The 72,089-nt window shown below is 38.7% G+C and overlaps 2 protein-coding genes and 1 long non-coding RNA gene across 6 annotated transcripts; 2 read left to right on the forward strand and 1 right to left on the reverse strand.

Annotated features, from left to right (window-relative positions):
- Positions 1–4,379: 4,379 nt before the first annotated feature.
- Positions 4,380–12,809, reverse strand: LOC134472790 (uncharacterized). The gene is made up of 2 exons (XR_010042780.1): positions 12,680–12,809; positions 4,380–9,246 (listed from the first exon to the last, which is right to left on the reverse strand). It is a non-coding gene; the product is annotated as an uncharacterized LOC134472790 (long non-coding RNA).
- Positions 12,651–32,438, forward strand: LOC101787534 (probable E3 ubiquitin-protein ligase HERC1). 4 transcript variants are annotated; one of them, XM_063235106.1, is made up of 7 exons: positions 12,651–12,806; positions 14,281–15,233; positions 20,100–20,258; positions 21,821–21,916; positions 27,530–27,724; positions 28,908–29,222; positions 30,632–32,438. In XM_063235106.1, the coding sequence occupies exons 2-6, from the start codon at positions 14,835–14,837 to the stop codon at positions 29,028–29,030; spliced, it is 972 nt and encodes a 323-aa protein (XP_063091176.1). In that variant the 5' UTR covers positions 12,651–12,806; positions 14,281–14,834; the 3' UTR covers positions 29,031–29,222; positions 30,632–32,438. The 4 variants fall into 4 exon arrangements, 2 of the variants coding, with proteins under 2 accessions (XP_063091176.1, XP_063091175.1); XM_063235105.1 differs by having other exon boundaries at positions 30,660–32,438; XR_010042778.1 differs by lacking the exon at positions 20,100–20,258 and having other exon boundaries at positions 30,660–32,438.
- A 16,535-nt stretch (positions 32,439–48,973) lies between these two features.
- On the forward strand, positions 48,974–61,539 carry LOC134472791 (probable E3 ubiquitin-protein ligase HERC1). Its single transcript, XM_063235107.1, has 7 exons — positions 48,974–49,091; positions 50,170–50,391; positions 53,994–54,146; positions 54,270–54,402; positions 56,805–56,996; positions 58,955–59,180; positions 61,150–61,539. Exons 1-6 carry the CDS (start codon positions 48,999–49,001, stop codon positions 59,149–59,151), a joined length of 990 nt encoding a protein of 329 aa, XP_063091177.1. The 5' UTR covers positions 48,974–48,998; the 3' UTR covers positions 59,152–59,180; positions 61,150–61,539.
- Positions 61,540–72,089: the final 10,550 nt, after the last annotated feature.

Here is a 72,089-nt window from a genome sequence, read left to right on the forward strand (position 1 = left end):
TGGCTGTTGCCGATGTGCACCGGCGGCCTGCTGCCTATCATTGGTGCGTGGCGGCACCCGGCCGCCTGTCAACTGCGTGCACCAGCGGCCAGCAGCCTGTTGGCACTGCACACCAGTGACTTGCCCCCTATCGCTGGTGCATGCTGGTGGCCTACCGCGTGTCGTGGGCACATGCTGTCAGCCTGCTGCAACTCACCAGCATGGGCTGATGGCATGTGGTCTGCTGCCAGCCTACCACCTATTGCCAGCGTGTGCCGGTGGCCTGCCCCCTTTTGCAAGCAAGGGCTGGAGGCCTGCCACGACTCACTGAAATGGGCCAGCATCCTGCGGTCTGTTGGGGGCATGCACCAGCATCCTGCTCCCTGTCACTGGCACATGCTGGCAGCCTGCCACCTGTTGCTGGCATGCACTGGCAACCAGCCACCTGGTGCTGGCATACCCCAGGGCCTGCCGCCTGTCACCAGTGCTTGCTGGCAGCCAGCCGCCTGTCGCTGGCACACGCTGGGGCATGCTGCCTGTCACTTGCACAGGCTGCTGGCCTGCCACAACTCACCAGTGCAGGCCCGCAGCCTGTCATCTGTCATTGGCATGTTTCAGTGGGCTTCCGTCTATCGCCGGGGTGCGCTGTCAGTCTGCCACCTGTCCCTGGCATGTGCTGGCAGCCTGTTGCAACTTGCTAGCGCAGGCCGGCAGTCAGCGGCCTGCCGTCTATTGCAGGTGCACGCCGTCAGCCTGCTGTAAGTCACTGGCGCACATTGGCGGCCAGCCGTCTGTCGCCAGCGTGTGCTGGCAGCCTGCCGCCTGTTGACAGAGCATGTCGGTGGCCACCCGCCTGTCATCAGTGGACAACGGCAACCTGAAGTCTGTCGCCGGCATGTGCCGGCACACTGCTGTGTGTCACTGGCGCATGCCAGGGACCTTTGACCTTAATTCAAGCACTTCAGAGGCTAAGGCAAGAGGATCACAAGTCTGAGGCCAGCCTGGGCTATGTAGTGATCTCAAGGCCAGTTTGCATCACATAGTGAGACTCTGCCTCAAAAAACAAAAACAAACAAAAGACCAAAACAAAGAGAGTGCCAGTCCTTTTCCCAGGATGGAAGTGATAAGATGTAGTTTCCAAAGCTGCAGTTCACTGCCCCAATCTTTTCTGGTTGTTTAGCCTTTTTTGGATTTCTTGAGTGAAATTTTCCCTTTCACTTTTATCTAACCACGTTCAGATTGAGTTTCTATCCTTTACAACCAGGAGCTTCAGATAACATGAGCCCCACAAAGCCACAACTAAACCAGAATACCTGCTAACCCTGACATACTTTCATGCTGTTTGGTCTGCCTAGATTGTTCTCAGTTCCCATATATCCACCATCAACTACTCAGTCTTCAAGGTCCCACTTATTAACTATCACTGATCTAGCTATTCTTCTGGAATTTCTTTAAAAGGAAGAAAAGGAAAAACTTTTGTTATTTATCTTCTTAGCACTATCACAGTGCCTGGCCTGGATAGCACTTTATAAATGTTCCCTTTTTCTTTGGCTATTCCCAGTTTCTTTTTTTTTCCTTTTTCCCTTCCTCAGCATCAGCATCCTATTTGCTGCTGCTGAATGAGAAAATGTTCATGTGTGTCTACTCCATAGTGGTGTGATGCAACAAATTGCTGTAAAAATAATATATTTAAAAATGGTTATTTGGGGGCCAGGAATTGAGTGCAACAGTGCCTGCCTGGCAAGCATGTGGTCGTGAGCTTGATCCTCAGTACCAAAAAAAAAAGGTTATTTGGATTTTAGTGTGCAATATATGTACCATTGTAGCCTTCTGATTGACATGTTTTGAAATTTTGTTGTAGTTTTTTTCTTGTTATCCTTTCTTTTCTTTCTTTTTACCTTTGAATTAAAATGAATTTGGAAAAAAGAAAAAAAGAGAAACATTCCAGCTTTCACACACACAAAAAAATGGTTATTGCATTGTAGGCTTAAGGAACAGCTACGAAAGGAAGTTTTTAATTGTTTAGATGGTAATTTGTCTTGATATATGTGCTATTTCACTTAGGATATAGATTCTAAATAGGAATACTTATAAGGTTTGCATTTAGCTAGTGGGAACTCTAATTTCCAAAAGAACTACACTCAGTCTTGGGGCTCTGTTTTGAGTATCACTTTTTCCCTTCAAATCTCTTTGGGAGATCAATTGTCTGTTAGCCAGAAAGGAGGTAATGAATGTGTTCTTTTATATTAGATCCATTTAACAAAAATTTTAGGCAACAGGCAGGTGTTTTCAGAGCATGTAACTTTGTATATTTAGCTGTAAATTCCCAGCTCTAATTCTGCCACCTGGATGAGGTTCTTTGCTGCAATCTCTTTTCTAAATTCTGAGAATATTTTTTTTTTTGTACACCTTCTTTGAGTCCATATTACGTTGTTTTGCACTGATGGTTATTCGTGTGCAAATCTATCTTCTAAATTTTAATTGGGCATGGGTTTGGCCAATTTCAAAGTTTACTGTATATAGAGAAAACTGAAATGATTGCACGCTCTTTAAAAGATGATAGGTTCAAGAGAACCTATGAAATTGCCTATCACAAATCTATAAATGTGAAGTCATAGAGAACGTCTTGCCCTTTTTGATAGTCTGCTTTTCTGGAGGAGCTGTAACAGAAACAAGTTTCAGAAGTGGGGCACCTAACCTTACAGTTTTGCTTATGTAGTCAATAACAAATATAGGGGGACAGAATCTACAATTACTGATTATTTAGCTCTCTTTTTATGGATATTTATCTACAGCTTTAAAGACACGCTCTACCCCATGGGCTGGACATACTTTGTACAAGCTGTACAGAGTATGTATATATTATACATAGTAGTCATTCAGCGAATGTGAGGAAACAACCAACACACTTTCTTGGAGTTTCTTTGTAAGGAACATGATGATAAATGAGTGATAATAGCTATCTTGGGCTGGGGACCTGATCCTGATAGAGTGTGTGCCTTGTATGTGTGATCCCTACCATAGGGAGGAGGTAAGGAGTCTTTTTATTTTTTTTAAAGTCAGTCAAATTTAGCAGTGGGGGGGTGGTATACCAACTTTAGTGACACTAATGTTAATAAGTTCTGATAACCCACAGCCATCGGACCAGCCTATTAGTCTTTTTCATAAATAAACAGAATTTAAATAAACCGTTAGTTTTAAGAAAAGGTATTATTGTCGTGTTTTGGAAATGTTTCTTGGGCTCTCATCTGCAGTATTATCTGGACCAGAAAGACTGGCTAAATGGAACTATTAGGGACTAATCATGTGAGGTGGAATTCATACTACTCTTCTGGTGTTTAAACACAAGCTGTAAGAACAAAATGTTTCCTATTAAGATACCACTGATTTTTCCCTCCATTAATCTCATCTTTAATGGGTGTATATAATGATTCCATATCAATGGTGCTTTTCTCGTGTTTTAGATGTGAGTTTTATTAGAACAAAGCAGAGTTCACAGCCCACAGCAGAGCAATTTTTGGGGGTTACTTTGGAGTTGATTTAGGAATCACTGTTCATGAGATTGCTGGATCCTCCTTTATAAGTATTATTTTCCCAAACCTCCTTCAAAAAGCCTTTTGGTTCTCTTTGCCCTCCCTCTCGCTTGCTCCCTGGCCCACACCCTTAATATTTGTACTCTGTTGATATAATCTTATAATTATGTTTTCCTATTTCCTTCAGCTGGATCCTAAATACCTTGAGGGTTATTTTGTGTTTTACACAGCACCTGGCTGATGATGGGCATTCAACAAAGATCTGCCAACGGAATGAATAATCATGCCTCGCATTTATATAAGTGCTTTATGCTTATAAAATACTGTACTTTATTCTTGGACTATCTTCATACTTTTTGGGCAAGCAGAAATTCCTTGTGTCACTCCCATTCGGAGGTGTGAGACCAGGCTAAGAAATGCTGTGGAACTTGAGGACCCACAGGGTGCAATTTCAGGAGACACCAGGACCCTTATTTGTGAATTCCTTCTCCGCAGCTCTTTTTGGTTTTCAGAGCTATTTGTCTCCTGAGTCAAGTGACAAGGACAAAATGAACAGTCCTGAGTCCTTTTGAATGCTTCAGGCTGGGCCTCCGGACTTCCCTGTTGCATTCTTTCACTTCCAACATAGTAATAATTTTTACTTAGGAGCTACCCATTTCCCATTTGTCGGTGAAGGATTAAAAAACAGTCTTCTTTAGAATCTCTAGTTCTTCTGCCTGGATGTGGGACTACAAAATATGGCATTAAGGTAGGTAGAAGAAATAAAGGTAGGTAGAAAGGAGACAAACAAGGAAATTGTAATTTTGCAATTGTATTTTTAGGAAACTGCAGTTTTAAGATACAATAGTTACCAAGATTACAATACTATTTTTTTTCTTTTTTTTAAATTTTATTTAAAAGGAAAAAGAGAAAAACACAAAACAAAACAAAGCGGTGTAAGGGTATACGTAATACAGAACTACAAACAAACAACAACAACAACAACAAAAAAACAGTAAGAAATCACCTGTTAATAGATTACATATTATCATCTTAGAAATAGTTGCTCAAATCACAGTATCAAAGAATACAAAGTGGACATTCAAACAGAGAGACTGCAAACAGCTGTGTTCAATGATCCAAAAACATTAATATAGTCAGCTATTTAACACCCCTAAACACACTTGCTGTTATATCCATTAGAGCTCATTTTTTCCCCCTCTCTTTTTTACAACAAAATTTACACATTTTGGATTTTATTACTCCTTAGTTCTTATTACTTTTTTGGGGGGGAGAGAATAAAGTCAAATATGGTAAAACAAAGCTGTCAGTCAAAACCAAGGATAGACATAGCACATGATGTAAAACAGTACAAGGTTATCAACAATGGTTATCAACGATGTGTCTTGTTTCCTTAAAAAGAATTGTCTATCTCATTAGATATTATAAAGTTGAACAAAACAGTAGAGAACAAGACCAATAAAACTTAGGCATTGTAAACATTACAGGACTTCCAAAGGAGACAATAGTCAAACCAGAACGGGCTTCTTAGTGAATCTTATTGCCTTCGAAGTAGTTGCTTATACCCTCAAACTTGATACTATCATACAGAATGGAACAGAGTCTAATCAGTCAAAACAAGATCATGGGAGTATTACAAGACTTCAAAACAAGTTAATAGGAAATCAAAAAGAGTTACTATTATATATCCTGCTAGTTTTTAAAAATTTTCCCCTTAATTAAAACAAACATAAGAAATAACTAAATAATTTTTTTAAAGAATAAGAGAGAGATTGAGATAAAACAGGACATAACAAAATAACAATACAGGTCAAAGCATGACTGTTTCAGCAACCTCGTGCTTCACCACCAAATAACCCGACTTAATAGTAGTTACCATAGTGTCTGTCTTTTACAGGGAGGGGAGATGCTGGCTTGGCTTCCAGGAGTCCTAAGCTCCAGCATGGCGTGGATCTCAGGAGACACTGCTAGTTCTCCCCCTTGAAGGGCTGCAGTGGGCTAAACTACCGCCGCTTACCAGGAAGGGGAGATGCTGGCTTGGCTTCGCAGAGTCCTAAGTTCCAGCATGGCGTGGATCTCAGGAGACACTGCTAGTTCTCCCCCTGGAAGGGCTGCAGGCTGCCACCCTGCCTCCGCTTACAGGGAGGGGAGATGCTAACTTGGCTTCCCAGAGTCCTAAGCTCCAACATGGCATGGATCTCAGGAGACACTGCTAGTTCTCCCCCTGGAAGGGGTGCAGTGGGCTAAACTACCGCCACTTACCAGGGAGGGGAGGTGCTGGCTTGCCTTCCCAGAGTCCTAAGCTCCAACATGGCGTGGATCTCAGGAGACACTGCTAGTTCTCCCCCTGGAAGGGCTGCAGTGGGCTACACCACCACCACTTACCAGGGAGGGAGGTGCTGGCTTGGATTCCCAGAGTCCTAAGCTCCAACATGGCGTGGATCTCAGGAGACACTGCTAGTTCTCCCCCTGGAAAGGCTGCAGTGGGCTAAACTACCGCCACTTACCAGGGAGGGGAGATGCTGGCTTGGCTTCGCAGAGTCCTAAGTTCCAGCATGGCGTGGATCTCAGGAGACACTGCTAGTTCTCCCCCTGGAAAGGCTGCAGGCTGCCACCCTGCCTCCGCTTACAGGGAGGGGAGATGCTGGCTTGGCTTCCCGAGTCCTAAGCTCCAGCATGGCGTGGATCTCAGTAGACACTGCTAGTTCTCCCCCTGGAAGGGCTGCAGTGGGCTAAATTACCGCCATTTACCAGGGAGGGGAAGTGCTGGCTTGGCTTCGTAGAGTCCTAAGTTCCAGCATGGCGTGGATCTCAGGAGACACTGCTAGTTCTCCCCCTGGAAGGGCTGCAGGCTGCCACCCTGCCTCCACTTACAGGGAGGGGAGATGCTGGCTTGGCTTCCAGGAGTCCTAAGCTCCAGCATGGCGTGGATTTCAGGAGACACTGCTAGTTCTCCCCCTGGAAGGGCTGCAGGCTGCCACCCTGCCTCCGCTTACAGGGAGGGGAGATGCTGGCTTGGCTTCCAGGAGTCCTAAGCTCCAACATGGCGTGGATCTCAGGAGACACTGCTAGTTCTCCCCCTGGAAGGGCTGCAGTGGGCTAAACTACTGCCGCTTACCAGGGAGGGGAGGTGCTGGCTTGGCTTTGCAGAGCCCTAAGTTCCAGCATGGCGTGGATCTCAGGAGACACTGCTAGTTCTCCCCCTGGAAGGGCTGCAGGCTGCCACCCTGCCTCCGCTTACAGGGAGGGGAGATGCTGGCTTGGCTTCCAGGAGTCCTAAGCTCCAGCATGGCGTGGATCTCAGGAGACACTGCTAGTTCTCCCCCTGGAAGGGCTGCAGTGGGCTAAACTACTGCCACTTACCAGGGAGGGGAGATGCTGGCTTGGCTTCCCAGAGTCCTAAGCTCCAACATGGCGTGGATCTCCTACAATACTATTTTCAGTCGTAGACCTGTTTTTTCCTTTCTAAGTCTCTTGCTCCTCATTCCTAAGATTCTTTAAAATTGTGTATATTAGGCCTGTGCTTTTTTTTCCACAGTAGAAATTCACAAATCCCACAGATTTCTACCCTCAATGAAACAGCACTACTAACTTAAGTACCATATCCAAACTTTAAATACATGTAAATGGGTTGCATTTTAACCCAGGCCAGGAAAGCATGACCTGATACCAGATATACACACCCTGGATCATAGGTCTAGAGGATACTCCCCAGACCATAAAAGTATCTCCAACTCCAGACCATACCAGTGTGCCTTACCCTTGAGTGCCCGCACTCGTGTGTACTTCTTTGATTCTGTTTATGCTGAAAGGCATAATTGTTGGGGTTCTGCAAGCAAAGGGAAAATAAAGGGTCTCACACACACACAGCAAAATGGCTGCCACCAGGCCAGCCTAAGCAAGTAACTTTTATTGATAAAGAACAAAGAAACTCAAATCGCACATGCTTAGATTATATAACTTGTTTGCTTCTTGACCTTACAAGACCTCATGTTTTTACCTTGGGGTGGGAGCCATGTTTCAAGGCTACATTTTTCCCTATAATGTTATCAGCTGGATGTGTCTGGGACAAAATGGAGTCAGAGTGGCCTCTCTATATCTCCCCTTTCTTTTTTTTAGTTTAGGCTTTCTTACCATGTTAGAAGCTGGCATTTAGGTATGAACATTTTGTATAGGGATAGGTATGAACATTTTGTATAGGGATAGGTATGAACATTTTGTCTAGGGATAGGTATGAACATTTTGTATAGGGATGGGATGCCAGCAGATAAGGACAATAGCACCATAAAGAAACATTTTTTTTAGCCAATTGATGTCTGGAAACCATCCTGTAAGGAAATTCCATAATCCAGTATTGATCCCTTGGGACATATGTATCTGGTAAGTTCTTGTAAATTATGAAGTTTCCCATTGAATTTACTTTCCCATTGAATTTACTTTCATCAGACAAATTGAAACAGCACATTTGAGCAATTTCATTACATCCATGATGATGCAATAGAAGTAGATAATCAGTTGCAGCACAATTATCTAAAATGAATTGTTGGTGCTCACTTTGTTCTTTGTTTAATAATGCCAAAACTGTGGAAGTATAATTAATTTGCTTTACTATAAGACAAGCCTGTGCATTAATAGTGCGATTGGCCTTGGCTGCCAGAGCAGGCACACCAACCAAAGAAATACCTAAAGTATAAATTCTGTTTTGGTTAATAGGCTAATAGAAAAGTCCCCACATAGGTCAGTGATATTAGTTGTAGACCGTTTGGTGTGAGACAGTATAAATTCAGGGGAAGGCAACACTATAATAAGGTGACTAAGGCAGCATTTTGTATTATAAGTTTGCAGGGATATAACTGAAGATCTACTCTTCACAAGAGAAAAACCATCCAGCAGGGACAGGAACATGTCTATGTCTATACAATATGGGCTCATAGCTAGAACAATTCTAAGTACTATGAGGAAGGTAAAGATATTGAGTAGTACAATTTTCAGTATGAGAAAGAGGCATTTGAAGTTGCTACATATGGAGTGAACATTTTAACAGCATTATCAGGTTTTTTAAGGGCGGGAGTGCTCCATTTTGGATAATCAGCATATGTTACAATTTCGTTTGGAATATTGGAGAAAATGATGTAATTACTTAGAAAGGCAGGTCCTCGCAAACCGGAATCAGACAGGACCCGAGAATGTATTTTATTTGTGTCTTTTGAGTAAGACAGAAATGAGAGTTATTTTTGCCAGTTGAACCCAAATATTGCATTCCAATCTTTCTTGGAGGTTGTGGGACTCTATAAAGTCTCCATGGTGGGTTGTAAAACACATAGCAATAGAATACAAACAGGCATTAAAGAGTTCATTGCCAATTTGGTAAATACCGCCACAAGCAGCTTTTCAGCAGTGGGCTCCTCTTCAGATGCACGGAGCAAGCCTTGGGCAGAGTGGATCAGCACCTTTATATCATCCTAGGTCACTGGCTGAGCAGTTGTTGTCTTCGGTTGCTTTTGAAGTGGCAGGGTTTGATTCAGGGAGAGGTGAAACTGTGGAATTGGGTTGTGCAGCCCATGGTGCCAACTCATTCTGTGCAGGGCAACTGCAATGAGCAGGAATCCACACAGGGCCTCTTGGGGATATTACAGAAGCATCTCCTCTCACTCAGGTCAGGAGGGGCACCAGCCCCATCAGCCTGGGTCTGGGGGCATGTTGAAAGAAATGGAACCAACATAGCCAAAGAGACCTGAAGAGAAACAGTAGAGGACAGCAGAAAGGAGAAGTCAGCCTTGGTAAGTGGTAAAACAATATCAGTGAAATAAATTCCAAGGAGTATAAGTGCACAAGAATGTCCTTGAGAGATAAGAGAAGAAATAGCATTAATAATGGGAAATAAAGTACTACCAGGCGAGTGGGGTAAATGTAACCATCCAACAATAAATATCTTGCTGTTCTGGATGGCAATAAGAGCCCCAGTGGGCAAAGGGTTTGAATGAAAAATGAGAAAGGAGAGAAGGGTTAGGGTTGAGACTCGATCCACCCTAACTGTGGTATATGTGTGAGCAATGCTCTGAAGTGCCTGCTATAAAGAAGGAGAATCAAAGATCACATCAGTAGAGCACTGAATAGAGAAGCTAACTGTTGAGTGGTCAAAGGAAAATAGGGTCTTACCCAGTTAAGGTAGAGACAGCAGAAGTGGCACAGCTGGGAGGACCTGGAAATCACCTATGTGGTGTTCCATCTGTTTGCTGGCCAAAGGTTGCGATAGCATCCCAGCAGAGATGCCAGGTGTGCAGGGCAGAAATAGGGCTAGATAGGGCTGGGGATTTAGCTCAGCAGCATAAGCGCCTGCCTTGCAAGCAGGCAGTTGTGAGTTTGATCCCCGGTACTGATAAAAAAAAAAAAGAAATAGGGGCTCGAGGCTCCACATGCAGCAGTTTGCCTGTCTTTTCCCAATCCTTCATAATGAGCATTCCTCCCTCAGGGTACCAAGGACAATAATCATGAATTTCTCACAAAAGTTGTACTAGGGAGCTCATGGCCCACCTTCTTAAGGAGAAAAAGCAGTTCTGCCTTGTTTCTGCTGCACTTCAGACAGGGAATTCCCATGACCTACCCGGGAATTTTCTGAAGAAAAGGAAGTCAATGCATCGGGAGCCATGTCCCACCCCAGGAACACAGTGAAGGCAAGTCACTCTCCACAGCAGAAGTCTCCGCTGTTGAGTCCCCTATTTAGGTGCTAGAGGTTGGAGTTTTGCAAACAAAGGAAAATAAAGGGTCACACACACTAAGGGTCAGCAAAATGGCTGGTACCTGGCCAGCCTAGCAAGATTATATAATTTGTTTGCTTCTTGACCTTACAGAACCTCATGTTTTTACCTTGGGGTGGGAGCCATGTTTCATGGCCTACACTTTTCCCCATAATATCATTGACCAGATGTGTCTGGGACAAAATGGAGTCATTGTGGCCTCTCTACAACTGATGAGTCCTACAGTTCCACAAAGAGTCAAGAATCTGTTCTGTGGGCATGTGTTGAAATCCTTATCTTCTCTCTGGGGTGCCTCCTCAGATCCCAACCAGTGGGATGGAGGTGACTACCATGTGTGGGGGAAGAAAATGTGGGTTTGGTGTGGCCAGATTATGTTGCTCAAAGTACAATTAGCGCAAAGGCCTGTGATGCCAGAGCCTTGGGCTTGAGATTCCTCCTCCTCCTTTTTTGTCAAAAAGACAAAAATTTATTTTTGTCTTTTTGAAACAAGGCCTTGCTATGTAGTTTAGGCTGGCTTTGACCTCACTTGGTAGCCTAGGCTGGTCTTGAACTTCCATCAATCCTCCTGCCTCAGCCTCCTGAGTGCTGGGATTACATGTGTATACCATATGTCTGGCTCTACTCCTCCACTTCTATCTCTAATATTTTCTTTAAGGGTGATCCAGATAAAATGGAGTGGCAGAGCTCAGAGAAAGAGGCTGACTAAAGGCTCCAGCAGATACTGACTGAAGTATGGAGTGACATGCTCAAGGTAAAGGTGAGGAATAGTGGGGGCTTACTTGCTACCATTAGCAGTATTTAATTATTACATACAGTTTGACTCAAACTGTATTCTCTTCTCTTCTGCACACAACCCTGAGAGAGAAGGAACAAAGGAGGGAGTCTTTCAATTGGCCTTTAAAGCTCTGCACCTTTTCTTGAAAAGAGAATGAACAAAAGGAGTCCAGTGCAGTTTTAGATGTTCAAGTAAAAAAACAATGTTATGAATATTTGTGAGTAGTATAGATGACTACATCATTAGACAGTTAAATCGAGGATGACAAGAGTTTGGGGGTGTAATTTAATGTTAGAAGTAATACTTTTTTTCTTTTGTAAAACTGGGAGTTGTACTATGAGCCTTTGCACTGAACTATATATCTAGACTTATGTTTTGTTTTTTGTTTGAGACACGGTCTTCCTAAGTTGGAAAGTTGCCCAGACTGGGTTTGAACTTGCAATTCTCCTGCCTCAGCCTCCTAGAGTGCTAACAGGTATGTGGCATCATGTCTTACCTTAGTGAGTACCTTTGGTGCCAGGTCAAAAAATATGCCATTGGCATATATTTTACTTCGCAGAGGAGCAGTGTAGTAAGAAGTAACATAGTAAATTGGCAGATAAGGTTCAGAGACGTTAAGCAACTTGCTCACAGTCATGCACTTGGTGAGATTTCAAAATTTTCACTAGTGGCTGACAATGAGAAACTAGCTCTTGACTCTTGGACTAAAATGCCTCATACAATATACATATACACCCAATTTAACCATGGATAAGGGCTCCCTCTTCTGCCTCATTATAGTTTTTTTACATTCAAAACACATGGTTTTGGGTATTGTATTAATGTGTACCATCTTCTCCTGTCCCTGCCTATTTTGTCCCTGTACCCTCGCATCTGTTACACACTAACTGAGGGTCAGAATGTTTTGTCAAAGGTTCCCACAAAGGTGGACACCTAGGAGTGACAACAGGTGTAAGGATAGTCATTCAACAATTCAAGCACCCCGTGGACCCGCGTTAGGCGCTGTGGATACGATGCCCACGCTACAGTGCCCTTGCCCTTAAGGGGCTTCCCAGTGCAGATCCGGGTCACAACCCAGGATACAAATCACCTGCCTGAGTTTGACTTCCCCGCGCCCAGCTCCGGGTTCGCAGCGCTCGAGCAGCGCCGAGTGTAAGGCGCGATAAAGAGCGCAAGGGGGTGCGGCCACCAGGCTTCCCCAGTGTCCCTTCGTCCCGCAGCATCCAGACGCCTGGCTTTTTCCGCAGATGGCGAGGAAACCGGGGCGTGCCCGCCGGCCCCCACCGCTCCGGCCCTTTATGAAGCGCCCCCAATTGTGCATCCTCGGCAGAGTCTGCGTCGCGCGCGCTGACGGGCTGCTCGGGCTCCGTGAGGGCCGAGCAGCGGTCCCCGGGCCCTGTCAGGCGGGCTAGCTTTCCCCGCTCCCGGGCCTCTCTTGTCCCTTTCCCTCCTGTCCCATTCCCTGTCTCCCGTCCCCTCGGCGCGCATAACCTCCCTCACACTCCCTTCACACTTCTCCCCAACCCTCTTCCCTCTAGAGCACAGACTGGGGGCGGGGCGAAGCCTCCGGACCGCGCGAGAGTTCCACCCAAATCCCGCGAGATTCGCCTGCTGCCGCGGCTGCCGCCTCTTACCTCTTTCCCTTTGACAAGTCGTAGCCGCTGCCGCAAAAATAAAGGATGCGACCACCACAGCCGCTGCGGAGCGGGGCTCGGGTCGCTGGAGCCGCGCCCCACCTCCGCCACTCCACTGCCGCCCACGGTAACGCCTCCTTGTTTGCCTTCCAGCTGCTTGTGAAGGTGCTCGGCTGACTGGGAGAGGCCGCCCCGGGCCGTTCTGGGGCCGCCTCGGAGCGGGGCTCGCGGGGTCCTGGGTAGGCGGCGGGCGGAGCCTGAGGGAACCCTCTCGGCTAGGGCATGGGGGAACCCTGGGAGGTCTCCTGCGTCCGGGCCTCAGTGGCGAGCCGACTCCCGGGTGGGGCCGAGGGACCCGCCCCTCCATTTGATCCTTGTTGCTGTTACCCCAAATCACCTTTAGGGCCTTTCATCAGACTTCCTTTTCCTTGTTTGTAATTTTCTTAGTCTGCCTGCCTTGCCATAAAGCCCTATGGCTGGAGGGGAGTGAGAGTGTGTACACTGGAATTGAGTGATTTTTCTCTTTTATTTTTATTTGCAATTGTGGCATTCTATAATCTTCAAATTATATAACCAGTGTGCTTTGGTACAGAATTTAATTTTTTCCCCTTATATTTGAGTATAGAGAACACTTCCGGGTCTTCCTCATGGTCCAGGAAGTTTATATTTGTAATCCCTTGGAAAAGTTACTGAAATTCTAGCAAGTTAATTCCAACCTACCACTTCCAGTGCAACCCCTTACCTGCTATACAGAGTAGCCATGGAACAAGAGAACAGTTGACCTATGAGTTGATGGCTTGGACCAGGGTTGTAGCAGTGGAGTTGGGTTCAGGATATAGTTTGTGAAAATGGGGCTCACCAATGGAATGTAGAGTGTTAGGACAGATTCAGTGAAGGTCTTCAAGGATCTAAGTAAGACAGTGGTGGTGAACATATGGCATACATATTACTTGTTTTTCTTTTAAGATGAAAGATATTAAGGTATGATTTGTTTTTCTAAACTGAAACCTCAGTATTAAGGTTTAATTCCTGTGTTGGCACTTTGTGATATGTCAGTGGGCTTTGGGTTGCAGTTTGGGTACTGATTTCTGAAAGATCACCATCACTGGATAGTGATGGGATTGGGAATTATTGAGATGAGGGACAGATTTGAGTTCTAGTGGTGATTGTGTGGTAGATTAGGAGTTCAAATTTAGACATGTAGACTTTTAAATGCCCATGAGGTATCTATGTGGTGAAGCAAAGAGAATAATTGTATATATGAGTTTAGGGAAGAGGTCTTGGTTAGAGATGAAATGTGGGAGTCACGTGACATTAGAACCTGAAGGGAAAAGTATCATTTGAAGAAATCACTATTTTTTAAAATAATTTTTTATAAGAAAAGTTCCTGTATCCCTTCACCCATTTCTCCTTAATGTTAATAAAACCATGAGTTCATCAAAGCTAAAATACCACGATTGGTACAGAACCATGAATTCAACTCCAGACTTCATTTTCATTTCACCAACTTGAAATCACTAATTGTAATATAAGGTGGAAGTTTAGAAACATTTTACAAATCACTCATATAAGTTTTTGACTTTTCTCCTTTCCCCTTATAGAACTAATGGCTGAAGAATAAATCAACATGGCAACTATGGTTCCACCAGTGAAACTGAAATGGCTCGAACACCTGAACAGTTCTGGATTACAGAAGACAGTGAATCTATTGCTACAAGAGAGGGAGCTGCCATCCCGTTTTCTAAACTAGTCAGCAATAAGGATGTAGTACCTTTGCCCCAACAAGTTTTATGTCTCAAAGGACCACAGTTGCCAGACTTTGAACGTGAATCTCTTTCAAATGACGAACAGGACCATTATTTGGATGCACTTCTTAGCAGCCAGCTAGCACTAGCAGAGACGGTTTGTTCAGATTCTCCATTTGCTGGGGCGCTGCGAAAACGCCTGCTTGTACTCCAGCGTGTCTTCTATGCACTTTCTAATAAATACCATGACAAAGGAAAAGTGAAACAGCGCGGCATTCTCCGGAGAGCAGCTCTGGTGCAGCAGCTGTCCATTCTGTGAGTGAACGTCCTCGGTCAGGCACTGATGCACTTACAGAAATGGGTGTTCGAACTGGTCTAAGTTATTATTTGCACTTCTGAGACAAAGTTGGATGATGCCTGTGTCGGGACCTGGCCTTAGTCTTTGCAACGATGTTATTCATTCTGCAATTGAAGTTGTGAGCTCTTTGCCACCATTATCTTTAGCCAATGAAAGCAAGATTCCTCCTGTGGGTTTGGACTGCTTATCACAAGTAACAACATTTCTTAAAGGAGTAACTATTCCCAATTCTGGGGTAGACATTTTAGGTCGGAGATTAGCTTCTGAGTTGCTGCTTGGTTTAGCAGCTCAGCGAGGCTCTCTGCGGTATCTTCTTGAATGGATAGAAATGGCTTTGGGGGCTTCAGCAGTTGTTAATAACATGGAGAAAACCAAACTACTGTCAAGCCAGGAAGGAATGATCAGCTTTGACTGCTTTATGACTGTCTTAATGCAGATGAGACGTCCTTTGGTATGTACTTTAACTGTCAACTTTACTTACTTCTTTTTTTGGGTTTTTAAGGCAGAGTCTCACTCTGAAATCCAGACTGGCCTTAAACTCATTATGTAGCCCAGGCTGGCCTGAACTTGAGGTGATCCTCCTCCCTTAACCTCCCAAATCCTGGGATTATAGGTATGTGCCACCATGCCTGGCTGTAAATGTCAATTTTCAAGTTTGTAACAATTTTTGAGAAAGTCACACCAGCTTTTAGTGAATTAGTGATAAGTAAATGATTTAAAACTTCTTCTGGTGTTTGGTAGTTAATATTTATGTACTTTGTATGAAAAACTCATCCATGTTGATAAGTAAGGACAGACTAATTGGTACAGAATTAAGACCACTGGATTAGGAAGCAGGTTTACTGTTTTAGTTTCAAGATTTATGTGAGTGTGGGAAATTCATTTAACTTCTGAATACTTATAAACTCATGTAAAATGAGGGACCTTGCCAAGTTAATATGAAAGTCTTTCTAAAACATGTGCAATTTCGTCCTTGGTTCCCAAGTTTTGTTAATCACTTATGGTACAACAACTGTTAGTCTACAGCCTGGGGTTATAGGCCTGTGGGTGCTGTTTCTGCCTTCATAGAGCTAACAGTTGAGTAGGGTGAGAGAAACAGTACATACAAAATTTCAAGTAGAGAGAAGTTCTAAGATGAAAAATGAAGAACACAGGGATTAGAGAGTGGCAGACTCAGGGAAAAGGCTGTGAGGTGAAAGATGCGCTATTTTAGTCAGTGTGATTAAGGAAGGACTCTGCATTGTGACATTTGAGTGGAGACCTGAAAGAAGGGAAATGATGAGCTAAGCAGGAGTCTGAAAAAAGTATGTCATCAGAGGAAATTGCTTGACTGTCATAACCTTGCACACCATATTAAAAAACAAACAACATAGTGTACTATCTAATAAATTTCAAGAATTTTTAAGACTGAAATTAATACTTTTGTGAAAACCAAGGATAAAAATTTGAATATGAAAATACTAACTTGGAAGAGTAAGACTCAAATGTTTTTAAACTGACTTAATTCAGTTAGGCTACACTGTCCGTTTTTTTTTTTTTTTTTGCTGTTTTTTATTGTGAAATATTAACTAATGGATTTATTAGTTAAAACAGTTAAATATGTCACTAGTAGATTATATGTCTAAGGCCTTAGCCTACAAATACCCTTCTTATAAGGAAGAGATTACCTCAGAAACCTAGACCACTGATTGATAGTGTAAATTGCTCTGCACACCCAAGAAATCTTTATAGTAAATGTGTATACTTACTTATATGTTTTATTCTTCATTTAATTAGCCTGCAATATTTCATCCCAAGGAAGGAAGGAAGAGAATTCATTTTGTTGAGTGCCTACCATCCAGCACCACGTACTTTATGTGCTGTCTCATTCAGTTATCATGTTAAGTGTGAGGCAGATGTTAATTACCCTGGTCTTGAAGATGAAACAAATGTGGTAGCTTGGATTTACAAATACATTGAACAACAATGTAATATAACAGGTACTCCAGATTTAAGTACATAATAGATCAGGCATAATATTAAATAGTTCTTATGACCCTGAATCAGTCTGCAAAGCTTATTATTTTTTCTGATTATTCTATGCAGTTTTTATTCCATTTTTGCTAAATTGATTCATTTTTCCCCCATTAATGACGACTTTAAAAGTAGATGTAAAATATGTTTATTTTATTGCTGGATTTTCAGCTTTATCTCCACTTGGCCTCATTCTTGGGCAAACTACCAAGCATACCTAGTCAGAAGTCACCTACCAACTGAAGCTCAGAGGGCTTCAAGGCCATATAGTGCCCTGTAGCATAGCTCCTTGTTGGGCCACTGGTGTTCTAGAAAACTACATTGCTTTCTGTAGAATCATGCCTCTACTCTGGGGAAGAAATCTGTGTGTTTGATTTAATTTGGCTCTCTCAAAGTTACCTCTGACCTGCATTAGATATCAATTAAATTAAAACTCAGATTGGTTTTAGGGGAAAGGAATGGTTATTTAATTGAATTTTGTATTAGTTATTGCTCCTTGTGTAGCAAATGACTGAATCTGATGATGATCTTGATCTCCAGAACTCAAGTTTCTTACCCTCTACTATGTACTCTGAGAACTCAGACTACGTGAGCCTCTCCTGCTGTGTTAGACCCCATGTGACCTGAATGTCCTTACCATGAGTTTCTTGGCCTCTGTATGACTGGGATAGTATTTGAATTGTAAGATACAGGGAGCTGCACATAACCATCAGTTCATTACCAAAGTCTAACAAAATGAGTTAAATCTGTGAATTATGTTTATTTGTGGAATTCTTAAACTCAGCTACCCAAGTATATATTTGAGTAGGCACATATAAAATACTCTTTAAATAAGAGTAGAGGGAAAAGAAAGTTATTCATATTGTAATGTAAATGTACATCTTCAAATTCTAAAAAAAAATAAACCATAATATAAACTCCTTTGGCATTTGATGCCATTGAATGTTTACTGGAACTTTGTTCCAGATATTGTTAGGTGCTGGGTTTAAAAGCATCTGTGTCTTTACTTTAGCTAGATCGTGGTTTAATGGAAGAGGGAGACATACACATTTCTGGATATGGGGTGTAGAATGGGATGAGATGAGGCTGTGAGCTAGGCAGGTGCTATATCCCGTGATGTATGATTTGGGCACTTAACTTGTAGGCAGTGGAAAGTCACTGAAGCAATTTTGAGAAAAGACAGAACCTTAAGGAAATGTACTCCCTCTAGTTGTACATCCTTGTCTGAATACCTTAGACAAATGTGGGGGGAAAGGTATTATATTATTTTGGATGGTAATTATTTAAGACAAAGGTAATTAAATGGATACTTTAGAAATCACGACTTTATGTTGCTTTAATTTTTACGTGGACTATTATACTTTGTATCATATATTAATGGTATATGAAGTTACACATTTAATCAACTGTCTTGCACAACTTAATTTCCTTAAAGATGGGTAATTTTAGTTGTTTCTAGCTATGCAGCATATTTATAAAACACACAGTACTAACAATTCTGTGTAGAGTGGATTGTAGAGATGTCTCTAATCTTGACTGGGGTAGACTCATCCTCAACTAATTGACTTTTCTTGGAAAAGGAAATAAACTAGTGACAATGTGTATTACATGGAATTTGCAGAATATTTTATTAGTTTAGGTTTTTCTTTTATCTATTTACTTTTTTAAGTATTGAAAATCATAGGCCCTTACACTTGTTAGGCAAGTGCTCTACCACTGAGCTATAGTCTAACCTTGGTATAATATTTTTAAATTTAGCAAGAATTAATATCCTAATATTCTCTTTTTCAGTGTACATAATATTAAGTACTGCTGTCAGTTTTGAGATCTTGCTATGTGTTGGAAAGGCATACATGATCTGTCTTCCCAGTTGTATCTAAAGATGAGTCATGTGACTAGTAAGTATGCAGCCTAGATTTAAACCTAGATTGGTCACTATTGCTGTTTTAAGCATTGTCCTAGAAAAGTATGAAGGAGGGATTATAATGGCTTTGGTGCCAGCTACCATAAAGTTACAGCAGTTTGTTCCTCATCACTTGATTTAGTGATCACAAGAGGTTGCCTTTAAATAATGGAGCCACATATCACAACTGTGTTTTCCCCAGAAATGCTGTGCAGCTAATTAAACAATTTAGAGAGGTTGTGCCAAAGTATTGGCTGCTATAGCAATGCAATATATATCTAGGGACTGGTTATTTCCTGAAACATTCAGCTTTTTGTGTGGTTCCAGCCCTCCATGTCAAAATATGAGCCTCAGAGAGTAGCATGAGCATCACCTGGGATTTGTTAGAAATGTAGACTCTTGATGGTCGTGATGGTGCACACCTGTAATCTCAGCTGTTTGGGAAGCTGAAGCAGCAGGATCATCAGTGTAAGCCCAGCCTGGGAAATTCAGTGAGACTCTCCCAGTGAGATCTCCCAGTGAAAAGACGTAGGATGTAACTTATTAGTGTTAGAATGCCCTTGAATTTGACTCCCCATACTGAAAAAAGAAGAAAAAAAGCAAAATCTTAGCCCTGTCTATACTTCCTGAATCAGAATCTATATTTTAACAAGATTGTCAGGTAATTAGTATCATTAAAACTTGAGAAGCCCTTCCTAAAGTAGTTACGAAGAAAAACTGACTTGGCAACTGAAGGTGACCCAGTAATAACAGAAGTAGCTAAGTTGGGCACAGTGGCACACACCTATAATCCTAGTTACTGGGGAGGCCGAGGTGGGAGGATCACAAATTCAAGGTAGCCTAAGCAATTTAGAGGTCCCTGGTTAGAAAAACACGAAGAAGAAAGGAAGGGAAAAAGAATGAGAGAAAGGAAGGAAGGAAAGAAAAAAAAAAACTAGCTAAGTAGAACCAAAAATGTAGAGATGGCAGCATATTCTGTGATTGGAAGAGTCTGATTAGCTTATTGACAGCAAGCAGAAGAAAATAGTTATAAATGATAGTTAATGATGGGGTGGGGGGAACAGAGCCTGATGATAGGAAGGTTTGCCTATCAAGTGTTTTATCTCTGATCTTCACTGTCAACCCAGGCTTTACATTTTAAGTTTATAAACACTTTTGAGAAATGGGAAAGGGAGCCATCTATAAAGCAAGAAAGTACTGAACTGTTTAGCTTTGCTGGGGTAAGGAAAGTTGTCTGAAGGGTCATTTACTTGGGCTTCATTGTAGGAGTTTTTATTTTTCTTTCTTCTAGTACTAGAGCCTTGAGCTGCATCCCCAGCCAGTTTTATATTTCGGGTGAGGGTCTTGCTGAGTTGTTAAGTTCCCCAGACTGGGCTCAAGTTTTTGATCTTCCTTTCTCAGTCTTCCAGAGTACTGGGATCACAGGTGTGTACCACCACACCTGACTCCATTGCACGACGTTTTGAAGGCAGAGAATTTCCAGAAGAAAAGTTCTGCACTGTAACAGCTGTTGGAGAATTCCAAAATGAGTCCTGTTTAAGTGATACAAGGGTTTTTAATGTATGTATCTTCTCAGAAGATATAGGCTGATAGATATTTCAGCACTATAAGATGGATGCAGTGTTTGTGTCCAGTCCTAGCTATTCATGTAAGTGAAGCAAGATAAATGCTTGAGCTGAGGAGTTTGAGGCCAGTCTGGGCAATATAGCCAGGCTAAATTTTTAAGAAAAACAAAATAAAACAAAACACCATAAGTTGATTTTTTTTTTTTTTTGGTGACATAGAAGGCAGATGAATATGTAGAACAACAATGAAAGTTCTGCAAAACTTTAATGTGTTATGAAACTTTAAAAATTCTAAGTTGGTTGTGGTAGCACCTGCCTATAATCCTAGTATTCTGGGAGACTGAGGCAAAAGGATTGCAAGTTGGAGCCCAGCCTGAGCAATTTAGCAGATTAGCAAGACCTTCTATCAAAATAAAAAAGGGCTGGGAATATAGCTCAGTGTTTCTGGGTTCCATTCCCAGTTGCAAAAAAAGAGAAAAAAATTCTAACTAAACTTCATTAGAATTAAATACTATGGATATTTTGTTTGAAAACATTGATTGGGATTTTATATTTGGTTCAAAATAGTCATTTCTTTTATTATAGGAATTACAAAGTTGTAAGTGTAATATACTTTGCATTGATAAAAGCATAGAATGGAATCTTGCAGGGCATGTAAGTCAACTTTTCCTCTGTGGTACTTTCATATTGTATATCTACCAAGTAAGTAGTCATCTGATTATATGTTTACAATGTAGTATCTTTTGAAATAAAATCACAAGTGAAATTTTCACAATTATAGCATTGAAAAGTCATAGAAAGAACTTGACATTTGTGGTGAAATTTGAGGTGCCATGGATGTGGTTCACTTTCTACCATTTTTCATTAAGGTAATGATTTCTCTCACTGGGCCTTGCTATGGCAAACACGTCCCAGAGAAATTCTGTAAATCTTTTAAGTGTAGTAGGAAAAAGATGCTTTGTTGTTAGTGTAGACACAAACTGACTCCTGGAATATCAGTTATGCTGAAACTGAGAAGATAAGGATAGACTTTTGCCTCTCTGGATCATTACTGCAGATGGCTGTATTCTACTTATCTGTATCCCTTGGGGGAGGAAAGTAAGACAACCCTGGGGGTTCACAGGAAGTTACCCAAAGAACATTTTACTACCTGTTCCCTTCTTTTTTTTGCCATTTTTAGAGTCTTGTGACCCTTTGAAATGAATCAGTCTTTAATAAATGAATCATGGAGAGATTGGGTGTTAATTTGCCATCTGACTCAATAACCAGGCCTTTTATAACACTTATGTGTAAAAGTTACTTTGAGATCAAATGTTAGGATTTGGTTCCACTGTGCACAGTCATATAAACAGTCCTCAGGGTTCCGTGGCAGAGCACTTGTCTAGTGTGTCCAAGACCTTAAACACAATCCCCAGTACCACAAACAACAAATGAACAAACAATAAACAAACATGTAAATAATTCTTAAAATAGACATTGTTTGCATGGAGTATTTTAGTGATTTTAAATATATTATCTTCTCCTTCTCATGCTGTATCCTGCAATGTTTAATTACAGGGGTCATCTGCTGATTGGATTCAGTGGAGAGAACCAACCAGAACATCTGATGGCCCGAGCTCACTCTATGAGGCAGCTTTATGTCTCTTTGAAGAGGTATGTAATCATGGATTTTGCATTAAGTATTACTTCATCTTTAAATACTATAGCATGTACTTATCCATTAAAAACATGTATTTGGAGAAGGAACTAAAAGTACAATCCAAAAGAAAGGCTCCAAAAGAAGGTGGCATGAGTGATTGCCTCTAGAGAGTTGGATTCTAAGTTGTTTGGGCCAGGGGTGGGAAAGAAATATTTTCATTGTATGTTTTTTGAATATTGAATCATGTACTGGTAAATTTAATTGAGAAACTTATTTATTATTATTTTGTCTTTTTGAGACAAGGTGTTGCTGTGCAGTTCAGGCTGGCTGTGAGCTCATTTTGTAACCCAGGCTGGTCTCCAACTTGAAATGATCCTCCTGTCTCAGCCTCCCCAAGTGTTGGGATTACAGGCATGTGCCACCACACCTGGCAAAATTTTTTATTATTAAAGCAGATACAGAAGGACATACACATGTATGACTCAAGGGATTATTAAATAAACACCTTTTTAATCTGTACTCAAATAAACAAATAGAATTTTCCTGGCCATGGCAGAAGCCTTTCACGTCCTTGTCATAACTTCTTTCCTCCTTCCCTGAACATAATCACTAACATGGCTTTTAGACTAACAACTTCCTTGTGGTTCTTTGTAGTTGTGTTGCTCAGGTATGCCTCCCTAGATACTAGTTCATTCTTGCCCATTAAAAAATAGAAAAGTTTTCAATCTCTGAATCGATACATCCTTTTTTTCCTTCACTGTATATGTGCAGTAACTCACTTAGACTGTAGATTTTCCTAGTCTGTATTTTGCTGATTGACTACTCTTGAATCAGTTCAGTGTCTTTGTCTTTTGAGTTGCCTGCAGGTTGGCATCTGGATCCAGAGGCTCAGTCAGTCTCAGGTTTGATTATTTGGTAAGATACATACATGGTATTGTGTTTTTTCATCTGGTTTCATCTGATTACCTCTCTTTGTGGTGCTTAACAACTAGATCTAATTGATTTGTGGTTAGTTGTTATGGTGTTTTAATTCTATTATTTTTTTCATTTATTAGTAAGAATGTTTTTATAAAGAGATGCTTTCCATATCAACTGTTTGATTACTCTGCTATAGCTCATGCAGGAAAGGCAGAAAAGATGCTTGACTCTCCCTACTTACTTGTATTTTCAATTTATTATTACTGTTACTATTATTATTATTATTATTTGATACTGGGAATCGAATTCAGGACCTTGTACTAAGCAGGCAGTTGCTATGCCACTGAGCTAAATCCTTAGCCTTTATTTTCAATTTAATGAACTGACCCTTTATCATCCTTTTAAGCTTGATTAAAAACTTGATTAAAAAATATATTTTAAACTTGTAGACTTAAACTTGAGTGTTGAATTATTTGTGGTCAGTGTTGCTTTATTTAGGCCTGTTGTCTTGTCTTGTCAGGGTGGTAATATCTTCAAAATTTTTCTAAATTCTTTTGACATAAGGCTGCTAACTCTTCAAGAACTTCTTTGCTTTTTGATACAGCATATTATTCTTGGTGCACCATGTACATTTCTTGCCCTGGGTATAAACTTGATATTTCTTCAAAAAGGCTGTGGTTTTGTTATTGAGAATTGTTAATTTCAATACCATGATGAGGGTGCTAGAGATGCTTACTGCTAGTGAGTTGATCTTAATTTTTTAGGCTTTTCTAATAAACAGAGCTAGGAAATTGTGGTGTGTTGTGGGATGTATGCCTGTGTGGTATATTTAAAGCCAAAATACCTCTGATTTAGCCTTTTTTGTATTACATTTACATCTTTTTTCCTTCTAACTAAAATTGCTGATTTTAAAGGATATAGGGATGATAGATTTAGAGTATCTTATAATTACTGATTTGTTTTAATCACATTATGCACACAAATGCACACATAAACATACACACAGCTGTCCTAAAATAATAATAATTACAAATATTACTTTTTGGTGATTACTGAAAATTAACTTTGTAATGTTCTGCTTTATTGCAGTTGTACTTAGAATATGTAGTCATTACATACTCTGTATTATGTACTTTTAAGCCCTCATTTAGTATTAGTTCTGTAAGTATATATGTAATGCTTACTTCTGGTCTCTGTAATCTTTTTGGTTGTTTGAAGCCCATTTTGTAGTAGATTTTAAAAAAACTCAGAGGAATGATAGTCTCGTAGTTTTTGTATATTGATAATTGCTATGCTGTTTACTACAAAAAGTTCGGGAAATAAATTCTCTGATTCGCCTTTCTTCCCCCACTTTCTCCCTTTGTCCTTCCTGCCCTCTGTGCCTTTTTCTTTCTCTCTCACCCTTTGTCCCCTTCTCTCCTTTGTATGTCTGTCATTCTGTCTTTTCCCTTTCTCCAGGGAAAAGTACTGGAGAGCCTTTTCCCTTTCTCTCCAAGTACTGGAGTTTTGAATCTAGGGCCTTTGCATTGGAGTTTGAATCTAGAGCCTTTGCACTGAGTTTGAATCTAGGGCCTTTGCATTGGAGTTTGAATCTAGAGCCTTTGCACTGAGTTAGAATCTAGGGCCTTTGCACTGAGTAACATCCCCAGCCTTTTTTTTTTTTTTTTTTTTTGTCCCCAGAGTCTTGCTGAGTTGCCCAGGCTGTGATCAAATTTATGATCCTCTTGACTCACCTTTCAAGAGTGCTGGGAAAATAGGCTTATGCCACTACTCCTGGCTTTACATTTTTTTTTCTCTGTATGTTGTGTTAACCCAATTTCTTTTAGCATGATGAGTTGCTGTCTTAAGACCAAGTCCAAAGATAATCTTTCTTTTCTGTGAGTCACATGCTTGTTTTGCTGAGAAGTCTTTTGCAGAACATTTTTTTCTTGTAAAGATCAGTAATTTTACTAGAATCCATCTTGATATTACTTGTTCTGGATATGGTCCTAGAGTCATGAGAAGTCAATATGTAGTTTCAAATATTTTTAATTTCAGAAAAATGTCTTTAAATTATATTTTCTAGTATTAGTTTCTTTGTATGTTTCTTTCCAATTATTTGTAGGTTAGATCTTTGCCTAACAGTGTCATTTATTCTTAAACTTTTAAATATCTTGTTTTTTAATTTCCAAAAATACCTTCTTTTTCATCTTTTGTTCCTTATAATACATTGTCTATTGTATTATTTACTTCTGTAGTTTTGCTAGTTTAGTCTTTGTTTTGGAAATATTTTTTATTTCTACTTCTTTATTAAATATGTCACTTCATTTTTTAGCATTGCCAATTCAAATTTGTGTTTTTCTGTTAAATTTCATTTTCGTAACCCCTTTAACCCGTTGTTCTGTTTCTTTTTTTGGTACTTGGGATCCAACTCACGACCTGGTGCCTGCCAGCTTGCCAGGCAGGTGCTTATGCTGCCGAGCTAAATCCTCAACCCTCTTTAACCTGTTTTGAAATAAGTTAATTGTTTTGTTTTGTAGACATTTTTCTTGTGGTGTGTTTTGGATGTTACTATGCTCCTTTTCCTTTGCTTTTTAAATAACAACAGGATTTGACCTCAGTCAGCACTTTAGTGTTGGTCATTATGTGAAATTACTTTTCCTAAACTTTTAAAATAGGTTAGGATTCATTACATCTTTTCTAACTCTATAGACCCCTGCCCTCATGTTATTTTTGCACGATTTTGAGAAACAATGGTGTCTTCCCAGCTTGTTCTCCTTCCCTGCTTTTACCTTCATTCTCTCCATCATTCCTTGCACTTCCAGGAGTTTCTCATCAGTGTGGGGCTCTCTTCTAGAAACAAGTCCTGAAGCTGGTTAATTTTCAAGAGTTCACAGGAGCTAGATGATTATTTTTAAAAAACATTTTAAGCTCTGTGAGTAGTTTCTTCTCAGTGTTGTGGAGAGCAGAAGTATGAGAAGGCTGCGTTTTTTCTTGTTTATAAACCGTATTACAGTAATCTGTCTTTCAATGAATAGTTTTAACCATCGTGGCCCCACCATCTTTTTGTCACCAGCAAAATTTCCTATCTTTTCTTGGGGATGAGGTGTTTTCACTTACATATTATTTATTGTGTTCTTAGAACTGTCTTCATGTTCACTGGAAAATGCTTGTCCAACTTGTTGTTTTGCATTCTATTTAAAGGTTCTCACTAAAATTATTCTATCTTTGCCCACTTAATGTGCACGCAAACTAATATAGTGTCTGATTTCAAAGATTCTTCTTATATTGTCTTGCTCAGTTAGGCAAAAACAAAATTAAAAAAAAAAACTGAACCAAATAGCGTCTTCAAAATAGCTCTGGTCACACTGAAGGTCTTTATTGTATTGAGTGCATACAAGTCAGTAAAAAATCCATTAACCACTAATAAATAAGTTTACTTACTATAATGTGGTAAACAAATAGATGGCAAAATTGTGGCCCTACTGATAATAAGGACATGTGAGATTAGTGGCCTCTCCCTTTTTTTCCCTGAAGTTGGCAAACAAAACCCCCAAAGCCTAAAAAAACAGAACACTTTCAAAAGCACAATACACATCAATGGTGTGGGTGCTGTAGTGACATTGGTACTCTCCCAAAGACCCGTTCCTGTGCTTTTGATGAGAAATTTAGATTAAAAGCAAAACAGAACAAAACAAAACATTGTGACTAGCAGAAGATTTTACCATTGTATTCAACACAAACGGTAAGTAAGCCATGCCTTTTATTTTGTATATGAGTTTGTGTGTGTGAGTGTGTATGTGTTCAATTGCTCTGGACTCGCATGTTTTGAGGATGGCCTTTCTTTGGAACATTGCTGGTAGCAATGTTATAAACATTTTGGGGAATAGTTTGCTATAGTACGTTTCAAGAATTACAAGATTGTAGGATTATTGTCCTTTTTTTTTTTTTTTTTTTTTTGGTCTTTTTCCTTTCTATCGGTACCGGGGATCGAACCCACGACTGCCTGCTTGCAAGGCAGGTGCTTATGCCACTGAGCTAAATCCCCAGCCTCTATTGTCCTTTTTTGATATACCACTTTTTAGATTCTCTACTAAGGAAGTTATAAAAAATATAGTAACAGTTATATTCTTAAAAATGGCCTATAAAATAATGAAACAATTTAAATCTTATTAAAGGTAAATGGTTAAATAAATTATGATTTTTGTACTGAATATTTTTCAGTTGTAAATATTATGCAGACAGTAAATTTTGCATGAGCTTTTGTAATGTTTGTCACATTTGTATAACCATAGTAATGACTGTGTTAGTATGTATATAAAAAAATTCCAGAATGACACATAAAAAAGATAACATTTACTATATTAGGGTGATGAGATTATCAATGGTGGTTTTCTCTGTGTTTTTTAAACTTTATTTTTTTATAATGCTGTTGTATTCAGTAATAAAATTTTTTTATAATGCTGTTGTATTCAGTAATAAAATGCTGTTGTATTCAGTAATAAAATTCCTTTTCCATTTTGTATTCTTACATGAATATCTTTTAGTGATTTATTCTGTGCAAGTACATATTCTAGTTATCTGTATTTAATACTAAATATGTAAGACTAGATGTGTTATTCTTAGGTTGAGCAGTTGAAAGTGGAAGAAAGGTAACAGTAATTTTAGAAAATATGCATAAAATGCCTAAACTAAAAATGTTTTGTTTTTTCCTACTTTAAACTTTATAGGTTTGTAGAATGGCTTCTGATTACTCAAGAACATGTGCTAGCCCAGATAGCATTCAGACTGGAGATGCTCCCATTGTCTCTGAAACCTGTGAGGTTTATGTTTGGGGAAGTAACAGCAGTCATCTGTTGGTAGAAGGCACACAGGAAAAAATACTGCAATCCAAACTAGCTCCCAGTTTCTCTGATGTCCAGATGGTAAGTTCCCTGCATACTTTACAAATGGCTTTACACTTGTTTTCTGTTAAGAGTATCTTTTAAATGAATGAAAATTCTTGATTGTTTCTTGTTTATGTTGTGTTAATGCCATACTGCATCAGTTTTTCATTTTAGTAGAAAAATGCCTTTTTGATCTCCCAAACACTTCACACTGTTTCCAAGGTTCAGAAACTAAATTGAGATTTGGATTCTTAGAAAGACTTTTGAATTGAATAGACTTTACCATTATATTCAACACACTTGGCAAATAAGACTAAAGAAAGGCTAAAGACCTTAATTTTCCTTTTTCTAGATAGGCATTTCATTTTCTTATTATGATTACTTTTTTTTTTAACATTTGTAGCTCAAGCAAGAACTTCTATTTTATTATTTTAATTGAAATGTATTTTTTTTCTGAATGAGTTTAGAGTATGTTCTGTATGGTTCTTCCATAGTTTCCCTAAGGAATTTATAAGAAAATTTTATTTCTTTTCCTTCTCGAACTATAAAATGAGACTAAAACATTTTACTTTGTTGTTTCATTTAATCATGAGTTGGTAGATGTTTTAGTTACTTGTTTTTTTGAGTAAAATACCTGACACCCCAAATTAAAAAAGAAGAGGTTTAGTTCAGCTCCATTTGTAGACCTTTCACTCTGTAGTTGGCTGGCTTCAATGCAGGGTGGCACTGCAGAGGGACAGCATAGAGGAGAAACAGTCTGTAGGAAGCAGAAGGCAACAAAGCAGCGGAGCGGGGAAGAGGCAGCTGCAGAGGTCGAGGCAGCTTCTTTCTGTCTCATTATATTCCCTCCAGGCTCCTGCCTTTGGGGGATGCCACTCACACTTGGTGGGGTGCCCTTCATCCCAGCATTACATTTTTAATTCCAGCACCATACACCCTAATGTAGCCACCATAGAAACGCTCCACCTATGAGTACATGAGGCTTTGTGGAGACATGAAGGATAAATTGGAAGGATAATATAAATGTGAATTTGAGCTCAAAGATGAAGTTAACATGAAAATACTGTTAGTATTTCTCTACTTATTCATTTTTTATGTATATTCATGCCATATTCCGCTAAGCCTAACCCTAACTGTTGAACTTCTTTGCTAACACTTATTTTAAATATTATACCTTGATACCCACAGAAGCATTTTATATTGTCATTGTGTTCATTTGTAGATTGAAGCTGGACAGTATTGCACTTTCGTTATTTCTACAGATGGTTCGGTCAGAGCTTGCGGTAAAGGCCGCTATGGGAGACTGGGCCTTGGAGATCTCCAATATAATCAGTCTACTTTATAAAAGTTAACCTTTGAGCCTCACAGGTCCATTAAAAAGGTTTCGTCTTCTAAAGGCTCTGATGGTCACACTTTAGCTTTTATGACAGAAGGAGAAGTCTTCAGCTGGGGAGATGGTGACTATGGGAAACTAGGACATGGAAATAGTTCAACCCAGAAACACCCCAAGCTTATTCAGGGGCCTCTTCAGGGAAAGGTACGTGCGTTGTTTTTAGATTAAATTATTAGATAACAGTGGTATTGTAATTGATAGTATCTTTTAGATTTTGATGTATTTCTGAAGTTGCCCCTCATCCCTTACCCTTTGACTTAAAATTTTCTGTATCTGCTTTATAGTTTACAGAACACTTTCATATACAGTATTCAATTTTAATTCTTTATGAATGCTTTTAAAGTTTTTCTTCTCTTTCTTTGAGATGAGGTCTTGTGCTATTGCCTGCTGGCCTTGAACTCTGGAGTTCAAGTGCTCCTCTTGCTTTAGCCTCCTGTGCATTTCAACTCTTAAGTGCACATCATTGCTCTTGGCTCAGTCTTAGTTTGTGTATTATTATAAGAATTAATTTTCATGTGAGGTATTTTTCCCCCATTTTACTGATTAGGAAACTGGGAATCATTCATTCAACTACTATTTATTTGTTTCCAAGTGTAGTGCAGTGTTTTTAGGCATTAGAAAAATGCTGTGTTCTCAGACAGCTTTAGTCTTCAGGATAATTTCAGGTCTGGGGATTTAGCTCAGTGGCACAAGCACCTGCATGGCAAGTGCGAGGTTGTGAGTTTGATCCAACAGTACCCCCCCCCAATCAGTTATAAAGAAAAAATTGAATAGTGCAATAGAAAATAACTTAGACTAAGCATTATATGAGGGATCAGGATTTTCTTGGGAAAGGTTGCATTTTAATAGACCTGGATGAAGAAGTATTTAGAATGGTTAAGTAATTGCCTAGAGTCTCACAGAAATAATTGATACCACAAGAAACTGAACCTAAATCGTATATAAAGAAAGCAGGTGAACATATATGCATTCTTTCTATAAGTGTTTTGCATTTTTTCTATAAATGCTTGGTTACATAAAAATCTTTGTGAAATCTAGCCAGATGTGGTGGCACGTATCTGTAATTCCAGGACTCTGAGAGACTAAGGAAGGAAGATCACAAGTTTGATCTCAGCCTGGGCAGCTGGGGCTACCCTGCTTCAAGGGGGAAAAAATGTTGGGTGTGGGGCCTTAAGGATATAGGTCAGTGGAAAATCCCTGGATTCAGTGCTCAGTACAGAGGGGGAAAACCTCCACAACTTTGGAAAGTCTAAATGTTAACTTTATACCAGTATTACTAGTGGCACACTTTTCCTTCATAAGAGATTTTCTGATCTGGTTGGCTAGCAAATGAATTTTACTCTCTCATAATTTGCATTATTTTAACTTCTATAGCAACCTCAAGGCAAAGGGCCTAGGAATATTGCACTCTGAAAGCATCAGAGGATACTTAATGACTTGTTGAATGTTAGGTTCTATGGAGCTTCAGATAAATTATTTGAAATTGTATTTTCTTGGTCTAATACTTCCTTAATTTCATTAGTTATATTCCTTTGAATGCCTCATTTTTATAGTGTAAATATTTCCAATTAAAAACAATAGTGTGGACTTCCGGGAGAACATGGCGGACAGATAGCAGCAGCTATGGAGGCTCTCTGAAAGAACCAGCTTGGAATTCAGGAATGGTGCGGAGTAAGGAGTCGTGAGCAGGTGGAGATATGCCCTGCTGACCCAAGAACGAACTGGGCTGAGTGCAATCCTGGTGCTATAACAGGAACAGAAAAGCCTCAGTGTGGAAGCTGGAGCCCGTAGCATTGGAAGCCTCGATTTGGGTTTCCCGCCGCGCAGCGGCTGCATCTACATCGGCTTAGCAGGGAGAGAGATGCGCGGAAGCTCTGAGAACGGGAATCGGCGAACGGAGTTGAAAACAGGACGGGCGGGGAGCTGTGCATTGACTTGCGGTGAGGTGAGTGAGAGAAACTGATACTCTTCCCACGGTTTGGGAGACTCCAACATAGGACATTCTGGGACTGGGCAGACTTGCGGGAGCAGGGCACTGCGGCGACTTCAGCCACGTATCCCCCTCTCAAGCGGGATTGGTGAGAAGTGACTAGCCCACGTGACGCTGCTGGCTGAGACCCAGTGGGCTAGCACAACCCAGATCCCAGAGCCTGAGGGTGACCTGGAGGGGCGGGCCCCATATATGCTGCCTGGTCTGCAACTTCTTGGTGTGCTGCGGTGGGCGGGAACACCTAGCCGGGCGCAATTCAATTAGACTGTGGCTGACAGGAAAGGAAGCTGGGCCTCCTATATACGCTTGCATATATAAGGAACAAAGAATATGGGAAGAGGGAGCAACAAGAAAGGCCCTTCAGCCCCCAATCCTGAGAAACAGGCAATAGCGGACACCACACCAATAGACATAAAGCGCCATCTAGAGAGCCTCATAGATCAGTTCAGGAATGAAGTTATTAATGACCTGAAGCTAGAAATAAGCAGAATAGTTAGAGAAATGCTAAGCACCACCCCCCCCCCAAAAAAAAAAACAGATGGTGGAATGGAAGATCAGAAAAAGAGGGGAGAATTGTTTGATGGAGAAAATAGAGAAAGCATAGAATACATGAAGCAGGTTCAAAGGGATTACCAGGAAACTAAAAACTCTATCGAAAACTGGCATAACAGCTTGAAAGAAACTAAGGACAGACTGTTTGAACTGGAGGGCAGATTTGTAATATGGGAGAATGAAATGAAAAACTTCTTAAAAGTAACAAAGAAACAAACAGCAATAATACAAAGACTAGAAGATGATAAGAGGATTCATAACTTAAGAATTAAGAACATAAAAGAAGAAGTAGGGACACAACTGAACTACAAAAGCTACTCACAGAAATAATCCAGGAGAATTTTCCTAATTTAGCAAAAGGTAAAGATACTCAGTTGTATGAAGCATACAGGACCCCAGCCATCTGCAACCCAAACAGAGCAACACCCAGGCATATAATAATTAAAATTCCAGAAATTCAGTATAAGAACAGAATATTAAAAGCTGTCAGAGACAAGAAACAGACCACTTACAAGGGAACACCCATCAGAATTACAGCAGATTTCTCTGCACAAACCATCAAATCACGAAGAGCGTGGGGGGAAATAATTCAAGCTTTGAAAGATAATAATCTCCAGCCAAGATTGATATATCCTGCACAACTATCTCTGGAAATTGATGGAAAAACAAGGTGCTTCCAGGATAAAGAGGAACTAGGGGAATATGCAACCACCAATTCAACTCTACAGAGAATACTACAGGATATTCTAAAAAAGAAAAATACAAAGAATCTAGAAATAGTGGCAGAGAGGCCACAATGAATGGAGCAGAAAACAAAATGAAGACAAACTGACAACTAATGACAGAAAAAGAGCTCAACAGAAATGAAGCAGAGAAGATTGGATGATAGGAACAGCTATTTTGGAGAAAGTGATGTCTTAATAGGTAATACTGATTTAGTATCATCTTGTTTTGAAGTCTCATCAAGCTTTTGTTCTTCTGTCTCCATTGGTCTAAACAGGTTGTATCTTATTGGATTTTATTATGTATGATAGTATAAGCAAAAACTTTTAAAGACAAAGAGATTATACAGAAACCATTGTTCGTTTTCTGTTGGTTGATTCTAAATACCCTGTAATGCTGTCATTCTCTTAAATGATTTTACATTGTTTTGATATATTTGATGCTACAGTATACGAAGTTATACTCAAAGATTTCAAGGAAAGAGACAATATGGTAACTACTTTTATGTCAGGATTATCTTGTGGTGAAACACTGTTCTGCTTAAATGGTTATGTTTTGATCTGCGCTGTTTTGCTGTTATGCCCTCTTTTATCTCAATCTCCACTTCATTATTTACTTTTTTATTTTTATCCTTTTAATTAAGGGAAAAATAAATAAAAACAGGATATATTATAGTAACCCACTTTGACTTTCCATTATCTTGATTTAAAGCCCTGTATTACTCTCACCATCTTGTTTTTGACTGATGTCCCCCTATTCTGTTTTGCTTGATAGTACCAGGTTCGAAAGTTTAAGCAACAGCTGTGAAGATAGTGAGATTCATTATAACGCCCATTCTTGTTGACTATTATCTACTTTTGAAGACCTATAATGTCTCCAATGTTTTGGTTTTGTCGGTTTTGTTCTTTACTGTTTTGTTCAATTTTATTATAACTGATGATATAGGCAATTCTATTAGAGATAGTGGGAGGCATTATGGTAACCATTGTTGATCACCTTGTATTATGCTTTTACATTATCTATTATGTCCACCCTTTTGATTTGATTGACTCTGTTCTGTTATGTCACATTTGGTTCTACTCCATTCCAAAAAAGTAATAAGAACTGTGGGAGCAACAAAACCCAAAATGGGTAATTGTCATTGTACAAAAGAGAGGAAAAGAAAGTGCTCTAAATGATATAACTGCATGTATATATAAGTGTATAAGATAGATAATGATATCACTGAGTTTTGTAGGATCATTGAACAGAACTGTTTGCAGTCTCACTGTTGGAATGTCCACTTTACAAGCTTTAATTTTGTGACTTGAACAATTGTTTCTAAGATGACAATATGTAATCCATTAACTAGTGATTTCCTACTGTTTATTTTTTTCTGTAAATCTGTATAACTTGTACCCTTTCTCTGCTTTTTTTTTTCTCCTTAAATAAAATTAAAAAAAAAAAAACAATAGTGTGGGCTGGCAGAGATCCACCAGCGCCTGGGAGGGGGCCGCAGAGGGGCAGAGGAGGCTGGGAGTGTGAACGGGGTTCCAACGCGGCCGTGTGGCCAGGGAGCCAGGTCGCAGGGTCGGGGAGTAGGACAGGGAGCCGGGGTCTGGCGGGGTCCTTGCGGGCACCCCTAGGGGGCGCAGAGCCTGGGGGCAGCGGGGCCGAGGCTGCTGCAGCCAGGCGTGGCACGTGGGGCCCTCGGTCTTGGAAAGCAGCATGGGTCCTGGGTGCGGGCCAGCGGAGGCCCGCTGTAGCCGCACAGGGCCGGGAGACCCACCTGGGCCGTGCGGCGACAGTCAGCTTGGCACGGCCTGGGTGCCAGGGCTCGGCGTTTCCAGGCGCAGTGGCTGCTCCGGCCCAGGTGGCGGCCTCTGCGTGGCCTCCAACTTGTTGGGCTCCACGTGTCCCCGGGCCGCGAGGCGCGTGCCTGCTCCGAGCTGTCTAGCGCGCACCAGTGGGTACAAGGGGAAGGGCTATGCGTGGTCTGGGGTTCCCTGACCCCTTGGTGATTCGCCCTTGTGCCAGCCTGCGTTTCGGGGCCTCCCTCCTGCAGCCTGTCTCGGAGGCAGCCAAGGATCCCAGGGTCTCCTCGGAAACTGCCGACACCCCTAAACTAGCAATACCCATGCCTGTGGCAGGGAGTCCTCGGCCACCCACAAGCGCGCTCAGCGGGCGCAGGGGTGGGGTGGGGTTCCCTGATCTGCTCCACACTGCACCTCTAGCCCAGCCAGCCCAGCAAGCGGGTCCATCAGGGATCCTGAGCTCAGGCTTGGCCTGGGCGCTATCAAGCCGGACCCCAGACGGACTGTGACCTTGTGCCCCAGCTCTCACATTAAGCCCACTTCACAGGTGCAGGCGCGTGTGTGTGCGCGTGCATGACGACCCATGCAAGTGGGTCCCAAGCACTGGACATCACACAGGCATCTCCTGAAAGTTACATCAGTCTGAAAAAAAAGTTTTACCAAATGATATTTTCTAGGTGAGAGGAGAGTGGTTTTCCTGGAAAAGCTTCCTACTTAGTATGAAGACTCCTTTAAGAAGTGATGGTAACAGTTAACGAGAGTGGATTTCATTTGACCCTAATGCCACCCTGTCAAGCCTCATCTTCTGTCTTCCCCTGGACTCTGGGCTCAGGCCTTCGCCCATACACACTGTGAATTTGGTCTCCTCGCCCTGGGAGTGCAGTAAGGGCATCCTGGTGGCCCTGAGAGCCCTTGGATCCCCATGTCTGGAGCTAGAGGGACAGGGGAGAGAGTCGTGTTCCCCAGATGCCATTTAGAGATTACAGAGAGGGAGCCTGGCCCTGCCAATCAGGGTGACCTACCAGTAATTAATCCCATAAAGGTGTGTGAGGACCTGTGGGGCAAGTACAACAGGACACAGGCGTGGGGCAGCTGCTCTAAGGGAGTTTCCCACGCATCAGGGAGGTGGTCAGTGTTGTAACCCCATAATGTTGTTTGTTGTCAAGGGGGGGAGGGCAAGACGTCTGTAAGAGAGCGCTTTATTTAAGCTGGTACCCAGCGGCATAGCGAAGATGGAGTTTGCAAAGCTGTGCAACTAAATCAGAATTTTGACAGATTTTTATAACACATTAACCGAGTGACCTGACAGAGCAGGAATTAGGAAGGCGTTTGTTTCCCTTTGATTGAGGTCAGAGATGTTTCGCAGTTGGTAGTAGGCCTTTTTATTTTTTCTTAAGTTACAGCCCTTGATGAACAAAGGTTGACACATCATCATTTGTCTCTTCACAAAGGGAACAATGGTTGACACAGCAAACAGGTTACTAAGGTGATGATGCATGCAGTATAGCAGTATAGCACACCTCAGTTAATTTATAACTAATTTATAACAATGTGGTCGGTGCTCTGGGTACATGGTTACTAGGGTGGTAAGCATAGAGCATAACATTCCCCACTGATTTTTGTCAATGATCCAAATGATTGGCTCATGGAGTTTTCAAGCAGAGGTATCTGTTCATAAACTTGTGTCTTTAAAATCATGAGTTTTATGAACCTGATCTTTGACATAATTTACTAATTCATTTATAATGTAAGGTCCAATTGTTAAACAAGTAAGTGAGATTAACAGAGGCCGGAGGCCGTTGTGATTAACGTTGTTAACCAGGGAGATAGAGAAAACCATCATTCAAATCAATTCTGTTCTGAGATCTGCGCCATGTTGAAACTTAGGATGCTGGGAAGCCAAGCAAGCATCTCCCCTCCCTGGTAAGTGGCTATGATGTGGCAGACTGCAGCCCTTCCAGGGGGAGAACCACTAGTGTCTCCTGAGATTCGTGCCATGTTGGAACTTAGGACCCTGGGAAACCAAGCAAGCAGCTCCCCTCCCTGGTAAGCAGCAGTGGTGTGGCATTCTACAGCCCCTTCACGGGGAGAACCACCAGTGTCTTCTGAGATCCACCCTATGTTGGAACTTGCGAAGCAACCAGCCTGCCTCCCTGCTAAGCAATAGTGAAGCTACTGGTGCACGGTCTACAGTCACATATCCCACTTTCCTTACCCCGATTCTTCTGTCCCCCGGTTAGCAAATGGGAACCAGAAATCTGAGCATCACCTGGGAGATTGACCATAGCAAATAAGGGGGATTTCCTTCTACCATCTCTTTGAAGGCAAATATTTTTATAACTGTTTTGCTCTATTCTGATTAATGGTACTGCTCTATTCAATATTCTGTTTTGATAAGTTCTGTAATATTCTGTATTTCATTTTATTTTGATATCTGTGGTTGAAAGAACAACTATTGTAAAGATAATGAAATATACGGTGATACTTAATACTGTTATCCCAGTAACCTGCTGAGAAGTTCTGTACCAATTGCACTGTACGATTTTAGTTGGCTTTATTCTGTCTTGATCTGTTGTATTTTACTACTTTCAAAATAAAATTAAAAAACAAAGAAAAAAATAGTGTGATGAGTCATTTTGTTTACCATTAAACTTGTTGAGCATGAGGGGAAGGTTAGCATTTGCTTTTCTCTCAGTCCCACTCAGTTCCCTCAGGCATCTGTGATGCTAACTTCCCCCTGTGCAAAGTATCATTGCTGTGTTACAAGATGGGACATGAGCCAGGCATAATAGACTCAGGCCTGTAGTTCCAGCTACATGACAAACTGAAGCAGGAGGATCACAAGGCCAGCCCGGGCAACTTCTTGAACCGCTGTCTCAAAATTAAAAGGGTTGGGACTGTAGCTCAGTGGTTGAGCTACTTAAGTAGTATGAGGTCCTGGGTTCAGTTCCTAGTACTGCCTGCCTACCCGCCTCATTTTTTGCATGTATTTTTTTCTAAACTGCCTAACCTGATTCCTAAATGCAAGACTTTGGGGGGGCAGGTACTGGATTCAAATCCAAGGCCTCTACATGGCATTACTTCTCTAGCCCTTTTTAAATTTGGTTTTCAGGTATGTGCAGTCATGCTTGGCTAAGCCAAGTGTTCTTCACTAGTTCTAAACTAAAGGAACACTGTATGAGAGAATTTAAGGAACTTGCTGAGGGACAGTACTCTTTCATTACTGTGACAAAAGACCTGCTATCCACAAGTTAAATGAAGATTAGCGCACAGATTATAGAGGTTTAGTTTAGAGTTGCCTGGCAGAGAATAGTCCATAGCAAGGCATGCTGAAAGTGGTGAAGCAGTGAGCTCTCCTTTCTCTTTATATTCCATCCAGGCTAGAAGCCTATTGGTTGGTGCCATCCACACCCCGGATAGGTATTCTGTCTTCAGTAAATAAATCCGTTCAGCCACAACCAGAGTTATGCTACTTCCAATCAGTGAGCTAGCTAATTCAGTTATCAGTGCCCATATTCTACCCTAGATCCAGCTGCCTCCAAAAAGCCTCATCTTCGAGTATTTGAGGCTTTGAGAGACATGTAGGTACAAGCCGTAACACTACTTTATGAGTGACTTTTTAGTGGTGATTTTTAGTGGTGATTTTGACTCTATATTATACTACTTCCTTGTCTTTAGTTCCCTTTTGTGGGGGGGAGGGGGTTGAGATAGGGTATTGCTATGTAGTTTTAGGCTGACCATGAATTCACTTTTTAGCCCAGGCTGGCCTCGAATTAGTAGTGATCATCTTGTGTCAGCTTCCTGAATCCTGGGATCAGGTGTGCATCACCACGTCCAACTCCCTTTTCTATAGTTCGTGTTTTGTCTTGTTTTTTGAGATGAGGTCTTGCTGTTTAGGCTGTCCTTCAACTCACTGTGTAGCTTGTGTTGGCCTCAAACTCATAGCAGTCCTGCTGCCTTAGCCTCCGGAGTGCTGAGATTCTAGATGTGCACCACCAGACCGGCCCTTGTCCTTAGAGCTTAACCTGTCCTAAAACAGGCATTTACTGTACGGGGATTTTGTTCATTTTTTTCTGTACTTGCTTTAAGTAAATTCTGTGGAAACTATTATATGTACAGCTTTTCTGTTTTGTTGAAGACATTTAAATTCTCAGCAGTAGTCTTTTAAAATAATGGCAAGCTTCCTCCAAAAAGCTTCCCCCAAGCAAACAAGTAACCTACCCTTTGTAGCATAAGATAAGAGTCTATATGATCTTAACAAAACCCACCAAAGGGTTTTGGTACTCAAGAATAGGGTTTGTAAGTCTGTAACTCAGACCACACATGTGGTATATTCAGCTGTATATGGAACAAGTTCATTGCATATGCTTTCTCTTATCTTGGTAGGTAAATATTTTGGATAACTCATCTTTTAAGATAGAGGCCATCTCTGAGAAATCTTTCAGTCCTTGCTTTTCACCAGCTTAGATTTCTCTCATGTGTGTTCTTATTGTGTCATACTGTATTACAGTTTCAAACATTGCATTTACAAACATGTTCATTTTTTTCACCACAAGATGAATTTCTGAGGGGAAGGACCCAGTTTTACTTATTTTTGTATCTGAGTAAGTGGGTAATCTCCTATCAGGACCCAACTCAGAACTGGGAGTAGAATTCACCAGTGAAGCCATTTGATCTTGGCTTTTTCTATCTGGCATTTATCATTATCTTGATCATGATCATCATCATGGTCATCATGAATTTAGTGTCTTATTCATTATAGGTCCATTCAGATTTTCTGTTTCCTCTTGAGTCAGTTTGGCATTTCAGTATATGCAGATAGAAGATACAAGTAGGCTTGGGGAGGAACAAGTGACTAGAACAATGAGTATAAATGAGTAGATATTGTTTGAAAAAGATTTTTTTGTATTGTAATACAATTCTAGTTTTTGTAGTATATGAAGTCTCCTTGCAGTGCAACCCTAAAGACAAAAAAAATCTAAGTTAAAAGATGAACAAAGAATGTTAGCAGACATATTTTCAGAAAAGATATTACAAATAAGCACCTGAAGAAGTACTCATCACTACTCACCAGTGAAACACAAATGAAAGCCACAGTGTGATACTTCTTCACATCCATTAAATAGCCAGAATCAGGAAAGACTGACAACAGCATGTGTTTAAGGTGGGGGAGGAATTAGAGTGCTCATACCTTCACATGGGAATTTAAAAGGATGTCACTGCGGCGGATCTGGGGCACCTGCATCGGCCTCTCCGTGTGTCTGGAGGACTGTGGATATCTCAGCAAGCAGGGAGGGATCACAGGTTCCTGAGGCACCGCGGCCTGTGGTGAGTGCTCAGCACACTCTGCCCAAATCTCAGACTGTTCCGGACCCTCCAGGCTTCCAGGTGCAGTGAAGTGGAGAAGTGGGTTTGAGGCCTCTACATCTGCCTCCCCATCCCGGTTGCACTTGGAGAACTGCTGAGCTTCCGAAGGGTGGGCAGGCCCACACTATCCCCGGAGCCCAGCCTGTTTCGGACTGCCGCGTCTAGCCATCGGTGTGCAGAGGAGGGGCTGGGCAGATCTGGGGCGCCTGCATCGGCCTCCCTGTGTGTCTGGAAGACTGTGGATGTCTCGGCCCAGACTGTTTGGGTCCCTCCAGGCTTCCAGGTGCAGCGAAGTGGAGAGGTGGGTTTGAGGCGTCTACATCTGCCTCCACATCCCAGCTGCGATTGGAGAGCTGTGGAGCTTCCAAGGGGCAGGTGGGTGCACAGTGTCCCTGAGGCCCAGCTTGTCTAGAACTGCGGAGTTCTGAGCAGGCAGAGGAGGGCCATTGGTTCTGCAGGCCGAGTGGCTTGGGGTAGCATGGTGCCAGAGTCTCAGTAGCTGCAAACATAGAAGGGGATTTTCAACAGATCCTGAGGAAGCTTTCAAATAACACTTGAAATACAGAAATATAGGAAAATTACAAAACGAAAGCCCAAATTACAACCTCAAACCTCCAGCCCATCTCAAGAAACCCTAGGAGCAATGTATATAGAAGAAAATATATGCCATTCAACTCAAATATCGGACACAATAGCTACTGAAATTGACAAGCAACTCCAGGAAGCTTTAAAGAAATTCAAACTCGAAATAATCTCCCAGATAAAAGAAGAAATGATAAAAGAAATGAAAGAGATTCTGGATATATCTAAAGAAAACACAGATAAAAAATTGGAGGAACTAAACAAAAAGATAGAATCCCAAGACGAGCAGTATAACAAACAAACAGAATACATAATGCAGATGCACAGAGATAAATACAGGAAATAAAAAACTCCACTGAAAGTTGTAAAAACTGCCTTAATGAAAGTGAAGATAGAATTTCAGACCTTGAAGACAGGATTGCAGCTAGTGAACAGGAAAGGAAAGATCTTTTAAAAATAACAAGGAATCAGGAAACGACAATTCAACAACTGCAAGACAATGCAAAGAAGAATAACATAAGAATGATAGGGATTAGTGAAAAAGAAGGAGATAACATAAAGGATGTCAAGAGGATATTTAGAGAAGTAATAGGTGAAAATTTCCCAAGCATGAGATCAGAAACCGACATCAGGATCAGTGAAACATATAGAACTCCAAATAGTCATAACCAAAATAAAACTACACCCAGACATATAATAATTACCATTGCAGAAATCCAACACAAGAATAGATTATTAAAAGCTGTCAGAGAGAAAAGACAGATCACTTATAAAGGAAAACCTATCAGAATCACATCAGACTTCTCAGCACAAACAATAAAGTCAAGAAGAGCATGGAGTGAAGTATTCCAGATCCTAAAGCAAAATGATTTCCAACTTAGACTGATGTATCCTGCAAAACTATCATTCAAAACTGATGGTGAAATGCAATACTTCCATGACAAAGAACAGCTGAAGAACTTCATGAACACCAAACCAACCCTGCAAAAAATATTGAAAGACAATTTAGATACACAAAGGAAAAAACCACTAAGCAAAGCAAATAATTAAACAGAACACAAAGATAAAAATGCAACAGCAGAGAGATAACATTCCAACAATAAAACAGCATTTAACAGTAATAACCATTAATATAAATGGTCTCAATGCACCAATCAAAAGAAACAGACTAGCAGAATGGATCAAGAAACAAAATCCAACCATATGCTGTTTACAGGAAACCCATCTAACCCAGAAGGATACTCACAGACTGAAAGTCAAAGGATGGAAAACAATTCTTCATGCAGCAGGAATCCAAAAAAAGGCAGGAGTAGCCATTCTGTTTGCAGACAATGTGAACTTTAAACCAACAAAGACCATAAAGGACAAAGAGGTCACTACATACTCGTAAGGGGAAAACTCCAAGAGGAAGAGATAACTATCTTAAATATATACGCACCAAACTCCAGAGCACCCAGTTATATAAAACAACTATTAACAGAAATGAAAAGTCAAATTATCATAACACAATTGTAACAGGAGAACTTAATACACCATTGACACCAAGGGACAGATCAACCAGACAGAAAATGAGCAAGGAAATATCAGAACTGAATCACACCTGTGAACAAATGGATTTGATAGACATATACAGAATGTTCCACCCAACAACATCAGAATACACATTCTTCTCAGCAGTACATGGATCATTCTCTAAAATAGACCATATATTAGTTCACAGAACATATTTAAACAAATGCAAAAGCGTTGAAATCATCCCTTGCATATTATCGGATCATAGCGCTCTGAAATTAGAAATTAATGATAAAAGATACTGCAAAAATCCCGCAAACACATGGAAACTGAATAACACACTCTTGAGTAATCAGTGGGTCACAGAAGAAATTAAAGAAGAAATTAATACCTAAAAGAAAAGGAAAATGCAGATACAACTGATTGGAATCTGTGGGATGCAATGAAAGCCGTCCTGAGAGGAAAATTTATTGCACTGAGTTCCCACATCAGGAAAACAGAACGAATACAAATAAATATCTTGATGCTACACCTCAAACAGCTAGAAAAAGAAGAGCAAGTCAAGCCCAAAGCCAAAAGAAGAGAAGAAATTATAAAAATCAGAGCAGAAATCAATGCAATAGAGACTAAGAAAACAATCCAAAGAATCAACGAATCAAAGAGTTGGTTCTTTGAAAGAATAAATAAAATCAATAAGCCCCTAGCCAATCTTATTAAAAAAAGTGAAGAAAAAGCTCAAATTCATGCAATAAGAAATGAAAAAGGAGAAATCACTACAGACCCAATAGAAATAACAGAAGATCATCAACACCTATTTCGAAAACCTCTACTCTCAAAAGTTTGATAACATAGAAGAAATAGACAGATTCTTAGAAACATATGAAGTACCAAAGCTAGATCAAGAGGATGTAAAACTGTTGAATAACCCAATCTCTGTTAATGAAATTGAAAATGTAATTAAGTCCTTACCCACCAAGAAGAGCCCAGGCCCAGATGGATTCACTGCAGAATTCTACAAGAAATACAAAGAAGACCTAATGCCGACACTCCTCAAACTATTCAATGAAATTGAAAGGGAAGCAATCCTTCCTAAGTCATTCCTGGAAGCAAATATTACTGTAGTACCAAAACCTGAGAAAGACCCAACTAAAAAAGAGAACTATAGACCAATCTCCCTAATGAACACAGATGCAAAAATCCTCAATAAAATATTGGCAAATATGATGCTGCAAATCATCAAGAAGATTATACACCATGACCAAGTGGGATTCATCCCAGGAATGCAAGGATGGTTCAACATACGCAAATCAATAAATGTAATCCACTGTATCAATAAAGCCAAAAATAGGAATCACATGATCAGTTCTGTAGATGCAGAAAAAGCCTTTGATAAGGTCCAACATTTATTCATGATAAGAACTTTACAGAAAATTGGAATAGATGGTCTTTACCTCAATATAATAAAGGCCATTTATGACAAACCAACAGCCAGCATCATACTAAATGGCCAAAAATTGAAAGCCTTTACTTTAAAATCGGGCACAAGACAAGGATGTCCTTTATCACCACTCCTGTTTAATATAGTACTGGAAGTACTAGCCAGAGCAGTTAGGCAAGAAAGATAAATAAAATGGGTAAAGATAGGAAAAGAAGAAGTTAAATTATCATTGTTTGTAGATGACATGATACTCTACATAGAAGAACCCCTAAACTCCATTGAAAGACTCTTAGATACAATAAATCAATTCAGTAATGTGGCTGGATACAAAATCAATACTCGGAAATCAATAGCATTCCTATACACGAACAACAAAATTACAGAGCGGGAAATAAGAGAAACTGCAGCCTTCACCTTAGCAAGCAAAAAAATGAAATATTTAGGAATTACTCTTACAAAAGAAGTGAAAGACTTACACAGTGAAAATTATAATACACTGAAAAAGGAAATTGAGGATGATCTCAGAAAATGGAAAGACATCCCTTGCTCATGGATAGGAAGAACAAACATTGTGAAGATGGCCATTCTCCCAAAACTGTTGTGCAGATTCAATGCAATCCCAATAGAAATACCGTCAACATACCTTATAGATCTAGAGAAATCACTCCTAAATTTCATCTGGAACCAAAAGAGACCTAGAATAGCAAAGGCAATTCTAAGCAGCAAAGACAAAGCAGGAGGCATCACAATACCTGACTTGAAGTTATACTACAAAGCAACAGTAGTAAAATCAACATGGTATTGGAATCAAAACAGAGCTGAAAATCAATGGAATAGATTAGAAGATACAACCACAACTACGAACACACTCAACCACCTTATCTTTGATAAAGGAGCCAAGCAGGTTCACTGGAAGAATGACAGTCTCTTTAATAAATGGTGCTGGAAAAACTGGCTCTCCATTTGCCGAAAACTAAAGCTAGACCCATGTCTATCACCATGTAATAAATTAAAATCTAAATGGGTCAAAGATCTGAATATTAAAAGAGAAACACTAAATCTATTGGAAGACAAATTGGGTAGAAACCTTGAAGACATAGGAGTAGGTAGAGAATTCATGAACAGGATTCAAACCGCACAGGAAATACTTCCCAGAATCAATAACTGGGACCACTTCTTATTAAAAAGTTTCTGCATGTCAAAAGAAATCTCCCGCATAGTGAAAAGAAAACCCACAAACTGGGAAAAGATTTTAGTGAACTCTATCTCAGACAAGTGACTCTTGTCTAAAACATATAAACAATTAAAAAAACTCAGACCCCCAAAATTCAAAGATCCAATCCAAAAATGGGCATCTGAGATGAATACGCAATTCTCAGATGAAGAAATGCAAATGGCAAATAAATACATGAAAATGTTCATCATCATTGGTCATTAGAGAAATGCAAATTAAAACCACACTGAAATACCATCTCACTCCTGAAAGAATGGCCAGGATCAAGAAAACCAACAACAACAAATGCTGGAGAAGCTGTGGGGAAAAAGGAACTCTCCTGCACTGCTGGTGGGAGTGTAGACTGGTACAGCCTTTGTGGAGGTCTGTCTGGAGATTTCTCAAAAAGTTGGGATTGGAAATCCCATTTACTCCAGCTATTCCACTTCTAGGCATATTCCCAGAAGAACTGAATGCATCATACCACAGTGATATATGTGCACCTATGTTTATAGCAGCACAATTTGTAATTGCCAGATCTTGGAAACAACCCAGGTGTCCATCAACTGAGGAATGGATAAAAAAGTTGTGGTATTTCTATACAATGGAGTATTATTCAGCTATAAAGAAGGATCACGTTGAGATATTTATCAATAAATGGGCACAGCTTGAGACCATACTCATAAGTGAAATAAATCAATCTCGCATGTGTGAATACCGAATAGTTTCCCTAATGTAAGTAATGATTCAAATATATAAAAATATGTGGTAATCATGATTCCCCATTATGTGGCCTTGAAGCCTTATAAAGTTTTCACTTATTAATTGGAAAGGCTTTTTTCTGGGCTTCTTGATATGGAAATATTTGAAGCTATAGTATATGAAGTTTTATTCAAATATTTCAAGAAAAAAGACAGACACTATGGTAACTACTATTAAGTTGGGTTATTTGGTGGTGAAGCACTAGGTTGCTGAAACAGTCATGCTTTGACCTGTATTGTTATATTGTTATGTCCTGTTTTATCTCAATCTCTCCCTTATTCTTTAAAAAAATTATTTAGTTATTTCTTATGTTTGTTTTAATTAAGGGGAAAATTTTAAAAAATTAGCAGGAGGTATAATAGTAACTTTTTTTGATTTCCTGTTAACTTGTTTTGAAGTCCTGTAATACTCCCATGATCTTGTTTTGACTGATTAGACTCTGTTCCATTCTGTATGATAGTATCAAGTTTGAGTGTATAGGCAACTACTTTGTAGGCAATAAGATTCACTAAGATGCCCATTCTGGTTTGACTATTGTCTCCTTTGGAAGTACTGTAATGTTTACAATGCCTAAATTTTATTGGTCTTGTTCTCTACTGTTTTGTTCAACTTTATAATATTTAATGAGATAGACAATTCTTTTTAAGGAAACAAGAGACATCGTTGATAACCATTGTTGATAACCTTGTACTCTGTTTTACATCATGTGCTATGTCTATCCTTGGTTTTGACTGACAGCTTTGGTTTGCCATATTTGACTTTATTCTCTCCCCCCCAAAAAAGTAATAAGAACTAAGGAGTAATAAAACCCAAAATGTATAAATTTTGTTGTAAAAAAGAGAGGGAAAAAAAAGAGCTTTAAAGGATACAACAGCAAGTGTGTTTAGGGGTGTTAAATAGCTGAGCATATTAATGTTTTTGGTTGGATCATTGAACACAACTGTTTGCAGTCTCACTGTTTGAATGTCCACTTTGTATTCTTTGATACTGTGATTTGAGCAACTATTTCTAAGATGATAATATGTAATCTATTAACTGGTGATTTCTTACTTTTTTTTTTGTAGTTCTGTATTACGTGTACCCTTACACCGCTTTGTTTTGTTTTGTGTTTTTCTCTTTTTCCTTTTAAATAAAATTTTAAAAAAAAGGATGTCTCTGCTATCCAGTTCCTTAAATATAGTTACCATATGACCCGTATGATCTGTACCCAAGAGAATTGAAAACATATGTCTCTGTAAAAGTTGGTGTGGAAATACTGATAGAGGTGTTATTCATAGCAGCCAAAGAGTGGGGACAGCTGAGGGTGGTGGCCTCTGCCTGAGCAACTTGATGAGACTGTATCAAAACAAAAAAAGAACTGGTGGAGAAGCTCAGTGGAGTACTTGCCTAGAAGGTGTGAGATCCTAGGTTCAACTGATAACCTTTAGCACTGAGGAAAAAAAGGAATGATACAAATGTGTGCTGGCTGCTAAGCCAAGTGTGGTGTATTTATATAATGTAACATTACTGAAATGTTACATTTCTATAAAAAGAAATGGAGTGTTGATAGGCATTACAATATGACTGACCCTTATGAACATTATGTAAGTGAAGGAAACTGATGCAGAAGGCTTCATATTTTTAACTCCTCAAAGTTTAAAATTTGTGGAGATAGCAAATGTGTAGAGAAAGGAAATAGATTAGTAGTTGTCAGAGACTTGGTAAGAATAGAGAATGACTGTGAAGGGGCATAGTTTGTTTTTGGGATGATGAAAATGTTCCGAATTATGAGTAACTCTATAAATGTGGTTAAAAAAAAACCACTGAATTTTGTACTGTCAGAAGGTGAATTTTATGGCACATAGATTATCTGTCAGTTTTTTAAATAAAGGAATAATACAATAGTGATTTTTCTACTAGAACATATCCTCTTGGATCAGGAAGAGAGTAACATTGGGGTTGGGGTGAAAAGGAACTGTAACAATTCAGTATTTATCAGAAATGGGATAGTGTGAGTTTAACATAACAAACAGCAAACTAAAAATAATCTTTGTTTGTTTTCCATTTCCCCCTTCTACTTTCATGAGAAATTTAGTGTTACATTTTAATCATTCCATTGAAATTTAAAATGTTTCTTTTATTTTTAGAATGTAAAAGGCTTTTCTTTATCCTGCAAGTATTCCCTTATTTTTGTAGCCTCTTGTTCTGATTTTGTATTTTTTAATATAATATTTTTTTCTTATTTTTCTATGTAGTTGCTTTAAACAAAAACAAATTAGACTATTAGTTTTAGTCTGTCTTTCCCATGACAGGTTTTTCTTGTGTTTTTAATGAATTTTGGCTGTCTAGTTGTGTTTAAGAGTGTGACTCTAACGGCTGTTGAAAGTCCTCTGCACCTGAATAGATTTTATCAACCTTGCTGTGGATGGATGAACAGGCAGTGGGGAATGACTCAGATTCCCCATAGGAAGGCTCTTCTTATCTCCTGCCAGAGGTGTAGAGTTGGACCACAGTTCTGTGGTGAGCAGAAGAGCTCAGATGCCTCAGTACTCAGACTGAGCAATGTATCTTATGAATTCCTCTGCACTCAGTTCTGTATTACTACCCTCAAGTGTGCTCCTTATCTCACCCAGTTTTTAGCTAATTCTTTGGTTTTAAGCCCCTCTCTTACCTACTGTTGCAAAAATACCTGAGCTTCTAGGAATTCTATAGAATGGATGAAAGTACTTTTTGATTATCAGTTTTTAAACTTAGGATACAACCTTTTCAGCTCTAAGTCAGTTAAACACTTGTTGCTTTCTGGTTTCAAAGTTGTTTTTTTTTGTTGTTGTTGTTGTTGTTTTGTTTTTTTCTGTACCAGGAACTCACGACCGCACACTTGCAAGGCAGGCGCTTATGCTGCTGAGCTAAATCCCCAGCCGCTGTTCCAAAGTTTTGATGCTGTTTCCCCTTACCACTTTTTTCATTTTTGATCTTTTTGTATGAAGCTCTCTTCTGCCTTCTGTCCTTTTCTTTTTTTTTTCCTTTTTATCAGTACTGGGGATCGAACTCATGACTACCTGCTTGCAAGGCAGATGCTTATGCCACTGAGCTAAATCCCCAGCCCCTCCATCTGTCCTTTTAAAAGCGCTTTTGGAAATAGAATACATTTATTTGTTCCTTAATCCTATTCACCTTTGTTGAATTTCTGTAGCTAGAGTTTAGTTTGATTATAGTAACCAGAGGAAATCTTTAAAGGTTCTTCCAATTCTTAGCCTTTGGAGAGCAATGTTTTCTATTAGAAGAATTACCGTTATTGTGCAATTGAGTTTTTATCATTATATTATATAATCCAAGTAAGCAGAAACATTGACTAATAGAGAAGTTACGAAAATTAAAAAGCCCTTTAGTGTTTATCTAGACTGACACTCTGATTTTGTTAATGAAGAAATCATGACCTATAGAGGTTAAGATAGTGAAGCTAGCTATTTCTTATACTATTCTCTCTGCCTGGATCTTTATGTGACTAAGACTGGTAACCGTGATTTTTAAATACCTAATGACCTTCAGGAGCTGTGGGCCATGCTGCTTGCACCTCCTTCATATATGTGTTCACAGAAATTCTCACTGCTTTGTAACTTTTCTTGTGTGACTCTTTTCACAATTACTTGTTCAAGCCCTGCCCCATCAGATTATATTCTTATGAAAATGGGACCTTACTCTTCTGTATCACTTTGCACAGTTCTTTCTTTACCCAGCACTGTAAACTGAACCTTAAATATTTGTTGGGTGATGATTATGTTGTAACAAATTCAGAGTTTGTATTCTCGACTTTTTAAAGATATCTAGAGAAGGATTTGCATGTTTTTTTTTCCCCACATGCTACCTTCTTTAGACTTTCATGATAATAATAGATTCACTTTTCATGTGTTTTTTTATTTAAGGGATAAACAGTATTCATTCATTAAATGAATATTGTTTTCTTTTTCGATATTAAGTGGTAATTGAAACTCTGTCAGTAGGAGCAACCATGCTATTACCTCCATTGAGAGAATGGATGGAGTTACTTCATTCTCTTTTACCCCAAAGGCCTGATAGATGGGAAAGCTTATCTAAAGGACAGGTAAGCCTTTGTGTGGCATCTAAGTAAACTGGTTGTATCATAAGACATTGGAGTGAGAGGAAAATAAGCTGATCAACTGCCATGTGTTCATGGGGCAATACTTGATGTATCTGGTTGTTTAATGTTATATGTTGGAAGAATTGCAGATGTTTAGTGATTACAGGTAAAGCAAATAATAAATTATTTGGGACTAATTACTAAAATAACAACTGATTTCCCCACTGTTGATTGCTGTGTCATCCCTCTGATTCTTTGGTTTATTTTTAGTTTGTTGAATTAAAACCAAAGCTATGTGCTACTGCTGTTGGTTCCATTGACAGACTTTGAATGCAATTGTTTATCTAAAAAGCGAAAGATGACCATTAAGGAAAAGTATTTAAGGATATAAATATTCTTATTTTTCACTTCTCTTAGGTATATTGAAATAAGTATATTTTGCTGTACCAAACAGAATCAAATTTAGAATGGCCAGGTGTGGTGACACATGCCTGTGTTCCCAGCATTCGGATGGCTGAGACAGGCAGGTCACTGGGAATTCGAGGGCAATCTGGGCTACAAAGTGAGTTCAAGGCCAGCCTGAACTACACAGTGAAACCCTATCTCAAAAAGACAGGAAAAAAAAAAGAATCAAATCTAGAGATACAGATTTGAGGAAAAATGGTACTTACAATAGATATCCACAGATGGTTTCCAGTGAGTATTTTGTATTAGTTTAAGTTTCAGATGATTTATTTTAAACATTTAAATAAGTAGTCATTGGAAACCCTTTAAAATAACACTTATAATTTGTCTGTTGGCATTTCCTATTCCTATTTGTAGTACTTAAATTATGATGCACAGTATGCCACTTTAGCTAAGAGTTTTAAGTATTATAAGAAGGATACACTAAGCCATTATATTTTTCTAAATAGTATTAATTGGATAGTTTTTCTTATAATTATATACTTCCTGCAGATTATTGTTTAATCAGGTTATTACATAGATTAGTTAGCATAATTAGTATATTTTCCTAGATCCTTTTTCTTTCTCATCAGTATGTTGTAAGCTATCCATGTATTCCTGTTTCATTGCTCTTTAGAGAATGCAACTGGACATCATTCTGACAAGTTTGCAGGATCATACACATGTCGCCTCCCTACTTGGCTATAGCTCGCCCTCTGATGCCACTGACCTCTCTGCTGTGTGCACTGGCTATGGAAACCTGTCAGATCAGCCCTATGGCACTCAGAGCTGCCATCCCGACACCCATCTGGCTGAGACTTTGATGAAAACTCTCCTAAGAAATTTAGGATTTTATACAGTAAGTTGCTTTTTCATTGCAGTAAAATAAATAAATAAAGTAATATCTCCTCATGTTAAGGTATTTTGACCTTTAAAAACTTAAAATATAACCTTCCCATTTCCCCAAAGGGAGACATGAATCAGGTCTCATGAAATATTATGAGGCCTCAGTGAAATGTATTTGAGAATTACAGAGAGATTAATGTTAGAATTTTACCAGCCTTTTTCATGTTAACAAACAATAAGCAGATAAAAACTGTCAAAAAATTTAAAGAAAATAATGAACAAGGGGATACAATGTTATAATTCAGTTGTACTAAGAATCGACTGGTTAGTAGAAGAGGAAACAGTAGGTCCCATCACACTATGTATATGAGAGTGCCATTAATTCCTTCTTTCTGTTTCTTAAATCCATCCCTCTCCCCCACAAGTAGCTATTTTAGATCAAGCTTAGTCATTATTGATCCAACATTAATAACTGTGTTGTAGCTGTTGTCAGTATTGCTGCTTTCTTTTCAGGATTTTATTGCTAGAATAATCTCTCTGTATTAAAAAGCCCTTCAGTCATCTTTCATCATTGGCTCATGCACCATTCTTGTCAGTACCTTTCTTACTGGTGTATCTTTTCCATTTGTATATGGTACACTTGTGTCCTGATTGTTCTTCTTTACCAATCTGACTTCTTTAAGGTTTGCCATTTTAGGGAGCCTTGTTCATCTAACCATGTGATTGATTATAGTAGCATACACCTATATTGCTAAGCACTTTTGGGATAAGTGGCTTAACTTCAAATCATTTGTATATAATTTCATGTTGTCTTCTATAGGACTAGGTTTGTATATTGTTTTTTCCTTGTATAAGTCTAGTGCTATGTTCTGCCCACAGAAAAAGGCCATTGACTAGGTCTGAAAATTGTTCCTGCAGAATTATTCTCTTTTTTGCCTAGGAATGTGAATTGCATGTGATGTTTGGTATTTTTAGGAAGTAATGGCTACAAATTGGACAGGGGTGATGTTAATAGTTTGTGCATTTGTTAATGACTGAAATTTTTTCCCAGACTTCTACAGAGGCTGTTTGCTATATTAAAGCAGTTGTTTTCATATATGATTAGGTTAAATGTGAGTTAAATGTGAATGCTTTATGGAAAAGGAGATAAAATATTAGTCACTTTTGAATTAAAATTGTAAATTATTGTTTATCTAAAATACAATTTAAACCAATTTGTTATGTTTTAAGACTTTAAAAATAATAATGCTATTGTCAGTTTATAAGCAAAGGCCTTAAAATGTTCTCATAGTCATACTGTAAACCTAGACTATGGGGTAAAAATATTCAAGTTATTGATAATAAAATTTAGAAAAATGGAAATACTTAAATAGAGGAATGGTTCAGTAAGTAATGATATATGTGGTCAATAGAATCTTATAACTTAAATTTTATACACATGTGGTTTGTAGAAATGTTGGCCCAAAATAAATAAATCAATAAATAATGAGTCTGGGCATATAGCTCAGTGGAAGAGTGCTTGCTTAGCATGCACAAGACCCTGAGTTCAATCCCCAGTACCCTGCCTCCCCCAAAAGAGAGCGAACAATATAGAAAGATTTGTAATTCTGTTGGAAAGGAACAGGCTAAAAATAGACTATGCAGTTTTATGTAAACATGAAACAGACCAAAAAATACTAGTGATTATTTTCTTAGGGTAATTGAGCCATTACCTAATGTATAGCCTGTGTTTGAATTTCAGCTAAAATTAAAACACAGCCCAATTATTTAAATATAGCATGGTCATACAGTGCATTTTTTGGTTAATTTTTATAAGATAGGAATTGACTGGTTCAAATGACACCTGTGTGAGCAGCGTTCAGGATAGTGTAGAGACAAATGTGCTGCTCCAGTGATGGTAGGAGTAAACTGTTAATAATTGTCCTAGCAGTATCTTCTATAGCAATTTCCCTCCCAGGTCAGTATTTGGTCCAGAATCACATATTGTATTTAGTTGTTAGGTTTTTTGGTTCAGTTGAGAGCCAAAGGGAGAGAGAAAGTATAAGAGAAATTGAGCTTTTGGAGAGATCTCTGCTTAAAAGGGGTACAGAACAAGTTGGGATGACAAAAAGTTTTGTATAAAGAAAAGGGTTTGGAATCTGCAAGGGGTAGGTTCTGTCTGGAGAGGTTGTGTAGGTTGGCTGTCAGCCCCCATAATGGAGACTGTAGACCAGGTACATCAGCCTGAGAATGCAGGTAAAACACTGTAGGTGGTCCCCCTGTTGGCAAGAAAAGAGAAGGTTTTACCTGAGCTATCCAGCAAGACTTAGGGCTCTGAGAGAGATACCTTGGTTGGGGCCATGGGCCCTCAGCCCCCTCAGTCCTCTTCAGTGACAAAACTGAGCAGGTTATTGAGCGATGAGTTCAGTGTCAGTGGTGACATAATCTCCTATAAGGGTAGAGAGTTTGATGACTTACCTGCTTTCTGGTGGACAGAGCAGTTGTACTTGCAGTGACCCTCTTGTTTGCAGATGGGACAGGATCCCAGTGGTGGCCATGGGTCAGGGCAATCTTGTGCCCAGTGCCCTTTCGTGCTGCACCTTAAGCATGGTCCTGGAGAGCCTCAGGTTTTAGATTTTTCTTTGACCATATATTTTATTTTGAGCCCTGAGTGCCACAGCCAGAAATTAGCCTTGAAATTTAGTCTGTAGTACAACTTTTTTAGTTGTCATGTTTCTTTAGTCCATTTATTTACTTTTTGTTTCAGTTTTTATTTTTGTTTTTGAAACAGGGTCTCACTACATAGTGCAGGCTGGCTTTGAACTCACTGTGTAGTCTTGAGTGCTGGGATTATAGGCATGTGCCACCACATCCGGCCTTTTTTTTTAAATCGGTGCCAGGGATCGAACTCATGACTGCGCACTTGCAAGGCAGGTACTTATGCCGCTGAGCTAAATCCCCAACCCCTCTATGTTCTTAGAAATCTATAAGCATGTGGAAATAAAACCTTTACACAGAAGATCTGAAAAGGAATAGCTTAAAAATGTTTTATATGTTGTCTTTTTCTTTTTCTTTCTTTCTATTTTTTTTTTGTACCAGGAATTGAACTCAAGATTTTGTGCTTACCAGGAAGGTGTTCGTACTGCTGAGCTGCATCCCTCACCCCAATATGTGTTGCTTTGATTAGTTGCTCACTCTTTTTTCTTGTTTTCTATATTTTCAAAGATGTTAGAGTTAAGTGTATGTTACTTCTTAAATTGAAAAAACAAATCAAAACTTTTCTTTCTACTAGTTTATTACAAGAATTATAGCAAAGATCAAAACATTGATAATTGAGGCAGGTATGTTGCATATACCTGTAATCTCAGCACTTCCAGTGTCCTGGGCCAGGAAGATTGCAAGTCCAAGCCTAGCATGCCCAGTTGAGGTAGACCTTTGTCACAAAGTGAAATATTTAAAAGGGCTTGAAAAGTACTTGTAGCTTCATACAAAGGCCCTGGGTTCAATCCCAGAGCTGGGGAAAAGAAATTGGTAATGGGAGAAAGAACATAATACCTTTTAAATCAGAATCTTTCATGATAGACATTACTTTCATTTGGAAGTCTTTCAAATATAATCTTTAACATGTCATTTTAGGATCAAGCATTTGGAGAGCTAGAAAAGAATAGTGATAAATTTCTACTTGGAACATCATCATCAGAGAACAGTCAGCCTGCTCATCTTCATGAACTGCTGTGTTCATTACAGAAACGGCTACTGGCATTTTGCCATATTAATAACATTAGCGAGGTATGTGATTCTTTGTTTTTTATGGACATCTATCAGGACCTTGAAACTTGTGTATTTGGGTGTGCCATAATTTCATACCTTGAGTATTTTACCATAATAATTAAGGAACTTTTTTCTCCTTAGAACTCAAGCAGTGTGGCATTGCTTCATAAACATCTGCAGCTCTTGTTGCCTCATGCCACAGATATTTACTCCCGTTCTGCAAATCTGCTCAAAGAAAGTCCTTGGAATGGCAGTGTTGGAGAAAAATTAAGAGGTTTGTTTGGTGTTGAATTGCCATCTAATGAGTAGTTTAAAAGTAATAATTATTAACCCTTGAGGGTCTGCAGCCTCTGAGTACAAGAAGAATTGTCTTGAATCTTTTTATTGAATATTTCTTTAATCTTGGTTTGGGGTAATGATAGCACTAGAAGAGTCTAACTGACATCATAAAGGCTTAATTTATAGGCAATGGATGGTGTAAAATCCAAAAGATTAGTTTCAAATGGTATAATGTGTTATTATTTTCTTCTGTTTCTTTATCTTGCTCAAGCGCTTGCCAGTGTCGATTTTTCCTTCTGGAAAGCTTTGTTCCATATCTTCTGTGTGATCACAGTCCTTTTTATTTCATCTCTCTGACCACTATTTTTCCATGAGCTCTGATAGGCCCCTTTTGCTTCAACAGTGCCTTTCATGTCAAGGATCCTGTGAATCTGTTTTCAGCCCTCTTTTCCTTTCTGAATGGTTTTATCTAATCTCAGAGTCCTTTAACCACCATGGGTGTTACTGACTCCAATGTGAGAATTCCTTTCCTGAGCACTAGAACTTTTGCCTAACTAAAATCCAGCATGTCTGTATCAAACCATCTCATCTCTGAAGTTTCCCAGCTAAGGAAAGAAATAAATGAGCTGAAGAACTGAAACCACTTCTGATTAGATATCTCCATGTGGTTGTTCCACAAGGAACTAAAATTAAGCATCTTCACACTGAACTCATTTTGAATGCTCCTTTCAGTCCTAAATACAATAAAACATTTAAACAAATGTGATTTAAAATCTCTGCCTGTAATAAAAACATTTCAAAAATACTTAAAAAGTTTCTAAAACTACAAAGTAACCACAAGGGCAGAAAGTTTTGGCTGCTTTGGTTATGGCTATATATCATCTTTGCCTAGAGTGGTGCTTGATCTTGCAGGTAACTCAATAAATGTTTCAGTCAATTTCCAAATGAATGAGAAATTCATAATGTATATTCAAACAATTATAACCTTTTGAATTGATTGGCATGAAAGACAGGTATGCTTTCCTACAAAGTGTCTATTGGTGGTACATTCTGAAAGTGAATAAATATTAGTCTTGTAATCCACAAACCAGCCCCCAAACTCGAGTTTAAAATGAGGCAAAAACATATTTTAAAAAGCAGCGCTGATTTATTTTATCCTGGGCCCAGTGACACAGTGCAGTTGCAGATTGCAAAAGCTGTGTGTTGCCCTCAAAAGCTTGCAGCCTTTATGTATATATCACAGTTTACAAAGTAAGAGGTTATGGGCGTGGATCAGGAAATCTGCTAAGGAAATATTTTAGTCTAGCAGTAATTAACAATCTTTTGTTAGCTTATTTTAGCACCACATCTGTTATTTATAGAGGGCAACAATGGTTAACATATCAACTAGATTTGGTTCCCAGGGACTCACAATTCTTTACAGAGGAGAGCATTGATTAACATATCAATTAGGTCACCCGGAGTGGGGGAAAACCGCCTACAGAACAGTAAGGCCTCGTTACAGGTATTTTGGTATAATACAAATATAACAAAGCTCTTTTTGCTAGTGTACAGAAGTTAGTACGGTACTGTTACAACTTGGGCGCCGGTATAAAATCCAAGGAAGCAAGAGACAGAAAATTTAGGTAGCAAAGTCTGGCGACGAGTCTCCAGGAGTCAATTTGGAGACTGTGTCCCAGAGACTGAAGGGAGGACTTTAAAAAGAGGCTGGAGGAAAAAGCGGGGGGAGAAACAAAGAAACCTGCAGAGCCATCAAACTTGTTGACCTGAGTCTGGAAACTGTATTGCTGTCCACTTAGCTCTGACAATCTCAGGAGTTCCTGGTGTTTCTCAAATTACTCCCATCCTACAGACTGACATTATCTCAGAGTGGCACATCTGCAGCAATATTTGGAGAAGAAAGTAGAGAGTTAATTATCCCAGGATAGCTCGTTTTCGCTAGTGGGTGCGAAGGGGTCAAGAGTTACAAGAAGCTGAAACTTAAGTTTTACAAAGATTTGATATCTTAGCTCTTTAGTGGAGAATAGAGGCGCCTAAAAGTGATTAACAACCCTTGTTAGCTTGTTTTAGCACAACTTCTGTAGTTTGTAGAGGGCAACAATGGTTAACATATCAATTAGGTAAGATTCTTGCAATTCTTTACATATCAATTAGGTCACTTAACATATCAGTTAGGGAAAAAGAATAAAAAAACAGATTTAGTAAGCCACGTTGCAGGTTTGCTATAATACACAAAATAATGAAGGTATTTTCTTAGAGTACAACAGTACCAGCTAGCAGGGAATGTTCAATAAAGAGTTTTCAGCTTAGTCTACTTTGTTCCAAACCAAAGTAGTTTTTCTTCCATTTATTTTTGTTTGAAATAGTTGTTTATGTTGCATTTCTTGCCCCTTATAGATGTGATACACGTCTCAGCTGCAGGCAGTGTGCTCTGCCAGATTGTTAACGCCCTACTGTTACTCCCAGTGTCAGTGGCTCGTCCCCTGTTGAGTTACCTCCTGGATCTCTTGCCACCTCTTGATTGCCTTAATAGACTCCTGCTAGCTGCTGCTCTTCTAGAAGACCAAGAGTTACAGTGGCCTCTTCATGGTAAGTAAAGGTAGAAAAAGGGTAAATAGTGCTTTTGAGGAGATACTCCTCTTGTGTGCATCAGCTCAAATCATGTCTGATTATGGGTGTTTTGTGTAATCAAAAGATTATCTTCTGGCTGGGGATTTAGCTCAGTGGTATAAGCACCTGCCTTGCAAGCAGGTGGTTGTGAGTTCAATCGCCGGTACCGATAAAAAAAAAATACTGTCTTCTAAAAGTTTATGGTCTAAATTAGGTAAGTGACATGGGACTCTGAAGAAAGATGCTTATGTATAAATAAAAGTCATAAAAAGTATCCTTATTGTCATTAGGTTAGGATTCTGTATTTTACTGGCACTAGACCTTTTTTTCTTCAATTTTTTTTTTTTTGGCCTTTTTCCTTTTTATCGGTACCAGGGATCAAACTCACGACTGTCTGCTTGCAAGGCAGGTGCTTATGCCGCTGAGCTAAATCCCCAGCCCCTTTTTCTTCAAATTTTGACATAGGAAAAATTGAGATACATCTTACGATGTATAATAGGAAAGCCTTGTATCATAATTTAGCATCATTTTACCTTAGAGGTACTCAAAGATAATGGTCCATTTAATCATCAGTGCATTACTGGATTCCATGTAAAAGTTCTTTCTTTCTTTCTTTTTGTGGTGGGGAGGTACTGGGAATTGAACTCATGACCTTGTGCTTGCCAGGCAGGCACTTATGCTGCTAAGCTATATCCCTAGCTTTATTTTTTAAATAATATGGTTTCAGTTTTTAAAAAGGCAATATGATGATAGAAAGAGGACCACAGTAAGGAAATGGAAAGAGGAGGAAAGTAGGGAAGGTAGAAGAAGAAGACAAGGTAGTAGAGGGAAGGTAGACAAGATAGAACAAAGCTGGTCACTGAGTGACATTAGACCTGGTTGCAAGCTTTAAAGTTGTTCCTGTGCTTTGTTGCAGTCCTGTAAAATTGTGAAGCTTTATCCAATCATCTCCCTGTTAAGGTGATACCCACCATGGTAGCCCAGACACACTAGAAGTGGGCAGTTATCTATAAATCAACTGTGTATCTTTGTTAATGCTTTTGGCATACTGCCGAACCCAACCAAAGAAACATTAATTTCCCTATTGGAAAATCGTGTAATGGCTAGGAAAACAATTATTAATCTAATTTTAACAGACATAGTGTAGCCATGAGAATATATTTAAGCCAAATTTATTTACCTAATTTGTCTTGAATAAGCTTCCTTATTCTTCCTGCAGAATATTTCATTGTTTATCTTAAAGTTAGGAGTTTCATACAGGAAGTTTATATTTAGTAGTACTTCTCTGTTTTAATTTAGCTTGTATACCAGAGAATATATATAAAAAGCATTTTATGTGTCTTGGTTACTTTTCTCTCATTGCTGAGATAACATACCCAATGCTTAAAGAAGGAAGAGTTTATTTAACTCACAGTTTTTGAAGGTTTTAGTGCATAATCAGCTGGCTCTAAGGCCGGGTGGCATGGCACTGGGGTAACACTTCAAGGCAGCAGAAGACAGTAAAAGCAACAAGAGCAAAAAATGGGAGAATAAGCCTCTTTTCTTCCCTTACTTTGTAAATAGGCTATCCATCTTTGGGTGGGTGTTGCACTCACACTATCTCCATGGTGTCCTCTTGCGCAGGTTCAAAATGATTGCAAAGTGAGGTCCCTGGTCCCCTGCTGAGTCATTTAGTTAAACTTCTAAACTTTTCAAGTTGACACAGTGAATAACATCCTGTAGTGGTAAGGGTATGTCCTCTAGGATGTAGAACTGCTGAGTTACTTGTTAAATCTCTTTCCTTCTCAAGTTGACACACTGAATCATAATTCTATGTTTTCATGGTAAAATTAGGTTACTTCAGTAATTTATTGCAGTGCGATAGAGTAAAGCCATGAGAAAACTTTGGCTCTTAAAACTGCCAAGTGAAGATATGCCCACTAATGATTTGTCTTTAGGAGGGCCAGAAGTAATCGATCCTGCTGGTGTTCCATTACCTCAGCCCGCTCAGTCTTGGGTGTGGCTTGTGGACCTGGAAAGAACAATTGCTCTCCTTATGTGGCGGGTGGTGTCCTGGCGGTGTGCTTCAGGGTTCCCCTGTGTCTCCAGAGGAACAGGATACTGCTTATTGGATGAAAACACCACTTTTCAGTGATGGAGTCGAAATGGACACTCCTCAGCTAGGTAATAGGCTTCTCTACAGCATTTAAAATGCATGCTTATTTGTACTTCCATTTTTTTCATATTCTGAGTTTGCTGAAGAAAGAACTAACTGATGGATGATTGCAAAATTGATCATTTTAGGGAAGACCACAGAATAAAGCAATAAAGTCCTACATAGTGGTGTAGTGAAAAGAGTATCCTTCCCCTCAAAGTGTAGATCTGATCTCACTGTTTTGTATTTTATCACTTACTACTTGTGTTTTTGAGCAAGTCTAACTTACAAAATAGAGAAATGCTTGATTAGTTGTGTTTTTCATAAAACTGCTTCATATAGAGTAAAGCACTGTAGGAGTAGGTGTCGTGATTTAACAGTGTGCAGGAGTGATAGTCTCCCCACACCCCCCTCGTTTGTAGTGTCTTTGAGGTTTGTCTTTTCTGCCTCAGCTTGCATTTCTCTACTTTATTGGCAGGCTACTTGTCAGATCAAACATGAGGACTTACCCTGTTCCCCAACAGATGACCTTTATTTATTTGAGAATGGTCCTTTAATCTCTCTGGTCTTTTAATTTTGATTCTTTGAAATTGTAAGTCAGAATACATATGGTATAATTAGATCTAAAATTCATTATTTCTCTGATAAGAGGAGGAGACCCAAAGAGTGTCAGCAGAAGAAAGTAAGAGCAAGAACAGGGGAGAGGGAAAGAAACAGAAATAGGAGGAAGTGAGAGAAAAGAAGAAGAAGAAGAAAAAAAAAGGCGTGTTGGTTCACAGCAGTAATCTGCATTTGAGAGGCTGAGGGAGGAGGATTGTTGCAAATTTGAAACCAGCCTGGGCTACAAAATGGAGCTCGAGGCCAGGCCAAACTGCACAACAAGACACTGTCTCAAAGACTAGAGAGAGAGAGAGAGAGACAGACAGACAGACAGACAGACAGACAGAGAAGAGTGGGGAGAGGGACCAAGACAAAATGAGAAGAATCTGCTTTGGGGGTTCAAAGAGCAAAGGAAAGTTGAAGATTTTTTTCCTTTTGCAAATATAAGCATACATTCATCCTAAGTGATTCACCCTAAGTGATTTTGGCCATGGCCAATGGAATGCTAGACAGATGTTTCTGTTAAATCAAAGAAAGCAATATCTTGAAATTACCAAGAGACACTTTGTGTGCTAAAAAGAATTCTAGTGCCCTCAATTTTTACCTCTTTACCTTCCAAATGATCTCCCAAGGGAAAACGTGTCTGTGTCTATCTTCCCTGTATTCCTGCTATATTTACTTCATTCAAATAACTAGACTTAAAATGAATAAAGTCAACTGTTTTTAATGTTTTCAGTTTTTAAATTATAAAATCATAAAACCATTAAATAGATATGTGGTTTAAAAGCTTATAAAGAAACATGGTATTGTCTTATGAAATTGTAAGTATATAATAATTCAATTATATTCTGGGTCAGTATGAATTTTAATAGTTGTCAAAGCACCAATTAGAGCATTTTGTTTTTTAAAATGTGAAAGTGAACTTTGAATGCCAAATACCTTTTTGAAAACTTGAGAGAGAGCTGCCTGTAGAAATGTAATCATCAACTAGGGAAGTATTCATGGCATCTTCTGTCTTTCTTGGACCATTCTTTATTTTCCTTTAAGTCTAGAGAAAAAAGAAAATCCTGTCTAACCTAACATGTTTCTCAAAGAGGATATCATTTCATTTGGAGCAGCACTTTTTAGTTATGCAGGACTGTGCTGCACAGGTTGGACATTCCGCATCCCTGGCCTCTACCCATCAAGGTGCAAGAGCTTCCCCTGAGTGTCATATCCTTCTGTTGGGAATAAGAACAGTGAATCTACCTCTAACTGAAAAACATGAAAGGACTTTACCTTGGTACTGCAAAGGACTTGAAATATAATTTTACATGTATTAAATAAACATGGCAAGATTTTATGTGTTGCACTAAAATGTATGAGGTTTGAAATCATTAATATGAATTTGTTGTTTAGATAAATGTATGAGTTGCCTGTTAGAAGTAGCTCTTTCTGGAAATGAAGAACGGAAGCCTTTTGATTATAAATTGTGGCCTGAAATTGTTGTCTATGTAGACTTGGCATTGGGTTGTTTTAAAGAGCCAGCCCGTAGCCTTTGGATCAGCATGCAAGATTACGCTGTTAGTAAAGGTAAGATAAAGAGGATAAAGGGAGTAAATACGTTGCTCATAATGCAGGTACATATGTGACATGTATAAGCAGAAAATCACAGAAATTATACTGCTTTTTTATAGAGAAGGCATTTTTTGAACAACACTTTATAAACAACATTTTAAGACAGTTTTTCTCTTTGTAGAAAATACCCTAGGGTGGTTTTTCTTCTTTCTTTCTTTTTTTTTTTTTGTAAGCATGCAAACAAACAGAAGGTTAAATGCCTTCCAACTTATTTCTGAATCATTTATTTATTTTATTATATCAATTCCTATTAGAAGGGAAAAAGTAAATGATTGAGAAGAAAAACTTACTTTCTAAAATGTATTTTTATATATTCTAATTCTATATCATTTATTTGGAATGTGCAGTTACATTTTTTATATCACATCATTTGTTACACTGCAGTGAGAACTTTAAAAATTACAAATAAATACAAGGTGGATAAAAGCAATTTCTATATTATATACATAGCATGGAATTTATATATTCTGCAATGCTTGATTAAAATGAATGTAATGTCAGTGATAGTGTTTTAAGAGAACTTACTACTTTAAAAATCACATGAAAGGCTTATCCCTCCTACATTTGAAACAGAGCAAAGGGTGTTATGGTACTTTGCACTTTTAAGAGTTATCCTCCTTCATAAGCGCCTGCCTCACAAGTGTGCAGCCGTTGAGTTCAATCCTTGGTACCAGTAAAAAAAAAAATTTAGCCTCCTGGAAAGGGAGTCCTGTTTGATTGTCAGTCATGGCAATTTTTAGAATAGTAAGTAGGCCATGGGACAGACGATTTTCTTACGTATCTGAGATGGGTAGGTCAATATAATCTGTCATTCTAAGAATCCTCTGTGGTTATAAGGTTTGTTTTGTTTTAAATCAGGACATTTGTATTGTCAGTATTTTACTTTTAAAGGAGGTAAGTCTGAACTTAAATTTTTTATCTATACATACGGAAAATCAGGGTATAACTTTTTATCTCTTCAGAATAGATGTCTTTAGGAACAAATAAAATTAAATTGGTGCTTAATATTTGCAAAGAATTTTTTTTTAGTATTGGACTTTGAATCCAATTCTTTCGCACCAAGGTATATCCCTAGTTCCTTTTGGTTTTTATTTTGAGACAGAATCTTGCTAAGTTACTGCTAAGTTGCTAAGGCTGAGCTAGAACTTGAGATCCTCCTGCCTCAGCTTCCCATAATGATAAACTATAGTTGTGAGCCATCATGCCTGGCTTGGTTTGTTTTTAAGTAGCACAGGCATTCAGTTAATCGATATTATGAAAAGAGTTTGACAATCTGGAGATACGGTAGACAGTAAATCTTCTACTACCATTTGGAATCTACTCTGTTTTTACAGTACCATACTGATGTGCACACATGGAATAAAAAAATAGGAATAAAAAGCACCTGGCTAGTCCTCATTATGTAATGCTGTCGTCTGTGTACTCGTTTCTATCCACATGTGTCTGACTCACTTAATTGTCCTTGTATTCTACTTTCCTGGCTTAATCTATGAGATTCACGGTAGTGGATGTTTATAATCCCAGTACTCTAGAAGGGTGAGGCAAGAGGACTGAAAGTTTGATCCCAACCCTGGCAATTTAGCAAGACTCTATCTGAAAATAAAAACTTAAAAAAAAAAAAGCTGGGGGATGGCTGAGATTGTAGCTCAGTGTGAAAGCTGTGAGTTCCATCTGCATTACCAAAAAAAGAAAAAAACAAAACATGCCTAATGGTATCATAACAGAGATACTTGATTCTTTTGATATATGTCTGTTTTTCCTTCTTTTTATTAGTACATGTTTGTAAAATGTGTGAACATATTCATCATGGGGATTTGGTACATATACATATATATATATATATATATATATATATATATATATATATATATGTTTTTTTTCTTCCCTTCCTATCCCTCTTTCCTGTTGTCTTTTATTTTGTTCTTTAAATTGTTTGTACTTTGAATTACTCATATCAGAGAAAATATGGTGTGTTTAACCTTCCTCAGACATGTGATTCTATCTTCTTTTCCCCAGAACTGTTTTTTTATGGTGTTTTTTTTTTAGGCCAACTACATTTTAAATATATATAGATTCAACTTTGATTTCTCTCTTATTCTCACATTTCATATCTGACCTGTCAACAAAACCTGTCCTTACCTTCAAAATTCATATGAGATTCATAGAGACTCTGACCACTTTTCATAGGACCACTGTCTTCTAATCTGAGCCACCATTGTCAGTCACTTGAGCTACTACAATGTCAACTGCTGCTGTTGTCCTTGTAGGAGGTTCTCTGCTTTAGAGTCAGAGCTTTTTTTTAAAAATTAGTTTTTTCTTTGCTCTGAATTACATTCCCGACCCTTTTTTATTTATTTATTTATTTATTTATTTATTTATTTTTTTTTTTTATTTAAGAGGAAAAAGAGAAAAACACAAAACAAACCAAAGCGGTGTAAGGGTACACGTAATACAGAACTACAAAACAAAACAAAACAAAACAAAAAAAAACCCAAAACAAACAAACAAAAAACATAACAGTAAGAAAACACCTGTTAGTAGATTACATATTATCATCTTGAAAATAGTTCCTCAAATCACAGTATCAAAGAATACAAGGTGGACATTCAAACAGGGAGACTGCAAACAGCTGTGTTCAATGATCCAAAAACATTGATATAGTCAGCTATTTAACACCCCTAAACACACTTGCTGTTATATCCGTTAGAGCTCTTTTTCTTTCTTTTTTTTTTTCCTCTCTTTTTTACAACAAAATTTACACATTTTGGTTTTTATTACTCCTTAGTGCTTATTACTTTTTTTTTGCGGGGGGAAAGAATACAGTCAAATATGGCAAAACAAAGCTGTCAGTCAATACCAAGGATAGACATAGCACATGGTGTAGAACAGAGTACAAGTTTCTCAACAATGGTTATCAACGTTGTCCCTTGTTTCCTTAAAAAGAATTGTCTATCTCATTAGATATTATAAAGTTGGACAAAACAGTAGAGAACAACACCAATAAAACTTAGGCATTGTAAACATTACAGGACTTCCAAAGAAGACAATAGTCAAACCAGAATGGGTATCTTAGTGAATCTTATTGTCTTCAAAGTAGTTGCCTATGTCTTCAAACTTGATACTATCATATAGAATGGAACAGAGTCTAATCAGTCAAAACAAGATCGTGGGAGTACTACAGGACTTCAAAACAAGTTAATAGGAAATCAAAAAGAGTTACTATTTATATATCCTAATTTTTTGAATTTTTTCTTTAATTAAGACAAACATAAGAAATGACTAAATAATTTTTTTAAAACAATAAGGGGGAGATTGAGATAAAACAGGACATAACAATATAACAATAGAGGTCCCAGCATGACTGTTTCAACAACCTAGTACTTCACCACCATATAACCTGACTTAATAGTAGTTACCATAGTGTCTTTTTCCTTGAAATATTTGGATAAAACTTCATATACTCTAGCTTCAAATATTTTCAAATCAAGAAGCCCAGAATAAAGCCTTTCTAATTAATGAGTGAAAACTTTATAAGGCTTCAAGGCCACCTAATGGGGAATCATGATTACCACATATTTTTATATATTTGATTCATTACTTACATTAGGGAAACTATTCGGTATTCACACATGCGAGATTGATTTATTTCACTTATGAGTATGGTCTCAAGCTGCGCCCATTTATTGATAAATATCTCAATGTGATCCTTCTTTATAGCTGAATAATACTCCATTGTATAGAAATACCACAACTTTTTTATCCATTCCTCAGTTGATGGACACTTGGGTTGTTTCCAAGATCTGGCGATTACAAATTGTGCTGCTATAAACATAGGTGCACATATATCACTGTGGTATGATGCTTTCAGTTCTTCTGGGAATATGTCTAGAAGTGGAATAGCTGGATTAAATGGGATTTCCAGTCCCAACTTTTTGAGAAATCTCCAGACAGATCTCCACAAAGGCTGTACCAGTCTACACTCCCACCAGCAGTGCAGGAGAGTTCCTTTTTCCCCACAGCCTCTCCAGCATTTGTTGTCGGTTTTCTTGATCCTGGCCATTCTTTCAGGAGTGAGATGGTATCTCAGTGTGGTTTTAATTTGCATTTCTCTAATGACCAATGATGATGAGCATTTTTTCATGTATTTATTTGCCATTTGCATTTCTTCATCTGAGAATTGCGTATTCATCTCAGATGCCCATTTTTGGATTGGATCTTTGAATTTTGGAGGTCTCAGTTTCTTTAATTCTTTATATGTGTTAGACAAGAGGCCCTTGTCTGAGAGAGAGTTCACTAAAATCTTTTCCCAGTTTGTGGGTTTTCTTTTCACTATGCTGGAGATTTCTTTTGACATGCAGAAACTTTTTAATAAGAAGTGGTCCCAGTTATTGATTCTGGGAAGTATTTCCCTTGCCGTTAGAGTCCTGTTCATGAATTCTCTACCTACTCCTATGTCTCCAAGGTTTCTACCTAATTTGTCTTCCAATAGATTTAGTGTTTCTGTTTTAATATTCAGATCTTTGACCCATTTAGATTTTAATTTAGTACATGGTGATAGACATGGGTCTAGCTTTAGTTTTCGGCAAATGGAGAGCCAGTTTTTCCAGCACCATTTATTAAAGAGACTGTCGTTCTTCCAGTGAACCTGCTTGGCTCCTTTATCAAAGATAAGGTGGTTGAGTGTGTTCGTAGTTGTGGTTGTATCTTCTAATCTATTCCACTGATCTTCGGCTCTGTTTTGATTCCAATACCATGTTGATTTTACTACTGTTGCTTTGTAGTATAACTTCAAGTCAGGGATTGTGATGCCTCCTGCTTTGTCTTTGCTGCTTAGAATTGCCTTTGCTATTCTAGGTCTCTTTTGGTTCCAGATGAAATTTAGGAGTGATTTCTCTAGATCTATAAGGTATGTTGATGGTATTTCTATTGGGATTATATTGAATCTGTATAACAGTTTTGGGAGAATGGCCATTTTCACAATGTTTGTTCTTCCTATCCATGAGCAAGGGATGTCTTTCCATTTTCTGAGATCATCTTCAATTTCCTTTTTCAGTGTATTATAATTTTCACTGTATAAGTCTTTCACTTCTTTTGTAAGAGTAATTCCTAAATATTTCATTTTTTGCTTGCTAATGTGAATAGTCCAGTTTCTCTTATTTCCCTCTCTGTAATTTTGTTGTTCGTGTATAGGAATGCTATTGATTTCCGAGTATTGATTTTGTATCCAGCCACATTACTGAATTTATTTATTGTATCTAAGAGTGTTTCAATGGAGTTTAGGGGTTCTTCTATGTAGAGTATCATGTCATCTGCAAACAATGATAATTGAACTTCTTCTTTTCCTATCTTTACCCCTTTTATTTCTCTTTCTTGCCTAATTGCTCTGGCTACTACTTCCAGTACTATATTAAATAGGAGTGGTGATAAAGGACATCCTTGTCTTGTGCCCGATTTTAAAGTAAAGGCTTTCAATTTTTGGCCATTTAGTATGATGCTGGCTGTTGGTTTGTCATAAATGGCCTTTATTATATTGAGGTAAAGACTATTTATTCCAATTTTCTGTAAAGTTCTTATCATGAATAAGTGTTGGACCTTATCGAAGGCTTTTTCTGCATCTATAGAGATGATCATGTGATTCTTATTTTTGGCTTTATTGATATGGTGGATTACATTTATTGATTTGCGTATGTTGAACCATCCTTGCATTCCTGGGATGAATCCCACTTGGTCATGGTGTATAATCTTCTTGATGATTTGCTGGATCCTATTTGCCAATATTTTATTGAGGATTTTTGCATCTGTGTTCATTAGGGAGATTGGTCTATAGTTCTCTTTTTTAGTTGGGTCTTTCTCAGGTTTTGGTACTACAGTAATATTTGCTTCCAGGAATGACTTAGGAAGGATTGCTTCCCTTTCAATTTCATTGAATAGTTTGAGGAGTGTCGGCATTAGGTCTTCTTTATATTTCTTGTAGAATTCTGCAGTGAATCCATCTGGGCCTGGGCTCTTCTTGGTGGGTAAGGCCTTAATTACATTTTCAAGTTCATTAGCAGAGATTGGGTTATTCAACAGTTTTATATCCTCTTGATCTAGCTTTGGTACTTCATATGCTTCTAAGAATCTGTCTATTTCTTCTGTGTTATCAAACTTTTGAGAGTAGAGGTTTTCGAAATAGGTGTTGATGATCCTCTGTATTTCTATTGGGTCTGTAGTGATTTCTCCTTTTTCATTTCTTATTGCATGAATTTGAGCTTTTTGTTCCCTTTTTTTAAATAAGGTTGGCTAGGGGCTTATCGATTTTATTTATTCTTTCAAAGAACCAACTCTTTGATTCGTTGATTCTTTGGATTGTTTTCTTAGTCTCTATTGCATTGATTTCTGCTCTGATTTTTATAATTTCTTCTCTTCTTTTGGCTTTGGGCTTGACTTGCTCTTCTTTTTCTAGCTGTTTGAGGTGTAGCATCAAGTTATTTATTTGTATTCGTTCTGTTTTCCTGATGTGGGAACTCAGTGCAATAAATTTTCCTCTCAGGACGGCTTTCATTGCATCCCACAGATTCCGGTAAGTTGTATCTGCATTTTCATTTTCTTTTAGGTATTGTTTAATTTCTTCTTTAATTTCTTCTGTGACCCACTGATTACTCAAGAGTGTGTTATTTAGTTTCCATGTGTTTGCGGAATTTTTGCAGTATCTTTTGTCATTAATTTCTAATTTCAGAGCGCTATGATCCGATAATATGCAAGGGATGATTTCAACTCTTTTGCATTTGCTTAAATATGTTCTGTGAGCTAATATATGGTCTATTTTAGAAAATGATCCATGTACTGCTGAGAAGAATGTGTATTCTGATGTTGTTGGGTGGAACATTCTGTATATGTCTATCAAACCCATTTGTTCACAGGTGTGATTCAGTTCTGTTATTTCTTTGCTCATTTTCTGTCTGGTTGATCTGTCCCTTGGTGTCAGTGGTGTATTAAGGTCTCCTGTTACAATTGTGTTACTGATAATTTGAGTTTTCATTTCTGTTAATAATTGTTTTACATAACTGGGTGCTCTGGAGTTTGGCGCGTATATATTTAAGATAGTTATCTCTTCCTCTTGGAGTTTTCCCCTTACGAGTATGTAGTGACCTTCTTTGTCCTTTATGGTCATTGTTGGTTTAAAGTTCACGTTGTCTGCAAACAGAATGGCTACTCCTGCCTTTTTTTGGATTCCTGCTGCATGAAGAATTGTTTTCCATCCTTTGACTTTCAGTCTGTGAGTATCCTTCTGGGTTAGATGGGTTTCCTGTAAACAGCATATGGTTGGATTTTGTTTCTTGATCCATTCTGCTAGTCTGTTTCTTTTGATTGGTGCATTGAGACCATTTACATTAATGGTTATTACTGTTAAATGCTGGTTAATTGTAGGAATGTTATCTCTCTGCTGTTGCATCTTTATCTTTCTGTTCTGTTTAATTATTTGCTTTGCTTAGTGGTTTTTTCCTTTGTGTATCTAAACTGTCTTTCATTATTTTTTGCAGGGTTGGTTTGGTGTTCATGAAGTTCTTCAGCTGTTCTTTGTCATGGAAGTATCATATTGCACCATCTATTTTGAATGATAGTTTTGCAGGATATATCAGTCTTGGTTGGAAATCATTTTGCTTTAGGATCTGGAATACTTCACTCCATGCTCTTCTTGACTTTATCGTTTGTGCTGAGAAGTCTGCTGTGATTCTGATAGGTTTTCCTTTATAAGTGATCTGTCTTTTCTCTCTGACAGCTTTTAATAATCTCTTCTTGTGTTGGATTTCTGGGATGGTGATTATTATATGTCTGGGTGTAGTTTTATTTTGGTTATGACTGTTTGGAGTTCTATATGCTTCACTGATCCTGATGTCAGTTTCTGATCTCATGCTTGGGAAATTTTCACCTATTACTTCTCTAAATATCCTCCTGACATCCTTCATGTTGTCTCCCTCTCTTTCATTAATCCCTATCATTCTTATGTTATTCTTCTTTGCATCGTCTTGCAGTTGTTGAATTGTTGTTTCCTGATTCCTTGTTATTTTCAAAAGATCTTTCCTTTCCTGTTCACTAGCTGCAATCCTGTCTTCAAGGTCTGAAATTCTATCTTCACTTTCATTAAGGCAGTTTTTACAACTTTCAGTGGAGTTTTTTATTTCCTGTATATCTCTGTGCATCTGCCTTATGTATTCTGTTTGTTTCTTATATTGCTCGTCTAGGGATTCTATCTTTTTGTTTAGTTCCTCCAATTTTTTATCTGTGTTTTCTTTAGATATATTTAGAATCTCTTTCATTTCTTTTATCATTTCTTCTTTTATCTGGGAGATTATTTTGAGTTTGAATTTCTTTAAAGCTTCCTGGAGTTGCTTGTCAATTTCAGTAGCTATTGTGTCCGATATATGAGGTGGATGGGATATATTTTCTTCTATATACATCGCTCCTAGGGTTTCTTGAGATGGGCTGGAGGTTTGAGGTTGTAATTTGGTCTTTCGTTTTGTCATTTTCCTATATTTCTGTGTTTCAAGTGTTATTTGAAAGCTTCCTCAGGATCTGTTGAAAATCCCCTTTTATGTTTGGAGCTACTGAGACTCTGGCACCACGCTACCCCAAGCCATTGGGCCTACAGAACCAGTGGCCCTCCTCTGCCTGCTCAGAACTCCGCAGTTCCAGACAAGCTGGGCCTCAGGGACACTGTGTGCCCACCTGCTCCTTGGAAGCTCCACAGTTCTTCAATCACAGCCCGGTTAGGGTACTCACCACAGGCCGCAGTGCTTCAGGAACCTATGGACCCTCCCTGGTTGCAGAGATATCCACAGTCCTCCAGACACATGGAGAGGCCGATGCAGGCACCCCAAATCTGCCCAGCTCCTCCTCTGCAGACCAATGGCCAGGCGCGGCAGCTAAACAGGCTGGGCTAGGCTGGTAGTGTGGGCCAGCCCACCTATCGGGAGCTCAGCAGGTCTCCAAATGAAGCCGGAATGGGGAGGCTGATGTGGAAGCCTCACACCCACCTCTCCCCTTCACTGCACCTGGAAGCCTGGGGGAACTCCAGCAGTCTGGGCGGAGATATCCAGAGTCTTATTTATTTTCTTGGAGATAAATTTCACTAAGTCTCTAAGTTGCCCAGGCCGAGGTTGATTCAGGAGCTATTAATTGAGCTGTTTGATGTATTGTGCATAAAATGAGAACATACTTATTTCTGTTAATGTATGTGTGAGCAGAGGGTATCAAAACAAAATGTCTTCATGTGGATATGTGTCTATATATGTGAAGATTTTCTTCAGTGATATTTCCCAAATATATTTATTTTGTCTTTTCTGTAGTCTTACCACTTTGACACCAGCTTTTCTATTGTAAAAGAGTATAATTAAAATTGTTAAGACCATACTGTCAAATTTATAAACTTAAATAATATTGTTTAATGATTGATTACACATAGGAGTAGAATGAACAGTTTTTTTACACCCTGTACTACGAGATATATAAAGAAATATACTTGTATTCCTGAAAAACTCACTGTTTTATTAATTGGTATATATGTATTTCACCAATTTGAAATTTCTCTATTTTAATGTTTTAAAAAACTTGTTATAATATTTAGAGAGTATTAATATAAGATCATACTGTAACTGGAAGAGGAAAGACAAAGTTTCCAAAGAAAGAAAGGTAATAAGAAAAAACCATTTGATCCTGTACTATGTTAATTGATGTGCACGTTTATTTTTTTTGCTTGAGTTAGTATATTAGGAATTATGTGCTTATGCTCTGGTGAGTATTTAGAGATATTTTGTTGCTAGTTTGACTTGATTGATGAATGAGTGAATTGCTTTAATTATATGAGTTATTTCTTATTCTAGTATTAAGTCTTAATCTTAAAGTACTTTCCATGACAAAATTTTATTTACTTTGTACTTTTAATAGAGTGGCAGAAGAAATGTTGATTTGGATTTGGCATCATCTCATAGAAAGAGAGGTAAGTACTATGAAAATATTAAATAGCTAGTTAAATTATACAGCTGTTTTTATCTCATATCTGACTGTCATTGAGATGAGGTTACCAAAATAGTTTAGAAGCATTTTATCAGATGTGTTAAAAGCAAAAGCATTTTCTTTAAAAAAAAGTATGTGTATAAAATGTATATATAAATAAATAATCTGGAAATGTATAGTAGTTAATAATCGTTTTTCAAGTTTTTTTGTAAAAGTGCATTTTTACAAACTTCTGGAATTTCAGAAATGTTGTATTCTCTGGAATTATCTGAAATTATCAGGGTGGTATATATGTGATTTTCTATGTGATTTTCAATGTTTTATTTACTGATGAAGTTGCTATGGTTTAGAGAGTATCACAGGAAAGATGTCAATCATTCACCTTCAATACACATATTTTTAATGTTTCTAGGATTTTTTTCTTTTTGATCTCTTAATATATAGCATATAATAGATGAATTGATTTGAAAAAAATTCTTCCATGAGAAACAATTTTATAGTATTATCAAGAGTCTTTGGTTAGAAGTTCTGTCTTAATAAATGATGTAGTTAATTTACACATGCAAATAGAAAATAATAGGTGACATAAATCTATAGAAAACTAAAAACTTGCAAATATTTTCTATTAACTAGTACTTTTATTTAAAACCGTTTATAAAGTGGTTGTAAAAATATGAAATGTTAAAAATTCCCAGTAGTGGCCGTTTTCCAAAGGGTTGTGAAAG

The sequence above is a fragment of the Cavia porcellus genome, unplaced genomic scaffold (genome assembly GCF_034190915.1).
Source record: "Cavia porcellus strain 051 isolate PalLab524CR breed Dunkin Hartley unplaced genomic scaffold, mCavPor4.1 scaffold_24, whole genome shotgun sequence".
Classification (NCBI taxonomy): domain Eukaryota; kingdom Metazoa; phylum Chordata; class Mammalia; order Rodentia; family Caviidae; genus Cavia; species Cavia porcellus.

Bases quoted from the DNA above. Each gene is read 5' to 3' on its own strand.
- LOC134472791 (XM_063235107.1), top strand. From the start codon at position 48,999: ATGCTATTACCTCCATTGAGAGAATGGATGGAGTTACTTCATTCTCTT. The intron at 49,092-50,169 runs GTAAGCCTTTGT...ATTGCTCTTTAG, and splicing joins AAAGCTTATCTAAAGGACAG to AGAATGCAACTGGACATCAT. The intron at 50,392-53,993 runs GTAAGTTGCTTT...ATGTCATTTTAG, and splicing joins GAAATTTAGGATTTTATACA to GATCAAGCATTTGGAGAGCT.
- LOC101787534 (XM_063235106.1), top strand. From the start codon at position 14,835: ATGATGCCTGTGTCGGGACCTGGCCTTAGTCTTTGCAACGATGTTATT. The intron at 15,234-20,099 runs GTATGTACTTTA...TTCCTTTCTCAG, and splicing joins TGCAGATGAGACGTCCTTTG to TCTTCCAGAGTACTGGGATC. The intron at 20,259-21,820 runs GTATGTATCTTC...GTTTAATTACAG, and splicing joins GTGATACAAGGGTTTTTAAT to GGGTCATCTGCTGATTGGAT.